Source organism: Aphis gossypii, chromosome X (assembly GCF_020184175.1).
Source record: "Aphis gossypii isolate Hap1 chromosome X, ASM2018417v2, whole genome shotgun sequence".
Lineage (NCBI taxonomy): Eukaryota > Metazoa > Arthropoda > Insecta > Hemiptera > Aphididae > Aphis > Aphis gossypii.
Genome location: NC_065533.1, coordinates 59,798,077 through 59,870,165, shown reverse-complemented (window position 1 = coordinate 59,870,165; position 72,089 = coordinate 59,798,077). Strand labels below are relative to the sequence as shown.

At 25.4% G+C, this 72,089-nt stretch overlaps 1 protein-coding gene across 1 annotated transcript; it reads left to right on the top strand.

The window, feature by feature from the left end:
* The first annotated feature begins 44,239 nt into the window (after nt 1–44,239).
* LOC114128108 (ADP-ribosylation factor-like protein 6-interacting protein 1) lies at nt 44,240–69,249 on the top strand. Its single transcript, XM_027992538.2, has 5 exons — nt 44,240–44,720; nt 56,263–56,396; nt 58,944–59,181; nt 65,233–65,317; nt 68,618–69,249. Exons 1-5 carry the CDS (start codon nt 44,685–44,687, stop codon nt 68,731–68,733), a joined length of 609 nt encoding a protein of 202 aa, XP_027848339.2. The 5' UTR covers nt 44,240–44,684; the 3' UTR covers nt 68,734–69,249.
* Nucleotides 69,250–72,089: the final 2,840 nt, after the last annotated feature.

Sequence of the window (72,089 nt, the reverse complement as noted above, 5' to 3'; positions counted from 1 at the left end):
TTCACTATTTTATTCAGACTTATTCAGACATATTTATGATAATAGTTTTTTCAACCGATAAAACAATTATATTAATTTTATTATAGCGAGACAATAAATTGTAATCTTTTAATAAGGAAAGATAAATCGAAAAATGTATTAACATAATATTATACTATTTTTGATAAAACATTCGCATTTTCTACACGTTTCGTGTGGGTTAAAAAGTTTTCGAAAGACTAATAATTAATAGCGATATTGATAGAATAATGTACATAATTATTATTATTTCAAATCTACTAATTGCTAATTATTTAAATTATTTACCGTCATGATTCAAGTAAAACTAAATAAATTGTTTATGTTAAAAGGTAATAAGTCACTGATATTATTGTTTTTTTTTTTTTTACTTTATTTTTTTAAAATATTTTTAAATTATTAACTTTACTTTTAAACATCAGAATTCATTGAAATACTGATAGTATATATATACTAGGTATACCCATGTTTTATATAAAATATTAATTTGTTTAACTCATAAGTCATTATCGTTTATTCGATTTATTATTAAATAGATACGGTTGGATTACTAATCGGTATAGGTATTGTATAATAATATTGTAGTTCAACATTGTTTAGAAACTTACCGAAATCATTAATATAATTATTTGATGCAATAAGATCAACCAAGAATTTAAATTTGTTGTTTTGTTTTTATCATTAAAAACATTTTTGTTTGGTTATCAAATAAATATAAATTTAAAACCTAAATCTACGCCCTTTTTATCAATAATTTAAATAATTTGTAGTGTAACATATAAATATAAGTTATCATCTAATTTTATAATTATTATTAAAGCATTTACTAAAATCATCAATTGAAGTTTTATAAAACAAGTGAATGCTAAAATAATTCACTATAACTACATTAATTTACTCGTTGCAGCGTTTTGACTGTAGTTCAAAATTCTTAACGCTATCGAAAAATACATAATAATATGTAATAACTTATTATGTACTTATTATTAATAAATAGGTAACAATTCTTAAAAAAAAAAAAATACGGTTCTTCATTAATATTATAGTTTTCATTTTATCTACCAATTTCATACAGTAGTGTGAACATTACGAGATATTATTTTGTAATATTTTATATTTATATAGTATTTCGTGCTTAGTTTATAATCGTATTTTTCGATTTAAATACGAAATCCAAATGGCGTAAGTATTTTAGACATCACGTTGTATCAAGAGGTTCGATTAATATTTTCAATTGAAGAGATCAATAATTAATAAATAAATATCATAAGTTACATGTGTGTAAATTTCAACAATTTTAATCTGTTGTATGGACCTAGATTATTTTAGTGTATTGTACTTCAGTCTTCAATCATTTTATAAATGTTTAACATAAATTACAACAATTTTTAATACTTATAGATGCGAGTATGGATGATCTAACTGTTTGAAACAATATAAATTATTTTGAATGTAATATTATATTTACATGAAATAATAATTTTATATTAAAGTGTGGTTAGTGAAAATCGTAATATAAACGCAAAAATATGTTAAAAATAAAATAAAATATGTAATAATTTTTTTTTTGAATTTTAAACATATTCAAACTCGTACTCTAAAAATAATTTTTTATATTTTAATTTTACATTTTAGTACTTTTGCTTTTTTAGGAAAAATGTATTTGTGTTTAATGTTTATAAGTTATAGAGCTAATGCGGTAATTAAAATCATACAATTTAATATGAGCACAAAAAACCCAATAGATATAACTAATCATTTTTTGTTATTACCAAAATGTAAACGTACCTATAACATAAATATAGTGTACCTATTTGTGTGTTTGTTAAACATGATATAAAGTATTAATAATTAGTTCATGACTGAGATAATTGTTTATTTTATCTACAAAAAATTGTATATTAAAAAAAAAAAAAGAATTAAAAAGAAATTTAATAATTTCATTAAAAAAAAAAAAATAATTATCTTTACAAAACTACATATCTTTGTATAATCAGTACTATATAATAATATTAATATAAGTACATGTGTAATATTGTAATTAAAATATCGACTTATATGAGATTAAATCACAATACTTAACTAGAACTTCCTTGAATTAATTTGGAAATGTAATGATACATAGGTTATATATATATATATATTATACAATATCAATCAAACAAAATGTTAATTTATTCAGCAAGTTACTTGTAGATGAATTAAAATTACTTTAACTCCTTACAAGGTATAATGTGGAAATTGAATTGACGATGAGAAGAGAGTATACTCTATTTTTCTTTAGTTATCAACTATCATAGGTAAATTTCTGAGATTTTCTTACTAGATTGTAGGTACTTTTTATAATTTAAATTAGGTGCTATTTATTAGTTTATTACTTGAAAATTTTCTTAGAATTTTTCTTTTTCTTAAAATTTCGTAATAATTGCTTTAATTTATATAGGAACATTTTTTTTTCTAAAATTTCAAAACTTGGTGGTAACCAGGCACGGACGAATTGACTAAAAACGAATGCGTATAACTTATAATAAGTAATAGCTAATGCCAAGCAGTAGTATAACATATTATATGACACATACTTAACTAGCGATTATTCATTCAGTGAAGTCAATCAATCACAAATTTACGCATAAATAATATCATATATTATGGGTTACCTAAATGTTTGCAATAATAATTATTCTATAATGTTAGGTCGGCGAAAGTTAAAAAAATAAAATAAGAAACGAGACCCACCGAGTGTACTCTTAATGGTATTATGATCCATCAAATATACTTTATGTAATATATTATATAGAATGACTTGTTTTCAGTGGTGCGAATCAGACCGAGTCCAATGCGGCACACTATACACATTACACGTATTGGTACAAACTTGGTGATAGTGTAAAATTATTGTTCTGCACCACCAGAAAATCTAAAATATCATGCGTTTGTCAATGTCATTTCCGGTAGTGCTACTGAGATTATAAACCATCTCCGAAGAAACTGGCATAATCGGTGGCACAATTATTTATTAGGTGCTAGCAATTCCGGCAATCATAATTAAATATAACACTCGGTGTTATAGCAATAACGAATCGAGCAAAAATTAGCTTGGGTAGACTTTAGTTTAAGGTTTTAACTTTTATGTTTTGTGCAAACAAATTAATTCGCATTTTAAAATGTTTATGTTAATTTGTTTATTTTGTTTATACTAAATATGACACTTAATGTAGACCCCGATTTGCATCGGCCCAAGTGCTGCACAGTCAACCTAGCCATTCCATCTCTTTGTTTTACTCATAAAATGTACGGTCTATCAGCTGTGTTTATATTTTATACTATCAATATATGTTTATGATATAATTATAGCTGTTTACTTTTATTATAATTATGATCATTATACTGTCAACCTTGCAGTAAATTCGTAATGAAACGAAACCACGCAACTTTAAACGAATTTAATATACACTGACTACCTATAATATGTATTAAAATATCAATAAACATAAAATAAAATAATAATAACAGTTATTCTTATCAGACTTAAATAATATAGGTTATTATTATTAATGAGATGTTAAATTTTCGGGATTTTTTTCTGTGTAGGTTAACTATTATTATTATTTTACTGTATTAGTGCATTACTTGTTTAAATTTTATTAGCGTAATAATGTTTTATTTATAGTTATAAATAGTATATATAAAAAATATGAATAAGGGTACAATATTAAATAACTGTATTTATATGATTTTAAAAGTTGAGATGTTTAAGACATTTTGATTTAAACATCTATATCAATAAACACGACTGTTGTAATGTTAAAAATAAATGATTTAAATAATATAAAGAGCCAGTTGTTTAAAACATTCAAAATAAAACACAGTTTTCGAAAAAAAGTTTCAATTACATTTTTTGAGATATTTTGTGATAGTTATAAATTATTTTTGTTGTTTAATAAGCAAATTTATAAAATGTAATTTTTAATAATAATTATTTGTTTTATTTTATTATTTATAAAAAACCATTACTCGTCATTTGCCTATGAATTATTATCAACGAAATATTATTTTAATATTTTGACTTTATTTTTTAGTTGTTATACCATCAAATATGGAATTTCATTACGTTCATATTCACAATAATAATAATAATACATACTATATAGATAAATATATATTATATATATATATATATTAATTATGTTAGAAACTAGAACATCGTTTATGTTCAACTATGTGATCTATAATATTAAGTTATTATTTAAGAGAAGAGGACAAGAGGTTTTAGCCTAGCCAACCATATTTATAAAAAACCAATGGATAGTTATCCTAACAAATCTAAAATTAATTTTCACAGCGCGATCTATTTCGAATTTTCCCGCAATTATGATTTTTTGTCTATTTATCTATCAATCCGTCCGTCACGAGGAGCATATACGTATGATTATATGCTTTGTGATCTTTGAAGAAACATATTTTATCAATGGTTAATCGTCATTCGTTAGAGTATTTGACTATAGTTCAGTAAGTGTTTGAAATTCAATTACGGCGCTTAAAGTTTGCTCTCATTATTAATTGACAACCGTGGCCAGCAATCATGCAAAATGGTTTCATTTTGTCAATACCCATTGCAAGTTTCGTATAATTTATACCTTGGTTCTAACGAAAACAAATCAACTTCCTTACAAGAAAATATCATAAATATCAGATTTTAGATTTTAGATGATTTGCGTTGATTTATAACTGTGTGAATAGGTTCGCGGCATAAACATACAATATATATGAGTACAATAGCTTATACAATGAATCTAAATACTTAAATAATATTTCGTAGTGATATGTGTGAGATATAATATTTTAGAAATCAAAAAATTAATTTCACCTTAAACCTAAAAAAGAGGCAAAATTATTATAACCTGAGTCAAAACAGGCCACACGCATACCTTATCCACCTTTCCCGCTCCTTCCTCATAACCAAAGAACCTACTTCAGTACGCGATGCATGCAAGATAAATCTCTAGATTATTAACCGAATTGTTACTAGATATCCAAAATAGGTACTCTAAATCATGGACAATTTTCAACAACCTAATATCTCTCAGACTTGCTTTCAGCGAAGAAAAAACTGAATCAATCTACACATTTTTCGTTGTCTGTTTTTCTCTATATTTGAATGTAGGATAATAATCCATGCTATATAGTATATATTATATTTTTTTTAGATTTTTTGAGTTTCTATAATAATTATTCATGATGAACCTTGTATTAAATTCACAAACCAAGTCAAAAAATTGAATATTTTATTTAAATATTTAGTAAATTTTTATCATTTTGACTAAATTTTAACTTCAGGAGCTTATATACAGAGTGTGGCAAAATTCGATGTTAGGTTGACACACACCACTGCACGTATTAGCAACAATTGTAACAAATTAACCATTCCTCAAGACTAATCATTCTTACCGAAAATATAGCCATCTGCCATTGTTATCAGTGCACTCATTCTTCATATTCGTTAGCTTTGACCGTCGAAAACAAAAACCGACAGGAACCGACTTTTGTTACACCCTGTATATAAAATGAATGTATACAAGTATATTTTAAATATTTTTAAAGAATTATAAGTATAACTTAGATAGAAATCAATACTTTAAAAAAAATAACCATATTTCAAATACCTACAAATACCTAAAAAGTAGTTTAACTATTTTGACAATTTTATTGATTATAGAAAATAGTACTTTAATTTACAGTAGAATGTTTCGAGTTTCTAAAGTTAATACTTTGTGAGTTGTAGCAAGAAAACTAAAAAAACTAAAAACGTATCAGTAGAAATCGTTTTTTACGCATGATTATCCAATTTCATCAAATTTAAACTTAAAATAATGCTCTAAAGATGTATCTACACAATTGTGCTTACTTTTTTTTTATAACTCTTATAAGAAAGATTTATAATCAATTTCAATTTGTGTATATGAATATTTAAAATATTATACATTTTTGAATGTTTAAAAAAAATTATGTATACTTACGTAATTATGTATTTATGATATTCATTATGTTTTTTGAGGAAAACTTCGAATAAACCTTAAATAAAAATATAAAATTAATAATTATTTATCGATTTTAAAATCAAATAATTTGTTTGATACCTCTTTTGAAATAAGTATTCATTTTTATGTTTTAGAAGATACCTACAAATGTTAGTAAAATATAACAAATAAATTTAAAAACCCTAAAATTAGCGTACCCGTGTGTCAAGATTCAAGGTAACATATTATGTTTAGTACAATATTACATACCGAATGGTTAATGGTTACGAAACACATTTTCATTTTCAGTGATTGTTTTTTTCGACTAAGCAATAAAAATATGCAAAACCATAAAAATATCTGCTGTCGTCATTGATCTTTTGTTATTTTACTGCATAACTGTCTTTGCATATCTGTACGTGTGTATGAAATAATAATAATAATAATACATAGATGAAAATATTTTCTTAAAAGAGTTATCACTCAAGTGTTCGTTCACTAAGGGTTGACAATGAAATGAAAAAGTCTTTACTACATTTCCACAAAACATTACACACCGTCGAAGTACAATTTTGGACGTTTCATTTTTCTTATTTTTTTTTCGTAAGATTCTTCGAGGACGACAATATATTTCCCTTTCTCTCGCCAACCGCAATACCATACCTATACTATGAACGATGAAAGTTCGATCGCAAAGTCAAGGCGTAAATAATGTTTATAATTTCCGTTTTAAATGTAATTCGTATATATACATAATGTCGTATAGATATATTACACCTGCTACAGTGCACTTTTATGTAACAAAAATATTTATATTACAAACGAAACGTACATAATATATATATATAAATATATAAATGTATGTAAAGCGTAAAAGTTTCTCAGAATGAATAACACAGCGTATGTTATAGTGGTTAAGGTCAGTTCAGCTACTATAAAATATGAATGTTTGTTCGATATGTTTTAGCGATAAAATAACTTGTTTTCGAAAAAAAAGCTATAACATTATAAAGATACCTCTATGTGGATTAGGCACAAATATATGGTTTTCAATCAAAAAATATTGAGCAAGAAGTTATTATGGTATATCTCATACCATAATAACTTCTCTCCTGAAAATCTTTCAACAGAAATTTAACTATGAAAATACGATTTTAGGCTATTACAGTTTATATTCATTACACAGCATGCATTATATGCTGCTATTATAAAAAAAAATTTATATAATAATATCAAAATGGGTCTGAAAAACAATATAGTAAAATATTGTAACAGCTTGCTGTGACGTAATAAACATAAAACTATGGCGATAACGTTTTAACGTCCTGATAAATACATATTTCCGAGAGGTAAATAATTGTGTGCAATGATGACTATTAAAATGTAAATCTTTTCGAAATCAAGGGTTTCTATAATAGTTGATGAATTTTAAGCCAACGTTTAGGATAGTTCAAGTTATTATTATTTAGCATACTAAAAACAATTTTTGAATACATAATATATAGAAACAATTTGAACACACAGCACAACAGCACAACACTGTTTATGCTATATATACCGTTTACGCGGAATACATACCGTGAAAAAATGAAAAGAATATAAGTAACGTATAAAGCAGATTATAATTTATAATATTCTGTACACGCATGACAGTCAATTTATCAGCTATTAATCAACATTTTTGGCATACAAAGTATAATACAGTGATCATAGCGATTTTACACTCAAAACAAGGTTCTCGGAAGCAGAAGATAAAAATTTTCATTGTATAACTGGTACGCTGCACGTGTTTTAGAGTTTGAAAATATTTTAAAGTTGAGCTATATTAAGATTGAACAATTTAACAAATTTCTATAAACTGTATTTGTATGCTGTTTTCAACATAATAACATTATAACAAGAAAGAAATACTGAACTTTGTAATAGTATTCTCTCGAATAGTTGGTTTTTTTCGTTACATTTCCAAGTAGGTACAACAAATATTTTCCGAATGAGAATTATTTGATATTTGTAAGTATTAAAATTAAGATGTTAAAAATTATGGAAATTTAGGTTGTTTCACAGAAAGTTAAAGTTCGCGATAATATTGAGTGTTTACTTTGGTTTTGTTTGACTATGGCGATTGTTTTTTTTTTTTTATTATTATAATTATTATTTTTCATCAGAGCGAGTGCACCAGAAGCTTCGAGTTTTATTTAAAATGTTTTATAGGCAACATCATAATATAGAAATGTCTTTTTTTGTTTTCTTGTATTGCCGAATTTGATTCAGGCGCAAGGTACGCATTAGTATAAAATGGTTGATTAAAACTTAAAACATTATCTCAAAATCAATAACTAAATGCCTCCATTCTGTTTTCTCAGTCTTTTTGTTTAAAATATTTTGGCATTAAATTTAAATTTAAATTTTTTATTTCTTCCCGATACTGTGCACCGTAATATTATCAACAATACCGCTAATTGATACCGCTAACTGCAGCAGTAATTCTTCGTAAAATAAAATATTAATCGACAGTTAAAATAGTAAATGTAATTTGTATCATTTTGCCAGTACACGTACGACGTACTTCCGATAAAAATCACAAAACAAAATAGTTGAATATTAACTGATAATAATATTATTATGATGACGTACAATGTAGGCCCACCCACATATACGAGTACCAAGTACCTACAATATCGCTTTAAATTAATTACATTCAGTGTAAAATGTAGATAATTTTTTTTCATAGTGTTAAATTTTTACTAAAGCATTTATACAGTTCAATAATAATAAAAAATCTAAATTTTGATTTTTCGATGTTTTTAATTTTGTATTTGTTGCCTAACCTATAACATACTATAGTGATATGCGTAGGTGATAAAATATTTTTAATTTTGTTTAAATCGTGAACACACTTCAACATGCAAATATTAAATTATTATAGTAAATGTGCAAATAGTTCTGCCATACATGCTTATATATTAATATATACATAACTTTATTATTTAAACTTCAATAATTTGATATTTTCCATAATCTTCTCGAATAATTCCTTCCATCAGTGTACGTTCATGCTATTCATTAATGCAAAATTCTTGGATGATCATGATTACCCTTTATATCTTCGAGTTATCGTTGTAAGCTCGCTAAAATATTGCAATAAACGTAAACTATATCGCGTATTATTAAACAATACATGATTATCATTATTCATCTGCGATAATATTTAACTATGAACACGGCGGTTATGAAACTGCAGTGGCTATACGTTATACAATACGAGTAAAAATATTTTTTCCCTCTTGTAATAGAAATTATATGTTTTACATTATATACAATATATATTACATTATCGTACACTATACAAGTACCTTTTATGTTTATATTGATAGCTTATAATATCACTTAGTATACTTCATATTCAATTTTTTTGTAAATTGCTAATAAAGTAATTTATTTTACCATTCATAGTACAATAGATTGAATTAATTGTTGTCAGAAACATTGCATTTGAAAATATCATTACCTATGTGCATAAAATATAATTACAAATATAATTATATTCAAGTTGTAGGTAGATACATTAATTTTGTGGTTTCAGAATGAATTACTTATAAAAAAAACTCTTATTTATATTTTTAAGCATTAGCTATAAAAATTATCTCATTTCAAATAATTTAATTTTAAGTCTTTAAATTTTCGTGATTTTGACAAAATTTGAAATTCAAATGCTTATAAAAATAAATTTTACTTTGGTATTTTAAATACTTAAACATGCCTATGAGAACAATTTTTATGTAAGATCTTACATTAAATTTCGATCATTTTTATCCGACAAATAATTGTATAATATTATATAATAATACAATTATGCACTTTAAAAATAAAATTAACGTTTATACTGGTACTCCCCAAAAAATTATCAAAATATATCCTTAATTAAAATAGGTATATGAAATCTAAATAATGTGATAGATAATATAAGTACAATTTTTAAAACCAAAACTCATTATACAATTATATTTTTGAAAAAGGTTTATCATTAGGTAATTAAAAATATTTTCTCAGATAATGACGTGGTTATTTTCTATCCAAAATCAAATAAAATATTTAATATACCTATTTGATAAATTTCTCTAAGAAAAATTCTTTTGGACCTTAACAACGTACTACGAGTTCTATGATGTTAATTTATATAATAATAATTTTTATATCTAATCGTAAATCAAATAATTTTCTCCCCACTTAGATATTCTTTATCGCGAGTAATTACATTTTATAAGTGTATTACAATTTATTAAATATTTAAGCCTTATGTTTCGCCATGTTAGCCCGTTTCAATGTATTTTATACATTTATGTATTTGTTTGTATTTGTTAATTTAATAGATCACGATAAAAGTTCTGTTTAAGTATTCTAGGTGAGTTTCCTGGAATTGTTAACGTAGAGAGATTTTGGAGTAAGGTATTAGAGTGGTAAATTTGTTTTCAAAAACATTCTGTAAAATGTTTTGGCTTCTTCAAGCACTAGTTCAAGTTTAAAATCAATATGGAAATGAGCATACGTAAAATAAAAAAGTACATTAGAAATTTTGCGTAAGGCTATACCAGGGAAGTTCTAATTTTATTTGTATTCAGTTTTTTTGCATTGCCTCAGAGTTGAAGCCTGTAAGTAGAAATAGGATTGAGTAATGATTTTTAAATCGTGTATTTTTATTTAAGGATATTTTTTACTAACTTTATTGTGCTATAGTATAGTATTTAATCACAGTGAAACATTATATTTTATTAATTAAGTTTTTCTATAATTTTATCTATTTAATAGAATAACTTGAGAAAGACATGTAATAAATTATTATAAAAATGATAATGGACTTATAATAAAGATATAATTTTTTATCACAAAACAAATAATATAAAAATAGAGGTTTAAGGGATTAAAATATTATAATATGATATTGTATTTACTATTGTAATATTCTAAAAATTGGTAGGTACAACTAATTATGGATTTATAACCTATCTGTAATTTCTAATTATAATTTAAGACTGAAACAAAACTTGGTGAAATCAAGTTTAATTAAAACAATTTAAACTATGCCAATCATTATTTTATAAATACCTATAAAGGTAATACAGGATCAGAAAAAATTTTGATTTAAGCTCAAATAAAAATACGAAAACCTCGTACATATAATGTCTGTTCTAGTATGATAAGTATATTATAGGTAGGTACAATGAAGTGTCGTCGTTTCGATTACGAATTGATTATCGCGAGCACAGTCGTCGGCCATTTATACACGAACGCGATTACTGCAGCGGGAGAACAGCGCATGTACCTATGTAGTTATAGATATTGAATAATATTCGTATACTCTGAATATTATATAATATATGGGATGGAGAAACGGATGTGTTTGATATAAACTTAATGCATTTACCCGTTATCGTGTCGACATATTCGCAACATAAATTTATTTTATCTTTTAGCATATTAAAATAAATATGCAATTTTTTTTTATTTCAAATTGTCATTTTGTATAAACACCGCACGTAGAGTTTGACCGAAAACTTTTAAAACGGCAATCTGCAAATAAATGTAGTATACATAATTAAGTGTGGATTTCAGAGTGAATATTTTAATACTATAAGTCGTATCTATGAATTTGTAGCGAAAATGACTTTACTTTGTACTATATAATATTAAATCGACTGTTGCACATCAAACGCTCAATGACGTAAAAGCCTGCGCAAGTTAAATGGTTTAAAAGTGTTTGGCTGATCGATGTACTAAATTATCGTTTGTTCACCAAAAATGAATATAAAACGAGCAAGTTTTAAATTAAAACAAATGTTTCAAAAACAATAACATTTTTTACTTCGTTGGTGTTTAGAAAGTGTACAGCAGCCTTTGTTAAAATTTCTTATAAAGATGGATTAAATGAAAACACAATAGACTTAGACTGCAATCGTAAACTTAAGTAAAATCTTCACTAAACAAACCAAAAAGTCATGGAAAATATAAAAGCTAAACTAAAAAACAATTCTGATATTAAACTATATAATATATTATGCTAATATTTAGTTAACACACCGTTATAGAGTTATTAATACATATACCTAATCAATAAATCAACACATTCGAAAATTAATTTTTAGGTCAGCTTCATTCATTAAAATAATTATAAATTATTATAATATGTGTACTAATAATAGGTAGAGTTTCAAAGTTTAAAGTGCTTCCTTACAAAATTGCAAGCTAAGATATCAGAGTTTAATTAAATCTAGTACGAATATCGTACAAACTACAAAACATATGGTTAATGAATATTAATATTGCATCAATATTGCATCAGGGATGGACAGTAATCAATTACATATACACTTTTACGCGTATCTTGGACACATTTGTGTAACTTATTGCTACGATTAATCAGTCACATCATTTTTAAGTGACTTAAAAACGTAAATAATTTACTATTTAGGTAGAAACTTAATAATAGTCATATGCTACTTAAATTACACATAAAGAAATATTATTATTTTATATAGGTATGTAGTTTTAAGTTACTTTCCATTAAATTTATTTGACAATATTTAATATTTTTTGTACGATGTATTTATTATGTTTAATTTAAAACTTTCTATGAAATAATACAACATAATATTATATGAAAATTCGACAATATTTTTTTTTTTTTTTTTTTAGAAAAGATAGTTGGGTAAAAAGTAATGATACTACTCAAATGTGTATCATAATTAATTGAATAATTTGAAATATTTTTAAAAAAAATTGACTATTCAAAAATAATTCTTGAATTTCATAAGGTTTAAACTTTAAAGTGTTTGAGAAAGACGGCAGTAAAAGTATTTGGATAATATTATGATAATATGATAAATAAAATAGTAAGCTGTACTGCTAAATATTACAAAAATTAATCTGGTAGGTATTACATTTATTTTTTAAAAATGTGAAATATATATAGGTAATATGTGTACTTCATAACAGTATCTATAGTATATATATTTTATATTATACTTACACTTATAAAATAGGTACGATATTCATTGACAAATACATCGCATCGTTGACGTAGGAAATATTTTAAACTGTTCTAAAAATGTGCAATTGATATGGAAGGAATTCGACAAAGAATGACACTTATGAACATTGAACATCTATGAATATCCAAAATATATTAAGAACAAATTCGAGAAATTCTTAACATTCAGTTGTCTCACGCGCGCACAAGTCATTACCATCGTCTGACGTGAAACGAATATTATATAATACGTTTTCTCAAATCATTAAAAAATGATTTTCATATTCCAACGTCAAAAGATATTACTATCGTAAGCGTTAAAAAGATATTTTCCATATTACTTTGCGAATATGCGTACATAAGCTAATTGTACATCAGTATCAGAGACTAATTTATTTTATTTTAAAGTTTAAATTAAAATAATAAAAACTAGGAATATATTCTAAAGGCACATATAGCAAATAGATTATAAATAATAATAATGAATTTAATTGTATTGATGTTTATTAACATTTTCTCTAGATGACATATGTTTAGAAACCCGAGTAAAATACCGTCAAGTTATTTCATTAATAAAAAAAATTTATTATTTATGATTTTTTTTAATTTTTTGTAAGACACAGAACAATTTTTATATCGTTTTTGACCGTTGAACTATAATAAATAATCGCAGTTTATGATATTAAAACTTTTAGTTTGACTTCTTAGCCAATTTTTTATATAACATATTCGATAATTGTTATAGATATTTCTTTTTTTTAAATATTATTCTAAAAATGATAATTTATTGAACTTATTGTTATAGATGATTTTATATTTAATGATAGATTTCATACTTAGTCAAAATACTTAACTAAATTATTTTCTTTCAATTTTAATTAAAAATTCTTTTTAAGTATAATATGATTTGATATTTTTTTTTTATGTAAATAAAATATTTTTAAATTGTGATTTGAAGTTATTTCAAACTTGAATTTCGCTTGAATTCTTAACAATATATTTATCAATTTTATTTAAAAAGCAAAGCAGTTTTCTAAAATTCAGCGAATTAAAAAATTACGTTTTTGTTTTAATTGTAATAATTGTTTGTGATGTAAAACGCAGTTAATAAAAATTTTTAATCATTGTTTTATGACCGATCTGCAGCTGTGTACCCATAATATTATGTAATAGGTTTCATTATCTCCTGTCACTTCATTGGGCGAAAAATTATGACAAGATTTTAAATTTTGATTAATGACTGTATAATAATGTATAGTTGATTATTTATCTCTTATACGATAGTTTTGATGCAATAATCTGGGTGGTGGCAAACATTTGAACATACAGTAATGACATTGCAGAAAATGTAATCCTTAATATTATATCGATTAGAGTACGGTCGCTATTAGTCGAGGACACTAGCTGCTTTTAGCAGGTCCTGGTATCTTTTAAATCCCAGTCTGATTCTGAAAAAGTACCGGTTTTAAAAATATGTCCAGTGTATTAATTTGTATACTGGACCGCGGAGTATCTGAACCTAATTCATTTTAGGAGGAGATTAAATATAAAAACCAGGGGACCTTAATTGACAAAATAAAAAATGACAAGTTCAGTATATTTTTTTCAGATTTATGTAAAGCGTTTACAGACAACTAGAATAACCCTGTAGGTAACAATACGAATTCAATTAAGAGACTTTTATTTTTTCGAAAGAAGTTTATGACAGTGCGCTCGCATGAATCTATATAGTACTCTTTGCCAAATTATCATGTATTGTAAGAAGTATAGTTTCTGTTATCTCTTATACGCGAATCTAGCCGAAATCTCGTAGACAAAATATGTAATCTACTTTTTCGAGATTAGTGTCTATATTATATTTATCTTTTGTCAGTACAACGCATCATAAACATATTGTGCAGATTTTTTTAAATGTACATGCCATGGATTTCGGCTTAAAATATTACAATGACATTCACATTACAAAAGAAAATGCTAAATGTGTTTCCAATCACAATTTTTAACAACTATTTCAATTTGTACCGTAGGTTACTGATGGGATTAAAAATATTCACTCAACAATTGAATGGTATTTTTCATTACCTTGAAAAAAAAACCTATATGTATTGAAATATTTCAAGACGTTTCCTTTCGATATCCCTTTGGATTCGGTTTTAAGGTCTTTTGATTACAAATCAAACAATTCATCTCGTCTTACATATAATACAATATACATATATCATAATAAAATAGTATTCAAGTTAATACGCCACATAACATATTTCATAATTAATTGTCTTAAAAATAAAAATACATCTTTTTGTAAAATCGATGTAAGCTGCTTTGACTTTGTTTTTAAATTAAATTCAGTATAGAGAAACCTTATAACCTCTAGTAATGAAGTTAATAAGCTGGTCAAAAAGTTGTAGGTAGGTTTATATCTTAATTATTTTTTAGCGGTGCGTAAGAACTGTAATCGTTATAAGGTTTTTAAAAATTAATTAAAAAGTTAAAATCTACGATATTCCGAGAATTTTAATTACCTTTAGCTGCCTATGTTAAGGGATGGATCTAAACATTATAACACCCGGGGATAATAATAATATACATATAATGATATCGAAATCCAAAGATGTAACTTAATATTTCCGTCAATTATTAGATATCCTTAAGACAAGAGATACTCTGCTTGCAAATACATATCATATTTTCATACCTTCTAATTATTTAGAAAATTATCGAATAATACAAAATTGTTCACGTACGTCAAGCACACAATAATATTATACTCACATTATGATAACTCATGTAATATACATCGGTTAATATTTAGATTATAAATATTTAATTAACAATAAAACACATTCTCGAAAAATTATGCAAATAAGACAATGAACTCAAATTATAGCCATCTTATTTCAGAAAGTTTGGAACCAAATCCAGTAAATGAAAAAAACACGATAAAATTTTTCAAGTAAAATTTCAAATACTTGATTTATTAGTAACCAATGCAAAATAAATAAAACTTTTATTGTTCTATCATTACTATTAAAATTGTACCATACCTACAAGTAATCAAATCTCTACGATTATTGTTTTTAATTATAAATAAAACAAAATCAATTTTTTCAAAACTTTAAAAATTCACGTTTTTCTGTGATTTATTTTTGCTTTATCTCGATAATTTAAAAAAGTATTGGTAATTTTTTTATTTTTGACCATCTAAATTTGTTAATAATATAAATATGTCCATATATAATTACCATTATAAACCGCACTTCTAAACGTTGATCTTTGCTAAGAAATTAAAATTATTCAATGGTAACTATAGATAGTAAATTAATAACTATACATCTACAGCTAATAAGTAATAGCAATTTAGATACCTATATTTTACAAATCACAATTATAAAAAAATTTATTATATGAACAAAATTTGCTAACTATGTACTTATATACTTGTATAAGTCAAAATTGAAATATTTAACTTAGTGTGTACTTTATATTTTATTAAAAAAAAAAAAAGTAGGCAAGTTGGTTACATCTTTGTTGTACATTAAATATTGATTTGGTGACTTTTACGAGTATGTTAAATTTGAATTCATATAGTACACGAAAAATGACTCCGTGTGGAAACGGTCTATCAATCTATACAAACAAGTTTATTTCTTTATACCTATGTTATTTTTATAGCTCTTATTAAAATCATTTGTTTTACTTTTAGTATTATAGTAGATTGACATAATTTTTTCTGAGAATATTACATTTACTAAATTATTAATATTTAATTATAATAATAATAATAATAATATAAATATAGGTATATCATGTTATATTAACTTATATAATATTTAAAATATAATAACATATTTCTGGAAAATATATCATAATACAGTAAAAATATATTAAAAGTATAAATATATAATGTTTTAAAATAAACAAAAAGCGGGTAAGTGGGTACTGCTCTGCAGTACATTAGGTGCCGTGTGGATCATTATTAGGTATATATTATTGGAGCGTTAAATTTGAATCCAATGGTAGGTATCATTGTATACGAAAAACGATTCTGAATGAAGATGATTTGTCACCCAAGGATATAATATATTCAGTGGTTTGTGAAAAGGTGGTTTATGTTTTAATGGCTTGAATACACCAAAATTTATGTTATTTTATAATTATTGTAAGCTGAACTTGTGAAAAATCTTGTATTAAAATTTCAACTCTTAGCTACTTATACAAAAATGTTTATGAATTATACCTACAAAATAATTTGCAAATATTCATGATTTTGACGAATTTTGTTAACATTTGAACTTTAAATGCTAATATAAAAAAAAATGTGCCTATGTATTCTTATAATTTTTTAATCACTATAAAAATAACTTATGAGGAACTTTGTATTAAATTTTCAAATATTTTTAAAATGCGAAAAAATTTTTATTGACACTTCAAATAAAAATTTTCAGAAAAATTGAAAAATTTCAGTTGTCTATAAATACCTAGCTCAAAAAAAGTCAAAATATTTTTAAAAATTAAATCATGTAAATAAAATACCAATCTAAATAACTGGTTAAATTTTCAAATATCTACTTATACTTTTTGAATAATATCAAATATTTAAAATCGTTTAAGGATAAATCGTTATCGTTACGCTATTTCGTAAAAAATTAAAATACAAACGCTTTTAAAAAAAATTTTAACTAACCAATATAATTATTATAAAAATATTTTTAACTACAATAAGAACAACTCATAAAGAATCTTGTATTTAATTTTCAAGTTTTTTTTGGCCAACCGAAACTTTTTTATCAACACTTCAAAAACAAAAATTCTCAGAAAAATCGAAAATTTCAGTGGTCTATTAATAACTCAAAAAAAGTCAAAATTTTTTGAAAAATTAATTGTATATAGATAATATTAACATAAATATTTGGTGAAAATTTCAAGTATTTACAGCGATTAGTTTTTGAATTACAACCATATAAAAAATCGATTTAGTCAAAAACTGGTTTTGTGTAAAAATTCCCGTTTTTCCGTCACTTTTTTTAAGCTATTGCATAGCTTTTATCGCAGGCGTGGTGACTGAAAATATATTTTTCGTAACGAAAAAGCGTGACCGTTACCCGTTAATTGTTACCATGGTTACCGAAAATAAAAAAATAATAATAATAATCGTTATCATTTATTATTATTTTAGTTTAAATTATTCACTGTTATCTACCAAAAAAAAAATGCATTTGTCAAATCTTGAGATATGCGGTGTTGCAGTTTCAGCGAGATATACAGTATAATAATAAAAATAATATAATAATATATAATATTATATTATTATTATTATTTTTTCATTAAATTTTATTAACTTTTATTTCGTGTTAATATGTAATACTGCAATAGCTTTATCGCGGCAGTCCCCGAGTGCCACTTGACTTTTTTTTGTTTTTCTCGAATTTTTTGAAAACTGTTGGAAAATGTTTACTTTTAACCTGTATAATGCACCAAGGATATTCACTTTTCCATCGGAAATCACCCTCGATGTTGGAAATTAAAGCATTTTTTTTTTTTCATTTCGACTAGTTATGTTATACACAGACACAAAAACAAAAAAACAATATAACATCATTGTAAAATCAATACATTATCACTTCGTTTAGAATCTAAAAATGTCATTGCGTATGGTGAAATTCATAATAATAAACATAAAAGTTCCAACAAATGTTTTTAAACTATAACAAAATAATTAACATTGTTGTTTAGCGTTTAAATAAGTAATTTCATCAAAATATGAAACTTAATATCCATAAAAAATAATTTTCTTTATATTTTTAAATTTCATGGTATAAGCCTAAACTACTTACAACGAATCTTGTATTAAATTTTCAAAGATATTTACTAAGTTAATATATTTTTATCAACAGTTATAAAACCAAATTATAAAACCAAAATCCATTTAAATATTGATTTTATTTAGGATGATTTAATTTAGTGAGGATTACAAACTAATATTGATTCAAATAAAAATAGGACATAAGCTTTAACTTTTGGATTAAAAATTCAATTTGTGTGTGATTGTGAGTAAATAAACAGAACAAATTTTCAACTGTAAAACGGGTAGACACGGATAAGCCATCTTAAAGGACGAACTAATTTACTGACGAAAATCATAAACAGTGAAATAGTAGAATAGTGAATCGATTATGGCAAAAAATTACTTTTATACTACCGTTTTGTAAAAGTTATAGTACCTACATGAGATACACATCACAAAAATATTAATAAAAAAATGTATGATCTACAATATATAAAAATAAATATTCAGTGGTAACACATTTTAACATTATTTTACTATTAGTGAAATAGAGATACAAAGAAGCATTATCATTCTAATATTAATTTGAAGATATAATTTACAGTATATAAATATATATATATATATAGTATAGGCAAAACATAAAATGTTAAATAGACAACTAATGACTAATGTATAATATTGTATATATGTTACAGTTTATGTCAATAGCCAATGGTGAAATAATTATTATTAGTATTTATTATACTATAGAAAATTAAGAGCAGAACACCATATAGCCACTTCTCGAGGAAAATGATATTTTTAATTTTTAATAGATTACGCGTTATACACCCATAATATTATGTGAATAGTTCACCCGTAAAAGAAGAATTCAGGCTGCAGTTTTAGTTGAGATGTTTTTTATGTATCATAAAAAATAAAAACCAAAGAAATCACCTTCCTTTTAATAGGTTCAAGTATATATCATTACTGGTCACAATCTTACTGAAACACATGCGCGTATAATTCAATGACAATTCTGAGTGTAGTAAATTCTAAGGACATTTTATAATTTAATTATATTTTTCTATTAAAATTGCGGTATATATTTATGTTTAACTAATTGTTAGCATAAATATAGTTCCTATAATGTATTATTTTATATATAAATAATATTATATCATATTGTTGTTATTAACTTATTAAGTTTTTACAAAATAGCGCAAAGAACTTAAATATCGTCTAAATATTTCGAAAATACCCATTAAACATCAGCTAATCTTGTGGAAATTATTATTTATAACATCGGATTATTATTTAAAAGAATAGTTGTGGCAAAGTTACAGTTTTAGTTTTTAGTTGAAACAAAAATTGTAAAAAAAAAACGAAAATAATTCAAAAATTTAAAATAAATTGAAATAAAATATTTAATTTTAATTCTACGGACTAGCAACAATTTGTTTGAATTTTATTAACCAAAATCAATCCTTAAATTTAAAGATTATTAGCATTTTTATAGATCTTAAAGTTGACATCATACAAAATACATAAATACATTGTAAAGCCAATACATTCATCGCACTGCTCAGATTCTAAAAAAAAGTTGCAATAATATAAAAATTATGACCGGTAAGAGAACAAGGTTAGGTTAGGTTAGGTTAATTTGTATTAATTTCATATAAATAAAATGTAATTTTTATAACACAGTAAATAGTGTCTTGTTTATCATATAAATGTTGTTTCTCATATTATATAACTGTACCTAACAAAAAATGCTCGAAGAGGATGTCAGCGCACTGTTTGTTTTCTCTCTGACTCAAGCGCAACATATTCGATAGCAAAACGCATTTACTTAGAATCATTTTTTTCTATATTTTTGAGTAATCTTAAAGTAAAATAACCCATTACAAAAACGATAAAGAATAATATTTTTTTTTTAGGGTATGACATATCGATTTGTCTAGATATTGTCTCAAAACAATTATTTAAATACTTATCATTTAAATTTACCTTTTTTTTTTTGAAAGTCAAAGAATAATAAAATATGAAATTGATATGTTATACCCTAAAAATATTATTCTCTTTAGTTTGGATAGTAGATGATTTTACTCTAAGATGACTCGAAAATCATAAAAGAAAAAAAAAGATTTTAGGTGAAAGGGGTTTATCTATGTTGCGCGTTGGCCTAAGAGAGAAAACAAATATTGCGCTGACATTCTCTTAATTTGTGCAAAAGCGTTTTTCTGTAAAATCTTGCCCAATAACTAAAATAATGGTACTGAATAAATGGGATAGCATTGCTAGCAAGAAGCTTTGAACTACTATTTAAGGTTTAATATATTGTTAAATTTTTCTCGACATTTCATTACAATTGCCTAAATCAAATAGATCAAAATTTGAGTGTCTGACGATAAAATAAAATATAACGATCTGCTATCAGTAAAAATGTATTTCATATGTCGTTTAAAAAATATCTTTGTTATAAATGTTTGGATTAAACATATTAACTATATTGGCAGCATTTTAATTAAAACATATATTTAAAATGCATAGCCGTTCTTGCACAGTTCAGTTTATTACTATGAAGTGTCGAAGGAAAAATGTAGAATTTAAATAAAAAATACCGACATGGATGTACGAGAATGGTATGCTAACATAAATTTTATTTCGCATACGCAAAATAAATACACATTGTTATTTTGTTATTATTCCTTAACAGTTACAAAAGAATTTGTGATTTACGATTGATGACTTGAGCGCTTATTATTTTTATAAAAGTATAATAAAACCATAGGTATACCGCCTTAATACCTATGCATATAATATAATAATATATTTTATGTGTTTTTTTCGGTACAATTTCGTAGTTTCTGGTGGTCTAAAAATCGGTAATTTATATAGATGTAATATTTTACCTGTATGTATAAACTTGTAATAAATAACAATATGATAATAAACACTCGTATGCCTTATATGACGTGTATATAGATGTGTATCGAAACGGGGCCCAAGGCATCTCTTAAGCATAGAAGGTAATTTATTGTGTTTACATTAATAAATTAAGAATTTAAAAATGGTTTATAATTTTTTCAATAAAACGCCAAGTCTACAGGATTCTCGAAATGAAAATTATCGATTCTAATCTTTGTTGTACACATTGCATAATATGACGTATTATAACAAAATGGATCATTTCAAATACTATCATAAGCAAGTGTACTAACAAGTAAACAAAAACAGGAAAATTATAACTGTTATGAAAAACGATAAAATGTTGATACTATAATTACAACAATAATACTTAATTATTATTAATTTTTTTTTTTTTTTAATATTTTATTGTACAGTTTGGTTTTGTCTATACCAAATAACATCTATACCAATGGTAACCAGTCAATGGTGGAGAGAATTCCTATCTAGAGGGGAATAGTGAAGATGAAATAACCTAATAAAATAAATATGTCATCATGCAGATTATTTGTATAATGTATAGTTATTTACAAAATTTACAAGAGTTACATAGAATAAAAAATGTTAGGAGCCACTGATTTAAACAATAAAATATTTAAGTATTATACATTGCATTTGTTATAATTGTTTTGGTTAAAATTAAACTTTTAAACTTTTATTATTAAAATACATTTTTATTTAATGATAAATCTCAAAACATTTTTTATCATAACAATCTATTTGAATCGATACAAATCAATGAGGTTTTATCTACTTTTCTTTATTATATTATGATTCACTTACACTTGACAATTATTCAGAAGAATTGTACTCGTAAACTGCGATTTCACAAAACGAAAATCTAGTAGATCAATTTGAACTTTTTGGGTTATTTATTGATACACCACTGTTACAGACAATAATATAATATATTCTACAATTGACAGTTGTTAAAATAGGGAAGTGTGTTAATGCCAACTTGGTTGATTAAAAAATAATATTCAATATAATATGCAGTGTTTGTGTATCACTATAAAATATTAAGGGAATATATTTTCATTTAATTTCACCGTGGAGCTAATTTGATGAAAATGGTCAAAAAATGAGAATATTATGTAAAGTAGGTATTTAAGTGTTTTATGTGGATAATTTTGATGACATTTTTAGAAAATTTTAAAGTACATATTATTACTTACCTATTTAACTTATTTAATGTGCAACTAAGTAAATTTACATTCAGAAAAACCTTTTTTCGGGTTTTGAGTAGTTAACTTTAATATTAAAGTGAATTGTCTTATTATATCAAACTTAAAGAGATTCAGTCCTATCTATGTTTTCTCCAAAAACAGATTTATCTCATGCCAACCGTACAAACTATTCTAGTCATCGAATAAAACTTATGAAAACATTTGAACTCATTATAAAGTTTACTTGAAAAATACTTAACTACTTTCAATTTATTTAAAACTAAACGTTTAAACTCTACTAATATTTTTCGATTTTGAATATTAACATTTTAATATTATTTAAATTAAAAAATCTAAGAAATTTGTTTTATTCTAAATTTCACGATGTGCTTAAATATATTTTTCAAAAATGTTATCAACTAAATAAGTTTAGGATACTATTGACAAAATATTGATACTTTAGACCAAAAAATAAAAATAATTAATTGTTGGTTTTTAGTGTATTATTGACATGTGCGCGACGAGTGCATATTTGGTTAAAATATGGGGAGCTAGCTAAAAATACTAAAAATACTAACTTATATGATTATAATAGCGAGTTTAAGTATGAAAAAATTTGGGGTGAAGGGTTGAAATATTTTTGTGGAGAGTAAAAAAGCACCCACCCCCTATAAATCCTAAATACCCGAAAATTGGTTTCTACGATGAACGTGTACTTGTAAGCTCACTTTGCTATAATTATAGTCACATATTTGTCATTTACTAAAAATTCATTTACATGACTCGTACACATACAGAAAATTCCCTAAAATGAGCTCCTTAAAAAATAACTGATATCGAATATACGAGTAGTAAAGAATATTGTCAACTGTATTCCCAGCTATTTAAGATTGTTTTACAATATTTTATTTTATTTATTTTTTTTTTTATCCAACTCCAATACATTTTAAATTTGTAATTTTTTTACATTAAAAATGTTTAAGATTAAAATCACGTAAGTTAACTCCAATATTAAATCTTAAAGTATAAAATGCACGATACAGCAAAACACGAACTTAATGTATTATAACTTTGTTAGACATTTGTAAATATTTTTGTTTATATTTTAAATTTGTATTCAAAAATGTGTTTTAATATTTATATTCACTCGCTTTAAAATGTATAAGCATTTATATAATATTATATAAATTTGTGTTGTCGAGTTTAAAACATAATTGTATTTAAAATATATTAATTGTTAAAAAAAATGTTATTGAAATAAACATCAAGTACTTGGAACTTTTGAGATGGAGAATATATGAGCAAAGCCCATACCTGTGTAAAATGAATTATTTTAGCTCTTTCTAACGTTATACCTAATGTGCTCATATAGGGGTGTCAAATATTTTAAGAAACAAATTACTTTATCGTCAACAGAAATACGAGTAAATTATTTAGATTGTTTACTTAGACACTTAATATGATACATATACGTGTGATATTAACATCATTTCTAATGAGTGATTAATGATTATACATGATCATGTTTTCGATGTTGTCAGTAAAAATATGAATAGCATAAAAGATTGAACAAAAAAAAAAATGTATACTTAATAATAATTGTGAAAAAAAAATATGATATTTTTTAGAAACGTTCGATATAGCAAATTTACGTTCAGTAAAACCATCTTGTATTAATAGATTTACATTTCAAATATCCAATTAAATTGATTAAAGAACTTAAAAATCTGTAATTGTACGTAGATTTTTTCCGATTTTTCAATTTCGACGAGAATTTTTACATTAGAATGTTTTACACACTCACGGCTCATTTAAGAGTTGATAAATCTTAAAAAAAAAACAACGAATGTAAACATACTACACATATAATATTCTTATATTCAAGTTCGATAACACAAAGTCGATTCAATCTAACATTAAAGTTAGAACTGTAAAATTTATTAAATTCAATTTTCTTCGTTGCACCACAATCACTAACGTCTAGTATAATATATATTATTTATAAAATCAATGGTAGTACGATAGTGGAACGGAAACAACACGGAGGGTGTGGGCGTGTACATACGTTCTCGTAAAATATGACGTTAACACATGCAGATTGGCAATTACTTTTTCTTGGGCAATTTTAGAGCGATGAAAATTGTTATAAAACAGAAAGAAGATTATATTTTGGAGAAAACGTCACATTTTTTAGTATACATATTACACTATTTATTCATTTTATTCTACCTAATATTTAAAGTTTAAAAAACCTTATTTTTTACTTTTTTTAAATAGCTTTGACTTATATTCTGTTTCTAAAAACGTAAATAATATCATTATCTACGCAAAACATTATTTAATTTGAATTTCTTATTATAAACACTAATATAAAGGGACACTTTAACAATCTGTTGGTATGATATGAACTCTTAAAATGCTTTTAGATTCCATTACCTACGTTCTCGTCCTTTAATTAAATAGGATAATAATATGATGTCGCAGAAACGGGCAAGATATCAAAATAATCATTACTTGTTGATCTTAAAAAATAATATCACCACTAACCATTCACCGCATCCTTCAGACATCAGAGTACCTAACATGGACATATTCCCACTTCGGGCAATAGAGACGATCATATTAATTCTATTGGATTACGACCAGCGGGCAGTAGTCTCTAGTGCCGACAGTATTATTAAAAATTACCCGCGGCCATTCGTGTCGTACTGTCGTATTGTGTTAGTCTTTGACGATCTGAAAATACTTTAATTGATCCCAGCTCGTTTTCAGAAATATAAAAATAAAGCTGCAAATTCTGACATGTGATTGATTTATTTATCAGTACATCGCCATAGTACAAGAGTTTATTCGTTTCGTGGGAGTATATATATTAACTAGGTAACCTATTTATGTAGGTATATTATGAGTGTGTCATAAGTACATTAACATACATGTTCAACATTATGCCACCGATAGAGCTACGATATTGTATTATTGTATTTTTCACTTATTATTTATCCAATAACAAAAATAATAGCACACACGTACTATATAGGTACTGTTTTGAAAATTCGATTGCATTTATTATAACTGCAATATTTAAAAAAAGTGGTCAAATTGGAACCACTATGTTGTACGTTACAGGTGTCGAGTGGATCACTATAGTATAATAATTTTATTACATTTTAATTCATTGATTTAAAATTAATTAAATACATACGAAAAACAATTCTAAGCGAAAGCAGTCCGTCTGCCTATTACTAATCATATTCTATGGTACTATGTTATTTAATATTCCTATTAAAACAATTTATTTAGGTTGATTTAATTTTCCAGCATGAAATAATAATGATGGTCACTGTGCTATTTTTTTAAGTTTTATCTATAAAAATATAATATTTTAGAAATTCGTAAAATACAAGACAAGTATTTTGTAGATTTTTGTGATTTCAAAGAATAAAAATAACTTATTACTCATATTCAATTTCCAAGCATTTTTATTTTTTACCAAACAATACATTTTTAATATCTATAAACAGATCAAAAAGATACAACAATTATAAACAATTATAAAGAATAATATTTTTGAATATTTCGGATATCCATTTATTTAAATATCGTCTCAAAAAACTTAATATTCATTTAAATTTGTATTTTTTATTTTTAAAGAAAAAATTAATAAATAAAATAATAATAACACAATGTAAAGCCAATATAATATACTACCCTCAAAAATTGTAGATATTCTCTTTAATTTTTCCAATGAGTGATTTTACTTAAAGATTTTATTTTATTTTATTTTTATCTGCTAATTATATACAAGCAGCAAGTACCTGAGCTAACACCTAGGTACAATAGGTACATATAATATGAGATGAGGTCTAGTGCCACTAGACTTCTGACTGTTTCCAAAGTTAAAGGAAGCAATGAATCTACGCTTCTATGATAATTTGAAAGATATTCAACTTACTTTGGCTCAGTGTTGAAGAATTTAACATCTGAATATTTCTACTTAACATGATTAGGAGTACTCACACGCTGTTTAAAATACATACAAAAGATTAATGTATAAGTCTTATATTAATTTATATTAGTCAATTAAATATTTTTAAATATTTAAATTGTATATAAACCACAATAACTAGGTGCGTCATTAATTAATGTCATGTATCTAAAAATTATAACACAGATATACAACTAATTATTGCTCTATTTTTATAGTTTTACCAAAATTTAAAAAAAAAAAGCGGGTAAGTGGGTACCGCTCTGCTGTACATTAGGTGCCATGTGGATCACAATTATATATTATAGGAGTGTTAAATTTGAATCCGATGGTAGGTATCATTGTATACGAAAAACGATTCTGAATGAAGATGATTTGTCACCCAAGGATATAATATATTCAGTGGTTTGTGAAAAAGGTGGTTTATGTTTTAATGGCTTGAATACACCAAAATTTAAGTTATTTTATAATTATTGTAAGCTGAACTTGTGAAAAATCTTGTATTAAAATTTCAACTCTTAGCTACTAATACAAACAATTTTATGATTTATACCTACAAAATAATATGCAAATATTCATGATTTTGACAAATTTTGTTAACATTTGAACTTTAAATGCTAATAAAAAAAAAAAATGTGCCTATGTATTCTTATAATTTTTTAATCACTATAAAAATAACTTATGAGGAACTTTGTATTAAATTTTCAAATATTTTTAAAAAGCGAAAAAAAATTTTTCGACAATTCAATAAAAAAATTCTCAGAAACATCGAAAATGTCAGTGTCTATAAATAGCTCTAAAAAAGTCAAAAGATTTTGAAAATTAAATCATGTAAAGAAAATGTCAATCTAAATGACTGGTGAAAATTTCAAATATCGCGACGTATTATACTTTTTAAATTATATCAAATATTTAATTTCGTTTGAAGATAAATCGTTATCGTTACGTGATTTTGTAAACATTTAAAATTCAACCGCGCATAACATTTTTCCTATTTTATGATGTTTCGAGTTTCCTCTATAACTATTTGAAGAAAAATTAATGAAAAACTTAGTGTTGAATTTTTTAACCTTAGATATAAACAAAAAAAATTTTATGATTATTCAATTAAGTACAAAATTACTTGCAAATTTTCCTGATTTTGACATATAAATTTAAACTATAAACGCTAAAAAAAAATTAACTTAAAAACTTGTATTTAATTTTCAAGTTTTTTTGGCCATCCAAAAATTTTTTCGACACTTCAATAAAAAAATTCACAGAAAAATCGAAAATTTCAGTAGTGTATAAATAACTCAAATAAAATCAAAATATATTGAAAATTTAGCTGTATTAATAACGATAATATAAACATGTGGTGAAAATTTCAAGTATTTACAATTATTAGTTTTTGATTTACAACCATATAAAAAAATCGATTTGGTCGAAAACTGGTTTTGCGTAAAAATTCCTGTTTTTTCATCACTTTTTTTTTTGTTTTTCTCGATTTCTTTTTTTAAAACTGTTGGAAAATGTTTATTTTTAACCTCTATAATGCACCAAGGATATTCATTTTGCCATCGGAAACCACCCCCGAAGTTGGAAATTGAATCATTATTTCGACTAGTTATGCTGTACACAGACACAAAAACAAAAAAAAACACACATCATTGTAAAATCAATACATTCATCATTTAGTTCAGAATCTTAAACATCAAAAATCATTTTATATATTTTCAGGTAGTTTATGACTAATACTTTTAGCAGTTTCTAAAACTTTTTTCTAAGCTTTTTTAACATCTTGGTGAGTAAGTTGACCTAAAAAACCACTAAACAATACATCTTTATATTCCTTAATACATTCAAGAAGTATTTGGTGTGTTATTTTGTTCATATTGAAAAGTTTAAAACTTAAAAGTATTTGCTGAATAGCGTGAAAATAAAAAAAGTTTTCTCAATACATTTTTATCGTGGTTATAGAGGTTCTATCTATAACCCAAAACCATGATTGATTTTGGATTGATAAACTAAAATGCATAGCTTATCAGATTTGTAAGAATAAACAGCTGACTTGTCAATCGCTATTCATTTGACAAGTAATTTTCGACTGGATTATATTTTTGTAAAACAAGGTTTAAATGGACTTGTCTGTTGTTTCATGTTACTTGTCACTTTTAATTTTCCAACTTGTTTTTTTTATGAAACAGGTCCATAATGAATGAAAAACAAAATCAAAACCGATTCAACAAATCCAAAATTTCTACAGTCCGAAGCCGTATAAAACCATAGGTGATGTTTTTGATATCTACATTAAGAGCATTTTTATTTGTGAGTAGTGAGGTACTCGTTATTCATTAAATATGTCGTCATTTTATTTTATACAGTACAATATTTAAGGACGTACCTATTTACCTTATAACTAACCAGGCTATAGCCCCGAGTGACTTAATGTTGAGTTATTTGACAATTTAAAAATAAAATTAATTTGATTTTGTTTCAATTTTTTTACACGACATTGTATAATTGATTACTTTTATTTTTATCAAATATAATTAAACCTTAACAATAGAAATAATGGGTACTTGATTAATGTTGTACTTAAGCGTATACAAAATAAATATAAAAGAAGTTTTAGGTGTATAATTACCTATATAACAACAATAGTAGACCACTATGTAAATAATGTATATATAACCATAGTCATAAAGGTGAGAATATATTTATATGATACATTTTTGTTTACTTTTTAGCGAAACAGATATTTTTTTCTCGAGTTAGGCTTATTGACAATAATTATAGACAGCCGACCATTATTATGGTTATATATATATAATGGTTAAATTATACCTACATGTTTCGTTTATGATAAAATAATTATTATTGTTATTGTGTACAAAATTAATCATACCTAGATCACTTTTGTTAATCGTGAACAAAAATTCACCGATTTCGAGTAGCTGATCAGATTGACAGATTGACTAATTTGACTTAATGGATTTATGTGTTTTTTCGCGTGTAATTGTTATATTACTTATATTATATATATTTTAAGTTGTAAGTAAAAGAGTGACGGCGGAAAAAGTTTGTTTAGTTCTTAAACAAACCAAAAAATGTCCTTTTCGACGTTAAAAAGGGTTAAAAAATACTCGCGATTATCGTGATTAACATAGGATTATTTAAACAGTTTTGCTATTATATCGACATTGAAAATGAAATTTGTGGAAAAATTGATTATGAGGATATAATTTATAAGTTTGCTTGTATTAAATACCATCATACAAATTTTTAAGTGCCTACTTGATTTGATTGCTCCATTTTTGTGAATTTTAATCTTTTTTTGATCAAAATTATAAATCATTAAAAATGTTGATATTTTTAGTATAAGTGTTATTTTTTTTTTTTTTCAATAAAGGATATTGTTCTAGTAAAATGAAACTGAGTTTTTTTCATAAATTTTGTATAGTAATATTTTAATAATTAATGCTGCAATAGACTGGTATAATTGCAGAGATTCGTATGGCAAAAATTATTAGCACTGGGCCACAAAAACTTATAATATGAGCACACTAAAAAAGTCTGTTTTTTCAGTCACATTCATTATTATTTAATATAAAATAATTAAAAATATACTTTCGTCGTGAATTTTACTCATACACTAAACAATCGACAGTATACACATTGACATCAATATCAATACCAACACCCGGTCATTCAAAACATAAAAAACTGTAATTATAAAAATAAATAAATTAACCTAAAACGAAACCTGGAACTTTTCATAAACGTCTACTTTAGCTTATGGTGACTGAGGCAGTAGGTACCTATATAAATAAATTTGGTCAACAAATTTAATTTCAACAAAACGCTACAATTGTCAATTAACCTTAACGTTAAAGTATCCACTTTTAAATATTTTTTAGTAATATTATTATTATGAACGTTTGTTCGCAATGAAAATATGAATAACCTCGTTAATAGACAGCGACTCAATGTTTTTTTTCAGGTTTTTGGATAAGCAACACCCTTACTCTCCATAGTAATTTATTTAACAATTTTAATTCGATAAGTTTACTTCTGTCTCAGCAGTCTCGCGTTGACTTTATTAAGAAGGTATTATTTTACTGGCGTATTTTACGAGATTAAAAACATAATTTTAATGAACAATATGATATTAAATTTTATTTTCAAGTTTTAAATATTTTATACAGGTAATAACATCATTACGCAGTAGCTTGTTGCGTAATAACGAAAATTCATTAAAGTAGGTAATTAAACTAAAACCTGGAAGGCAATTTACTTATCGACTTTTAGAAAAAGGTGAATTTTGCCGCAGTTTATCTATAGCCTAAAACCTAACCATTTATGGGTGATAATAGTGAAATAGTGATAATTATCATTGAAATCAATATTGTTATTAGACATTACAAGTTGAAATAATTATTATTACTAACATAAATCCATAAATGGAATTATTATATATAATACAAACACAGTTTCATATAGATAATATTATAAGAATATTTTAGGCAATATACCTAACTATTTTGGGGCTAAGATTATGAATCGACAACCGACGAATCGACGTCAGGTATTATTATTAAGATAAATATATTATAATATTATATACGAGCATGTACCTATTACCAATAATATCAAAAATTTTCGAATAATATCGATATTTACGTATCAAAGCAATTATTTAAGATAAGATATTGAAACAGTATTGTAGATTTGTGTTATGTTCTAATGTTAGTATATTAAATTAGTGGTGTTTGTACCATTGTCCACATTGTCGTATTTTATTTCATAATAATCGAGTATTTTTTGTCAAACAACAAACTTTTTATAAATTTCTATGTTATGATCAAAAATAAAGTGCGTGAAAATCGGTACAACTGGGTGTGTAAAAAAAGAGTTCATAGAAAAACTTTAGAAACGAATGAAAATATTGTAACGCCAGGGCTACGACTGATTGTGTCAATGGTATAATGTCAACATTACATACATTTTGTGGCACGCCTACAGATCATAACCATGTAACCAAAGTAAACAGGGCAGCAGTTATAGATTTTAGAACTGAAATAAAAAGAAACGAGCGCATCTATACGTGATAAATATTTTTACATTTTTGACTATTAAATTGAATATTTTTTAGACGATTTTATTATAATAATGAATAATAAATAAATATATAAATTGTAATTTATTAATACATTTTTATTTTTAAATATTAATACATATAATTTAGACACCCTACCGGCCTGATATTTTGTTGGCCAAATGTCCGTCGGTCTGATATCCTGTCGGCCTACTAGTTGTGGGTTACATAGTATAACATATACAACCAACTACTATATTGTATAGTCAAATTATTTTTATTAAAGAAATATTTCAGTTTCAAAAAATTACCAAACCATTTAGAAAGAAAATTTATGAATAAATTATTTATCAAATAAATTATTCGATTCGCCTTTGGCAGTCGCTTTTTTTTATGTATATTGATTGTTTTAATAATATATTCACTATATTGAGCACATAGCATGTCATTTTACACGTTGCTGACAGTCGTTTTCTGTTTTTAAAATTATAACAATTTATTTGAAATCTACATACCTAGTTATTACTAAGCACAGAGTGTCATTCTTTATATCTTTGGTCCGGTTTAATTAACACATTTTTGACTCTAAAATAGATGAAGAAATGTTAAATTCTTAATAATTTAAATTAATAACATAAAATATATAATTATTACTTATTAGTAATTTATTTTCATAATTATAATTTTTTCAAAGTATTATGGTTATTCATAAAGAATATGCAGATGGTTTTTATAAAACCCGGACATTCTCCACATTGTCTGAACAGAGGCAACACCTATAAATAATTATTAAAAAACATAACTGAGTGATATTATACAAATATTCATATTTTATATATTATAGGTATTTATGGATGCAAATAAATTACGCTGTTAATTTGTGCAGCAAATTTATAAAAACAAAAATTTTTCTTTCATTTTCTACTTTGGCTTATTAATAATGAGTTATTACTTATAAGGTATTAGTTATGTTATTAGTAGATATAAACACTATAGACAATACATAATATTATAAATCGATAGGCAATAATATAGCAATCGACTGTTTTTGATTCACTATCAAATATCAACTATCTAGGACCTAGGTAATAAAAATTGTGAATGCATTCGATAATAATTTATCTCATCTCTCTCTCTATCTCTCCTCTTCTCTGTTTTTATGATGTTGTCATTTCCAAATTTGTAAAATATAAATTTCTATTCAGTTGATTTTGTTCTTATTATTTTTATCATTTTGTCTTTATTAAAAAGTATATTTATACTAACCTATGCTCAAAAGTATAATAATCAAAATTAATGCATTCACAACAAGAAAGAATACAACAATGATAACACGAGGAGGGAGGTCATTCAGTGATAAAACCCAACGTCTTAGTCATTTATCTATAATAAATGGAATATTTAATAGTTATTAACTACATAAAAACGTATAACATTTTTAAAAAAAGTTCACAAAGTTGTCAATAGCCCAGCCCCAACACCGCGTGCATTGTTATGTACATAAACCATATAATTGAAGGTATTAAAATTTTAATATATTATTATGTGCGCTCGTATCATATAATGAAGAATTTCATTAAGAACGAAGTTCAAAATCGTGGCGAACAATTTTGTACTATACAAAGTTTGTATATTGAAATATCAATAGAAATTATTGGTATTACAATAAAATAGAAATATGTTAAAAAAATATATAGCAGAAGTTAATGAGTTATCTCTACAAAGAAAAAAGTTCAAGAATAGCAATCGTATTTACTAAGGTTAGTGTAAATTACAACAAATTTATGTTTTCATTGATTCTTAAAATAATTTACGACCTTGACTATAAAGAAAATCTTCGTGTGAAAATACGCAGTTTTAATTTAGTTATATTACTTACGTATAATATCGACATCGTGAATACGTTCATTTTCTTTTATATGTCATCGTGTAACTACAACATAAAACAAACGAGAAATGATTTGGCACTGAATAACTGTTGATGATTTTTCAAATTGATCTATGCCTTTTTTACTTCACAGTTATAACTTATAATAATACACTATGATGAAGTGCTCCCCAAGACCTGCTAAGGCGCATTACAAATAATTTTAATATCACTATAACTATAGTAGACTTACTGTAAAGGTATAATTTTTAATCTCAATTAATGAGTTCAATTCCGGAAAACTGTATATAGCGCAGTTAATTTAACCATACAATTTCTCGCAAATTTAGAGAAAAAATTCAAAATAATTGGATGTTTTTTTGGCCATTTATAGAGGCAATAAAACGTCTTTCACACAAACATAATACATTCGCGTTAACGACAGATCAACATCGCCTAGAATGCGTACTTACTACTTGTCTTATACAGCCAATAAACTTTACTTGAAACGTTCCAGATTGACTTTTGGGATTTTCATTTTAGACTGTGAATTTACAATAAGTAGTATGTGTATTATTTTTACTCACTGTTCGAAATAAATAATTGTTCCTAACATTTGCAATCAAATAATATCATTTTTTATATACTAAACAGAGTGATTGATGTATTATTGGTTTTACGATGTAGTGTGTTTTTGTGTGTGTATGTGTCTGACTCTGACTCTAATATCTGACGTCACTTTAAAAATTATTATATAACTATAATTACGGGAGCTTGAAATTCTCACAAAATATTTATTTACCTTAATTTATAGTTACAGTAAAACCTCTAAATAAAAGTTTTTATATTGATAGAAAACTTTTAGTCATCGAAATTGAAAAATTGTCTTATTTATTTTATCATGAATTTATTTATTTTAGAAAGAATTTTAATTAACTAATGCTATTTAAATATTTCATTTGAAATAACAATAATACTGGGAATTCAAGTTGAACAATTTAAATTATAAATTATAACATTTTTATGATACATTCTAGTTGGGAGTGGAAAGATTTATGTTAAAAAAATATGTGAATTGTAATAACAATGATTCACAAAAAGTTTCATAACTAATAAGTCATTATATTTTTCAACAATTTCATTAGAAATTCTGTCGGGATATTTTCATCTGATGTCTTGTACAACAATGATTTTTATACTTTTATAATAAACCAAAATAAAAATTGAATCAAAATTAAATTTATAGGGTTCAAACAAATCCTTGAATTTTTGATTATCAAAAATTGATATATTTTTAGAGATGTATTCTTTCTTAAAACAGTGAAATATTTATTTATCGATATTCGATGTGTTATAATAATATTACAACAATCAAGCTCGGCTCAAGGGGTAGGCGAAATAGGCCCACGTTTAGAGCGGCATTTTTTAAAGACGGCATTTAACATTTTTGTATTATGGATAAAAAAATTTTTTGATGTAGTATTTACATGTAAGAGGCAGAAAAACTCAAGTTTGCCTGGATGTGTTAAACACTTGAGCCGGCCCTGTCAACAATACACACATTATTTTTGTAAAATTAATTCAACATACCAACCTACAATATGATAAACTAATAAAAAAAATTAAACTACTTATAAAGTAACATAAATAAATAAATTACACAATATTCTTGCTAAAATAAAGGCTTAAACGCTGCTAGGAATTGTTATTCGTATGTTGAGTGATGTATTATTAAATTTTTATTTAACGTTATGTAGCAAGCTCCTAAAGAAAATAACGTATACATTTTGAAAATTTCACCTGGTATTGATAAACCGTTAGAATAGGATTAGGTTTTGTTTAACATAACTTTATTAACTGTGATTTAATCATCGACGAAATATATACTTACTCGATACTATTAGGCACTGTATAATACAACACAGTGAGTTCCTCGATTTTTTTTTAAATTAAATTACAACTGTGTATGATTTAAATATATGGATGTGTGTGATTGAAGTACTAGAATTGAACGATATTTAAAATTAGGTAATTTAACTGATGACTGGTTTCATTCAGCGAAGAATTAAAATTAGTTCAGATAAATCAATATAATATGCATTATGCAGTGGTGTAACAGGGGGCCCGCAGACCCTGCGTTGCAATGGGGCCCATGGTAATTTGGGGCCTTTGGTTATAGGGTTATATTTGGTATAACAATATATTAGGGGCCCATTTTTAACATTTTTTTATTTTTGCGGGGAGGGGGGGCAATTTTTTTTGCTACGCCACTGATAATATGTATATTGTATAATACGTTTTATTCACAACAAGAAAATTCTTGTCCCTTGTCTCAACAGTTGCATCAAATTTAAAAGTAAAATGCTTAATATTATACTCATGTATATTTACTTATTTAAAACTTAGGATCAAAATATAAAAATTCGAATTAAAATATGTTTGGATCTATGTACTAAAAATTTAGAGAGGGGCTAAGTCACCTCAAATTCTTACCTTACAATCCTTCCAATCAATCACTCTCTGTATTATCTATTCTACAACTTATGGTATGTACCTATCTAATTATAAAAATGTATTGTGGCTTAATATTTATAAAATCTATAATAATAAAAGACTGCATAGATACTAAATTAATTTGACTAAAAAAAGATAAATATTTGGAAGATATAAGTTGATATCTTTTATACATTTATAATATAATAGTTGAAATAAATAAAATTATATTCAATTAATAGTAAGTAGGTATACAGTAAACATTAGATAGAAAAGTAGGTACTGAAAAAGTACAGTAGTGATTTACAAATTAGTTATTAATTTCATATTATTTCAATTACTAATTTTGTTTTTGTTTTTCAATATAAATATCACACAGTACCTATATTTCAAAAATCACATTTGTATTCATTGCGAATAGCAGCAACACTTCTTTTAGATGTTAATGAAGTTCAACTATACATTTTCAGTTGTTATATTGATCGTCTACCAGTGATGCTCAAACTGTACCCTGCGTGTCACATGTGGTCCGGCAACTCCTTAGAAGTAGCCCGAGGACAATTTTTAAGTTTAAAATAAATATAAAAATACGATTATTTCTAAAGCATTTAAAATAACTTTTTTTTCTATTATCGATGTTCCGAATAACTACAACATTATTTTATTATTAAGGTTTACAAAAACAGAAAAAAACTTAGGCATCACTGTTAAATACTAACCTTACACAATACCTACTATACCTATATATATATTATTTTTAATAAAAGTTCTTCTATTTACTAAGATGTACGCATAACTATAATATTATCAGAAAATAATCAAAATCCTTAGTCGTCCATTGTTCGTGATCCATAAATATTACGCATAATAATTTTAGTCTTTAGATATTATAATATGTAGGTACTTTATAGGATGAGATAAGTATAAAGAAAATCCGACAAAAGCTAATACCCAGATCTCCCTTCCCAAACTCAACTCTTACTACGAAAATATATTATATTATGCATTACATTTCATAATATTATGGAAAACAAATCATTTTATAGGCTTTGGTAAAGATTTTATATTTATATATTTATCAATTTTTTTTTCTTTTTGAGAAAACCTTTACTTAGTAGAACAATGACTTATTAAAACCTCACTTATTAATAATATGAAGAATATTCATTTATTAAGGGGCTTAAGAAAACGTATACAGTTATAAAACAGTACATTTTATTCTAAGCTGCCTTCACTATGTTTTATTTTTTTTTAATGTTATTCTAAATTGAATATTTTTAGATTTTGTTTTACATGATGTCAAAACAAAATATGAGTAAATAAATGTTCGCATACTTAATCTTGTTGTTAAAATGTATTTAACTAAAAGTTTAAATTTAAAAAAAACAAAATAAAATTATGTTTTAGCTGTTGGCTAAAACAACTTTCAATCATAAAAATTAAATTAAACCCTTAAGTATATTTTTTATATTTTTACTACATTTCGTGACCTAAATTTATTATACTTGCTTAGTCTTAGTCGTTTTATAATAATGTAGTTGAAGTTATTGTATAGTTTTCTTGGTTACCAAATCATTTATTTTTTTCAATCGTAAATGTTTAATATTTAATATATTATGTATATAGATATAACACCCTGATACGTGTGTAATCTGATTTTAACATTTATCGTAATCTTATTACGGCCATAATTTTTAATCAAAAAGATTTGGTGCGGAATTAATTGAAAACTAAACCGTATAATATTATATTATATTATAACTATCGTCGTCGTTGCAAATTTATTGAATTTATTTATTTCAATATTAATAAAGATAAAAACAGATTTGAAACTACAAACATCATAAATACATCTGGTGCTGAAATTAATGTTTTAGGTATACATATAAATAATGACATGGCCGCGTAGAAATGTGATGCGTGAAATGTTCATAACAATATATTATGAGATATTCATGAGCGTGGCGTTAACCTTTTGTTTAGATTATGTAATAATCAACACCGAAACAGCCCTTCAGATACACGCCAAGAACAAAATAATACGTAAATCAAACATTGTATGATATAGACTATACATTAGACTTTTTTCTCGAATTATGAAAAAGTTATTGGTATTATTATAATTATTTTACATTGCAAATTACGAATATATACAATTAAATATTGAAATACTTATGCAAAAATTATTTACCTATATCGGTTTGTAGACAGTGCGCTTATATTATTATCACGTCATACGTAATAAGACAAAATGAAAATAGACAATAAGTCGAAGCTTAGGAACTGAAGGCTCTAATATAAACACTTAAATATTCATCAAAGAATTAACAAAATAATAATATATGTATAGGAGTACAGAAAAGTCTTGACTGAATTATCGACATTTTTAATTTATTATTATTTGTATATTATTAATTTTTCTCTTTTTGTATAGTTATATCGCTTCCATATCAATGTCATCCGATCCTTAAACATAAACAAAATCATAAGTCAGTATTAAGATTGTCATCGACGGCGAAAAGCGCAAAGCCATTATATCGCAAAGAAAGCACACAATATTTACATAAGTTGGTAAAATATATGGTATATTTTAAATTATATTTTTATGAAAGATTTATATAGGTATATATTATATAAAACGAGTACATATTTATTTTTTCGGGAAAATACTCAAAGAAAAAGCCCTAAAAATGAATATAATGCGTAAATATGTTTAAATATAAGCACAAAAACCTTAAATATGCAAAATATAATTTTGGATTTAGATTCTTTATATTATTGAGATTTGACCCCTCTGTTTGCTTTGTTTATTGTACTATCAAAACTAAACAGACAAATGATAATAGTCCCAAAGCCTATATTATAATAGTAATAAACTAATAATTGAATATAAAATATATCCTATTATTATACCCACCGTTTTCAATAATGTACCTATTCATAATAACTATTTAGAATTTTTTTTTTTTTTTGGCATAAATGAATTCTTAAATGTGTATTTTATTAAAAATTGTAAACTTAAAATTAAATGTCTAAATGTCTAAAAATCCAATATCTAAAATCTAATAATATTTCGATATTTTAATTATTTAAAATATAAATATTATGTGTTTATACATAAACCACAAAAAATATCGATTTTTCAATGTTAATAAGTATGAAACTCATTATTAAGGTTAAATTATGGTATCATATAGGTACTTAAAAAGCCGTAACTGTAAACATATTTAGATGAGAGATGCGTTTAGTCATTTTCAAATACTATACTGCACTCGTATTTTTTTTAAAGTTCAAACGTAAGTATTTCTACTTTATAAATAATTTCAGAGAATCCAGATCACTGAACACTCCCACTTCCCCTCAAGTCACAGTCCTAAGTACCTACCTGTATAATTCAAAGATTCGTTACACCTAAACATAGATAGAAGTTTTGAATTGTAAATATATCCAATACATTAATTCCCTTCCAACGTTAGGTTTCAGTTTATCACTTACTTTTTATGTATAGAATATAATGACATTGTTATTCTTATTATACCTACTATTTTTAATATTGATGCAATTAAAATGTATTAAATATTTATGTACTTTATGTACTTAATGTGAAATGGGACAAATTAAAATTTTTAAAAATTTAATAAAAATGATTTATGGTATTTAAACTTTACAAATTTATTACATAAAACAAAAATCTGCAATGTTTAGTAACATAATATTATTGTAGTAAATTTATTAAATGAAGTAATCAACTTGAAATAATATGTAAGAATCTTAACTATCATGTTAGTTATCAATAAATACGAATATTAATCATCTCAATATTTTTAGATAAATATTGTCTACTAACTATTATCAATTAAATATTATATCCATAAGTTATAGACTTATAAGTTATAACAGTTATAACGAATAATTATTATCATGGTCCACTAGAAACTAATTACTAAAAGTATAACGAAATATTTAGGATGTCGAATACATAATATTATTTAAATATATTTAAAAGATATAAAAATATTGCATTTAAAAACATTCAATAGGTACATTAAATTATTAGTCATATTATGTTAATCTAGTTTAAGTAACAATTGAAAACAATATATGTAATTGTGAAGAGCCAACGGAGTACCCCCACCCTCTTTCACTACAAATATATAACATTGTTTATGTAAACTCGGCAAGTACCTACTAATAACTCTTGACATTAAAATTAATAATAACAATTATCAACAATAAATAACTAAGTCTTGACGTTTACAATACGCTTACGAATTGTGTTTTAAAAAGTTGATTGGCTTTTCATCTTACGTTTAGCTACTGAACTACTGAAGCGAGGATGTTAGACACTTCAATATATTTTGTCTTACCAGTTACATTTTAAAATAATTACCTATAGGTAGGTACTACAAATAATTATTGTATTAAATAAAAATATTATTTAAAATTTAGGTTAATTCATTTTTGTTCCACAAATTATCTAGATAGTTTACGTATTAGGTGCATTATGGCGTATAACTATATACAATTTAATCAACATTTAAAACATTTTATTTAAAACAAATTATGTAAAAGCAGCGTGAATTATTATAAATAATTTTGGTGTAAAATTAGTAGAAATAATCAAAGTTTTACTCTAATATAAATACGAGTTAAAATGGATAAAAATAAGATAGGTTTATAATATTAAAGTGTTTTTTTTTATAAAATAACCATTAGTTTAAAAATCTATATACCTATATATATAATAATTGTAACTTAGTATAAATTATAATTTTTTTAATATTTTTAATAGGGAAGTTTTCAAAATGATAGTTTAACCATTTGGTAAAAATTTCAATTTCTACGGTTATTCCAAGTTACACTAAAATAACAAAATATTTTCAAAAAATTGATTTTCGTTTTTCGTAACTATAATTATTATATAGGTACTATAATTTCGACTGTTAACGTTTTTCTTTTTTTTTGTTATTGTTTATCAATAAAATGTATTAGAAATATTTGTATTTGACTCCTGTAATGTACCAACATTGATCATAGTTCAATTAATTCCACTGTGGTACCAAAAACCACTTTTACTGATCCTCATAATCTTGTGTTATTTTTGATTCCTAATCTATAGTAAACAATTTTATTGAACTTTTATCATAGTGTCAAAAGCAGCGTATATAATACCTATCCATAATATCTTGATGGTATTTATTTAATGACAAGTTGATCCCACACAGCGCTGCCCGTGACAAATTAAATAAAATGATGGCATTATATTAACTCTGCTTGAAAATTATATATAATTATAAAGATTATTACGGCAAGTATATATTATACCAAGTTTCAAAAAAAAAAAAAACACACCAAGAAAATTATTTTTCATTTTTACCTTTTTTTATACTGTTTAACTTACCTTAGGGCATGCATTTGATAAAATACTTCCATAGTAGGTGTCTATGTCATGAAACAAAACTACTAACCAAATTCCAAATTTATGTATAGAGGGACGACTACGAGTTGGTTCCCAATATTATCGAATTGGTTCCCGCAATCTTTCATAATAATACAACCTTGTTAAATTAACTTTTAAATGATTATGATATATTCAACAAGCAACAATTATTTATAGACTTAGAACTATCTAGAGCAGAGGCGGCCAAACAGTCGATTACGATCAATCGGTCGATTGCGGACAATTTCAAAGTCGATCATGTTAGAATTTATTTTTAGGGTCACACGCACTAACATATTTCTTAAGAAGATGGCCTCTTTTATTCTAAAATAACTTAAAAGTTAAAATCATAGAAAAAATAATTCTGATTAAATGCGTTTTGTCTATGGCGTGGGCCAGAGAGAAAACAAATAGTGCGCTGACATCATCTTAATAATTATAGTTATTCAATAATAAAAAAAAATTTCTGTGAAAGTCGATCCTCAAAGGTGAAGTATATTTTTAGTAGATCGTTACCAAAAAAAAAAAGTTGGCCATCCTTTTGATCTAAAGTTATAGGTATATAAAATATTTCATACTTCAAAAGTTCAATGATTTGCAATCCTTTTTGTAGAAGTCTAACGTTCGATATTTCCCGATAATTCTTTTTGGAAAACGTATATTAAACCATTAATAATTAATAATGAAGATTTTTTTAATTTGCTCATTTAACATCACATTCCAGATATCGTAAGACCCAGTGGCGGCGCGAACAATTTTAATCCGTGGGACACATTATTTTTTCAAACCACCTACCCTTGAAATTTAGAAAAGACATACACTTCATGTCAGTTAAGACATGTAAAGAAAATAATTTTTAGGAAGTAGAAATATTTAATTAATATTTATTATTATTTATACATAATTTTTATTTTTTAAGTATACATTAAGGCTTTTTTTAAAACAGATGATGTCATTCCAAAAGTATTGATTGCTTCTTCTATATTAATTTCTTTATCTCTTTCACACGAAAGGATTAATAAACTCTCCAATTTAGATTGGCACATAGTCGAACGGAGTCTTGTTTTAATTAGTTTTACCTGTAATATTTAGCACATACTAAAAACTTTATGATAAGGTTGTAAAACAAATTTAAAGCTAAACTAAATATTATTAAAAACATTTGGGGTTAATTATACTATATTTTTAATCAGTCGTTGGTATTAGATTTAACTAGTAGTTAAAATAGACACAATAATTAGAATAATTAACTGACCATATTTATGAAGATATTTACTAAGACCTAATAAAATATTATAATATTATCGATAATACGTATTTTGTAATAGTCGTATACTCATAACAGTTATGACTGATAAGTAATTTTATTCGAGAACCAATTCGTACATTTTATTTGACCCTAAATCACTAAATATATTTTACATTTCTATTTTTTGATATTTTTATTAAAGTATATTAGGTAAATCAATTATTTTGCTATAAGTAATAGAGTAGTCAGTAGATTAAATTATTTTTTGCCGAGAATACTGCATTTTCAATATAATTGTGTGTGTAAAAATAAAATGATAAACTTAGAAGTTATTTATCTCTACAAATAATGTTTTTAAACTATAACAAAATAATGAATAGGTATCGTCTTTAATCGCTATTCATATTTAAAATATGTCATTTGGTCAAAATTTGAATATTAAATGCTCATAAAAATAAATCGTGATCATGTATTTTAAATATTAGCTATTATTATTTAGATAAGAACATCTTCCAAGTTCTAAGATGTGAGAACCTTGTACTAAATTGTTATGCATTTTGACCAAGCAATTTTTTATCCACATTTATAAAAAAAAAAAACGAAAAATGTAAACGTCAAATGTCTATAAATAACTCGAATAAAGTCAAAATATTTTGAAAATTATAGCACGCTCAAATTTAAAAATCGTAGAATTATTATACTTCTCAACTTCTAACTAACCGGTGATATTCCTCCCCCCGCCGTCTAAATTATTACGACACGAATTTTGTTCACAGAGTGGAAAACGTTATCTAAAAGGTCGGTGCGCCTCGCCAATATTATATGAGTTATGAAAACATAAATGTAGGTTTATACATACGTAGGTGGTTAACAGTATTATATAATAATAATATAGAAATCGCGACCGTCGCGTTATCTTCACAGATTACGACGATATACCTACCTATTATAAGCTCGTCTCGTTCGTCTCGAATCCCGAGCACGGCAAACCACCACAGTGTTATTTATTATTATTATTATCGTTAAAATAATATAATTATTATTAATAGCAACTGTGACTGCAGTTGTCGCACTGCCCGTGGTCGCCCGCCATCGTCCCCCTCGTACCTATTATTTAATAATCGTCTTTCGGCGATTCGTATACCTACGCACAGATAAGACAGCGTACCGCCGTCGGCATTTCGATCGGTTTCTGTCATTTCCGCTCGTCGATCCACAGTCTACCTCCGCCGTCGTCATAATAACAATAATTCCTATCGTCATCCGATCGTTGATAACATAACATCAAAAAATCGTCGTTTTATTGGTATATACCTACTCGCCGTCTGTATAGTCGTCGCGCGTTGATCTCAAAAACTTTTTTTTCGCCAACGATTCTTCTTATTGTTTACCTACGATAAAACAATTGACCCACTCGTAGTAATATTGCTATATGATATAATATTAGTAAAAATATCAAAATATTGTATTACTAGTTGTGAGCCTACTCAATAAACGGCGACGTAATCGTTTCACGTCCGTCACTTCGCGGTCACCTGCCCGTCCGGTCCTCCAGCGACAATAACATACAAATTGTCATTATTTGTGACGCGACAACGGTTGCGAACGAACATGGCCGGAGACGGATGCATCGATTTCCTGGAAAAGGTACGTGCAATCGAAACGCATTTAACATTATTATTATTTTTGTTGTTGTGCGGTTTAAAACGAATTTGTTGGTTAGTCGGCACACTATTGTATAGTTATTTTTTTTCTTTTGTATCCGCACAGTTTTTAGCACAATGCACGCGCTGAGGCCTAAACACGTGTGAAGCTTCGCGTTTTTTATTTAATAAAAAGTTCCTGAAATTAGACAGTATTCATTCTGAGTTCGCTTAATAAGTTTTTATATAGGTACTACACCACACATCTAGCCATAATAAATTTCGCATTGTACACGGTGCAATGATGTTAGGTACCTATACAAAAATAGGCCACGGTGCTAACCACTAAATCGATAGGTTGCTGTGGGCTTAACGGCGACCAACATGTTGCCCAACTATAGATATGTCGATCATAAGTATAATAATATGTTCGCTATACATCAAATTAAGCGCATAATATTATTGTTATATTTTTGCCTGTTGTTCCGGCCTTCATCGGAAATGCTTTTATGCCGCACCTCCATAAAAAATAAATAATATTAAGTATACAGTTTTTATCCTCACTGAACATATTTTTATGGTTTGTAGCGTTATTTGTTTACTTTTTTCAACCATCAATAAATATATTAATACATTATTATCATATCGATAAATAACAAGCCAAACGGCTTCGTCGCATCGATTTCCGCGGTAAACTTAACGTCATAAATCATATAGTAACTATATAATAACGACCAAACAATATATATTATACAAATTTATATATATAGACTTTAATCACGTCACTGCGATATATTTGAATCGAACTTATCATTCGTCATGTTTGTGGGCTAGTGTAATAATTGGAAATTGTGGGACATTGAAGTAGTGACTATGATACGCGTTTGACCATAAACTCGACATGGTTCATGGATAGTTTTCACAGTTATTAATTATTATGATTACGAGCAAATGATATTTTTGTTTGCTTCGAAGCATTTTCTGTGTTTAGTCAACTATACGTAAATAAAATGATGTATGAACTAGTAACATAGGTACATCTATGTTTAAACTGTTTAAAGAGGTATATTGTTGTAAAGGATTTCGTGCGACCTACAATAATCAATAATCACCAATTAGTTATAACGATCAAAAGATTGAAATTAAACGTCTGTCGACCAACGGCCGTTAGGAAATATTTGGACTATTTTTGGCTTTTATTTTATTACCTGCGGTCCGACACTGACAGATAAATACGGTCTATGTCTGTACGGCCGTCAACCGCTCACGATTTGCACACGCATTGCATGTGTACAACGAACTCGAGCACGCGATTATTTTAGCCCACTCTTTGCACCTGTCAGTTGTCAGTGTTGAGGGTTAAAGGTGCGATTTTGTAAACGATTCTGTGGACTTTTTTTAAACATCACTTTTACCCATCACCGTAAATGTCATTGGCAGTGACAAGATAAACCGGAAATCGTGTAGAAATTAATAAAAAATAAGACTTAAAAAAGGGGTAAGTAGATACCTAACCACCAGCATATCTCGACATTAAAGATAAGTCACTGTAATTAATGTGTTAAATTCAAATTAAATAATAAAAAATTGCCTATTACGTACCGTATTTTACGATGTATTTATATTTACATTAAAATAATCTATTTTACTATTTGTTAGGTTGAAGTTATTTTTGCTTGAAACATTATATTTAAAATTTCACCATGGGTATAAAATATAATAATTAACAATATACGTTAAAAGTTTCAAGTAAATATCCAGAAATAATATTTTTAAATTACAACAAAATACCTATAACGGCTATAACCGTATGTTCTTCGTTTAAATATCTGATTTCGTCCAAATTAAAACTTAAAACGTCTATAAAAAACTGTGTTTGTACTTATTAAAATTTTTTGTTTACAATATGAAATAATTTTGAAAAATATCGTATTAAATTTTCAATTCTCAGCTATAAAAATCGAACAATTTATACATTTTCATCTTTAAAACTAATTGCAAATTTTCGTGATTTTTACGAATATTGTCAAAATCTAAACTTCAAATGCTTATAAAAAAAACCATGATTATCCATTTTTAATATTTATAAAATCTTAGGTTAAAAAAATGATATCACACAATGTCTTTTAACTAGAAATAAATTGATTTTAAAAACGCCAAAAATATATACAGGTATACTATCATATAAAAGTTGTACAAGAAGTATTATAATTTTTTAATAGTTTAAAACAATCATACCCACAATTTTTCATTTACCTACCAACCATAGCGATACAAGACTTGAATTATAATTTCAATATAATACACACAGACATGAAAAAAAAAGTTATAATAAATAATTATTATTTACTTTTCTTCTAAGAAGTTAACATAGCAGAAAAAAGGTTTATCAAAAATTTCCCCCGGGGCTAGTTTATCATTAACACAATATTAAAGGAGTTTTAAACCCACTCCACTATCAAGTTTTTAACAAGTAAATTTTAAATAAATATAATTTTTTTACACTTTGAAATTGAACCCAATAATTAATATTATATTAAAAAACAAAACTAATATAAAATTATCTAAAAAGTATAAGACGGTAAAGTACTAAGTGGTATAAACGTAGACAATACGAACTGTCATTTCCTCTATTGAAAATGTGGGTTGAGAATAATAAAATATATGTTATAACTTATAACTTATAACCGTATTTATGAAATTATGATCAGACCATAAAATATTTTACTACAGATAACTATTATAATAGACAATAGTACCTATAATGTGTGTTTGCAAACTATAGTTATTGAATGTAAATGCAATGTAATTGATGTAAATAATAACTCGTCTTTGTAGGTCAATAACTATAGACTATGGCTACGTCATACTTTATTTTTAAAATCAATATTACGATTGGCTATTGAGTACCCGCAAAAATTTTTAACAATTTGTGTGTATGACACTTTAAAAACATAATAATTTCTTAATCTTCTTGATCTTAATTCTTTACTATTTAAGTATAAGTATACGTCTATAATGCAGTAGCGGCTAAACAAACATTCTCTACTACATCGTAAGAAAAAAAATGTATGCCTACAATTACTTTACATATTGTGTAAAGGCAGTGCAATTATAGGTATCTACTGCTATCTATAAAATATGTATTATTGTTATATTTACCCAAAATCAGCTTATTGCCTCCGTCTACGAAAAATCGGATTTGACGGCGGCGCGTAAGCTTTTACCATTTTTGGGTCAACCCTTTCTGTTCGTAATTTAATTTTTTGTTAAATCCACTATATAATGCCTCGCATTTTATACTCCGATCCAATAATAATACTATTCCTATAACTTCAAAGTCTCTACTTTCCTATTATATAGCCACGTTTCGATTCACGATAAGGACGACACACATGTATGCACGCATAAATTGTTAGTAAAAATCGTTTAACGTTCTAAAAAAACCATTCAGTTTATGCAATCATAGCTGTAGCTCATATGATTAAATTTATATACTAAGCAGAAGACAATGTATTTATGTTTTGTTTTTAAAATGTTTAAAAACCTATAAAAAATATTTTTATTTTTTTCGTTATTTTTATTTATGTTAAAGGATTCGACGCCGAAAATATTTTAGAACTTGAATATAAAGGAATTTTAAACCTACGTGTTATATAAATGTGTGTAAAGAGTTTGAAAAGTTCATAAAATAGATATTCGATTTGTTTTTTTTATTTTTATATAATACATAATTTATTTTTACGTGAATTCATCATTTTTGATTGTTTTCTTTAATATCATTAAAGTATTATTAGTATTAAACATTCTTAGTTTAACATAAAACATAGGTACAACAATTTTAAAATTATACCTATAACATTATATACTTTTATATTAAATATTAAATCTAGCGGTACTTTAATATCATCAATATTTATGTTAAAAAAAGTCAATTTATCGCTTTTGTAGAGTATTTCAGACTTTAAGTACTAATACTGACTACTGAGTAAATTATCATTAGTTTAGGTATGAGACAGTAAAAGAATAAATATAACGATAAAGCGCTTCCGGACGCGTATTCATGTCAATAACGCGTTACGCGAGTAATATGTTGTTGTTTTTCTTTCTCAAAATATAAATATTTTGCCAGTCGTAATTAACTAATCTATTACCCATATAATTTAATTCGTCATGAAGTATATTTAAATATAGTTTTCTCACACTATTTTTAATTGATTTTTAGGTAAAAATTATTAACATTTTAAAAATTGTATTTACAAAATTGTGGAAATTGTGTTTTTGTAGCAAATTAAAACATTTTTTAGAAGTATTTTATGGTAACTAGGATATTAATAATCGATACAATTATTTGAGCCGAGGATATTAAAAAACTGTGTCCTATGGGTTATATAGCTTTATATCAATTTGGTTTTTTAATTACACGTGTACCTCACTACGTTTACCTTATATTAATCATTTTTCTATTATAAATTATAATAATATATAATCTTGTAGGTAATTGTACAACAATCACTAAATCATGATTTCTATGATTTTTTCAGATTCCTCATTTTTTGAGTTGGGGTTTTGATTTTTCTATCTTTAAACAAAAAAAATAATTGTCGAAATATTTCCTTTGAGAATTTTTATAATTTTATTTGTCTATATATATAATTAATATGTATTTAGTATATATTTAAATACTTAGTATATCAATATAATATAAAATTATTGTTTCATTATTCATTTATTTAAAAAAAAATCTTCTTTAGATGACAAATTAAGAAAAAACGGAAATTTTTAGTTTTTATTTAAAACTAGTTTTTGACAAATTCGATTTCGATTTCCAACGATTTTTATAAACGTTTAAAGTTCAAATTTATATCAATTTCATCAAAATTAAAAAAAAAAAATCATAAATTTTTATATTCATATCTAATATTTGAAAATATTAAACAAAGTTCTATGAATACAAATTTTTCATGCAAGAATTATAAAAAAAAGAAAAAAATTTAGTGCAATTCCAAAAATATTTTCTATGAACATAATGATATATATTTAAACTAATTTCGAGACTAATTTTAAATTCTTTATAAGTATTTTATCTGTTCGATACTTATAGGATTTTTTTTTTAATTTAATGCAAGATGGCTATATATTAAGTTGTTTAAAAATGTATTTGCTCAATTTTTTTTTTATCAATGTTTTAAGTTAAAATGTTTACAAAATTCATTAACATCACGAAAATATATTCAAATTATTTTGTAGTTAAAAATGTATAAAATGTTCAATTTTTATTGGTTATGTTAAAAATTAAATATTCATTGTTTGTCTTTATTAGTGTTTACTTATTCAAATCTAGAAATCTGAAAAATATTGGCTTTTATATATAACTGTTACGTATGTTAATATATTTGATATACATATACATAATGATATTTTCAAAACATTTAGATTAATTTTAAGCTATTATACCATGAACCTATTCACCCAGTTTTACGATAAGTCGGTATTAACTCAAAAGTAACAATAATATAATATTATGATATAAATACACACAATTGAAATGTACAGATTTCCGGAAATACTTATCCTTTGAGGTATTATATTGCACTGTTGTAAGCCCTATTTTGGAGTAATAGGTACCGTTGTTTGGAGTCCACACACAATATTAGTGTTGCTATGAAAATGAAAAGGGTTCATTGGATATTATTGAGGTATGCAAGCCTTAAGTTGAATACCCCATGTGAGCCACATAACTACAAACTTGATTTAGTTTCTTTGACGGAGCGTAGACGTATTTTATAAGTTTTTGGACGGATTGTTACGAGGTAATGTTGATTTGCTTCAATTACTTTTTTAAATATATTTTAGAGTACAAAGATACTTTGCACTCTATATAACTCTTTTATGTTCTTTTTGACACCACCAACAATCTTAAAAACAAACCTATTAGCCGTGTAATGATGATCAATGACAATGTTGTGGACTCTACACGCCTTATCAATCTTTTCATCTAATATTATTTAGCTACTAAATAAGTTCGTATAACATATCTTTAATATTCTTGTACATAGTATACATATTATGTCCAAAAGGGTTAATTCTGTATATTATAATTAACGAAATTGAAAATAAAATGATATACCTACTGTTAAAATAATGAAAATTAATTATATGATAAATGCAATTTTTCGCAAAAATCAATCAATCTATCGTATTATACAAACAGTAAAATACGTTTCTATAATACCAATATAAAATATAAATACATTATAAAGTATAGTATGCAATATAGTCAACAGACTCGTCTCCGCTCAGAATCGTTTTTCATACACAATGATTTATTATTAAATTCAAATTTATCACAATATATACATTACTTACAGTAATTTATTCAATGACGATGCATTCTCGACACCTACTATACGGAAGAGCGGTTAACTACTTTCTCCATTTTTCCTTACTTTAAATCGATAAGGTACGTGCTGACACGGACCACCTACAAGTCACTTTGAATTAGTTTTAACAATATTTTAAATATATATAATAATTGATTCACAATAATAATCCTTATCACAATATATACGATAGTTTCGAGGTTAATACCTCTTCATCTATTTCCTCTCGATAAAAGTGCATATATAGATTTACTTTGCAGTGCTCGAATCGAAAAAAAAACTGACAGCTTTCCGAGAAAATAGTTTTCGCTGCGTAACGGTACGATACAATAATTATTTACGGAACGTTAATAAATAAAAAATAATGGAAAACGAAAAACCTTGTACAGTACCTTTATGTTGTGTTAAATCGATCCATATATTTCATTATTTACTCCGTGAAAACATAACATCCCCATATCTAGACAATTATCGCTAATACTTTTTTTCAAGTTTAAGACGTCGAAATGTTTGCGTAACAAACACCGCCTTAACATAATATGTTCTAAAATTATCTAATTTTTTTAAATAACTATTGAAATTGTTATTATTTCCTATATTACCCATTCCATTAGCTTATATCATGAATATATTATACAGTTATAGAAAATAACATAAACGGTAGTGTTATTATTATTATTAGATGGTAAAAGATTTTATTTTTCTCAAAAATAACAATCAACAGACTTGAAATCGGTTGTAACGTAATACGTATTATATGCGTTCGTGCTTTATTTTTACGTCATGGTAAATATTTTTAAAAATTCACTTTTTATGTAGGTTTTTTTTTATAACTTATAGCTTTTTAATGTATATATAATAATTATATATATATTTGTGTGTAATCTTTACTTAAAATGCATGTCAAAAACATACACATATAAAAAAAAACCTGGGAATTCACCGTACTGTAAGTCTGAAGGTGTCGAGTGTAAGTACTTCAATGAGAATGGGTCACCATTGCATACGATAAACGGTTCTGAGCGGAGACAGTATACTCAGTATAGTGTCTCTAAATGACTGCTATCATGTGCGATATACTTTTCTATTAGTTGTTAAAAATAATTTTAAAGTGATTTCTGTCAAAAATATAGCATAATATATCAGTATATCGTCTATGATGTTATATAGGTAATACAACTAAAGTATAGTATATTATATGTACAATCGTTTTTTATCATACCTATATTATAATGACTAATTTATAAGTCAATGTCTTTTAGAATGATTATGATTAGGTTTGTAGTATAAAAATTGTATAAAATACATTAGTTTAAATCTTTTGGAAATGTCATTGTGTTTTTAATAAGTAATATGATGAAAAGTTTTGAGTTTTTACGATTAATATATTTCCAATTACAACAAAACGACAATCATGGCTTAAAGGAGGAGAAACGTTTATTTTACGTCTGAAAATCCAATTTTGTAGAATTAGAATTTCAAACGTTGATAAAAAAAAAATCAGTGTGGATTTACGTTAAACTTTTTTTTTTTAATTTCCTTAAGAAAAATGTGTAAAGAATTTCGTATTACATTTTCAGACAATAGAAGTACCTATTAGAATTAATCAATGTTTAACTACACACATATAATTTAAAAATTGTCAAGATTATAACGAATTTTGAAACTAGGAATTTTCCACATTTTAAACTTGAACTCAAAGGACAAATAAGATTTATTTTTTGCCTGCAGAAACCATCACCCTTATATTAGTATGAACAATTTAAGTACCATTTTATTGTTGCTATTAAAATGTCTTCAGGAACAAAAAAATACACGCTCATTATATCGGTATACCTTAAGTTAATATACCTATTTATTTTTTCCGTTTAGAATCTAAAAGTATAAAATAGTTGTTTTAGATATTTTATAGTGTTGATCAAGCGATAAAATTTACCGGGTTAATTATCCATCAATAACTTTAGATTAATCATAAAACGATTTTTAGCAACAACAAAAAAATTAAATAAACAACGAAATTATTATGTAGTAATACATTATAATAACGAAAAGTAGTAACACTAGCAATTTTTATCGTTCCATCCTACTCTTGGCGTTTTCTGTTTTGTAAAAATTTATTCAAAACCATCTGCAGTATGTATCTACAATTTTTTTTCCGTCGATGGGAAACATACAAATACACAAAGTACTAGTGATTTGGATTTCGGGTTGAATAAAACACTGTGACCGACGACCGTCGCTATTTTAAAATATATTTAAGACATTATGACACTAACTTTTCGTATAAATAAAAAAAAATAATTTTATTAATAATAGGTAGACAAAATTAAAATATTATGCAGCCTTATACGCGTAGTGTACGTTAATAAAAAATTATTAACAAAGTTTAGTACTTTAAATTTATTATTTCTTAGTAGACATTTTAAATTTACTACTCAAAACATGATCAAAAGATTTATCAGACAACTTTTTATAAGTTGAAAACAAAAATTTAATTCAATTATAATATTATTTAAAGCTTATTATTTTACATTTTGTATAGTTCGCAAAATTGCGGTAACTCGATAGGTATATTTATCAAACTATTGTCTTAAAAATTTGAAACTGTTGCAAAAGTTTTAGTGTTATAGGTACTATCTAATACTCGTATTTTACACAAAGCTGTTTAAATATAACTTTTCAAATTAAAAATTTGGTTTGAATGCGTTCTGAATTTTTTATGTAATTCAATAGTCGTACTTACGTTTTATAGGTACGTTGATATTTTTCCTAAATTACTGTCTCTATGTTTACTTAAAAATATAGTATGCATAGACATATTTAGGAGAGCTTGGTGAACTTATCTTATCTCCCCCAAAATTTTACAAACATTAATACAATAACAATATTTTTGCTGTAAGTTAATTGATAAAAAATATAATCCTTTATTTTTCTAGTGTTCCCAAATCTGATTTGTCCATTTTAATTTTGAACTCAATAATGTATTAACACATTCCTCTGTTGATAGATTATATTTAATTTCATGTAGGTTAAGTTGTGCGATATCAACTGATAAGTCAATACCGTAAAACGCGTGGTATAAATAGTTTTGTGAAATAAATAAACTAAAATTGGTGAACATAATATATAATATCCGAAATGGCAAAAGTTTCAAGTCTCAGGTTTCTTAAATTACATAAAACGTACAAGAAACTTTTTAAAATGTTAAGTTTAATAATATGTAAAATTAAACTATTAAAATTGAAAATTGTATAAATTCTTGAATATAAAATAATTTTCAAATTATCTTGATTTTATCGATATTTAATTTCAAAGCTTGAAAAAATAAGTGACTATATTTTCGATATTTTTATAAACCATATTTAAATTCTGAAGAATTTGTATTATAATTTTATAAGCTTATTGATTAACAAAAAACTTTGTTAATTATTTTATAGTTTTAATCAATTATTAATTAAAAATAGCTAGGTATAGGAATTTATTGACCTTATATAAATTAGGTACAATTTGTTCCAGAAACAATCTTAAATACATATTGTAAATTGAACCATTTTTCTACTGTATTAGTATTTTAGAACACAAAAAAAATTTATAGAGTTTATGCTGTTCCAAAAAAAACATTGAATCATAATATAAATTTGTATACATTTTTGTAAAATTATTGTACATTGGTACAACATATTTTAAATAACGAATAAAAAAAATCATCACTCTTTTTAAAATTTAAAAAACTAAATTAAATAAGTTATGTATCAATAGTAGTCAATAGATTTTATGTTGTATTATTTTATATAGATAATTAATAAGTAATAACTAATGTCCTTTGAAGGCTTTAAGCACTATGAGCACTGTGAGCTATCACTCATATTTAGATTTGAATACATTATAATAATTATGTTAATATTTATAATTTCATATGTATTATCAATTATGTCAGTTAATATTGTCGAATGGTAATAAATTAAAGAGAAATTAAATGTTACTATTATTCAATGTACAATGTACAGTCTTCAGTCATTAATTTATGTATATTATATATTTTTTTTCATTTTAAATAACATGTGTAACGACTACTAACGACTGCTATATTATATTTGACTGTTCATCACTTAACTACTTACATAAAAATCAAATTGATATATTTCTTAGTTGCTTTACAGTTTTAATAATTTTTAATATTATTAAACAACAAAAGTTAAAAATCACCTTCATAGCTTCAATGTTATAATTTATAGTTATATAAAATGGTTTAAATCAAAATATAAATGTATAGATTTCAAGAAATAAGGTATAAATTATAATCTTTACTTCCGTATAATCAATAACTGTACCGCAAAAATGTGTTTCGGGCAGCTATAATTATGATATAATATGTTTTTTTTCAATAATTCTGGTGGTTATGACTTGTTTTTGCTCTATTTCATAAATACTTCGGTCCACGCTATAAATTATTGGACCAATACAAATATTATAACAAATATTTTAATGAAACTGAGAAAGTCGCTCTGCTGTGTAGTAAATTTTTAGTATACCTAGCTCGTATTCAAGTTGGTTACTGACTACTGTAACGGATGTGACTCATCTTAAAATTCTGAGGGGAGCAAAGAATGTATTGATTTTACAACGTATGTGTTTTTTATTTATTTCACTTTTTCTAACAGAAGAAATGCTCCAATCATCAATTTGGATGAAGGTTTTATGTTACAAAATACAATCTGAATGGGTATTCATTAAAATGGGTAAAACGAAAAATGCTATGTACTTTTTGAAAAAAACCAGATTAAAAAAAAAAAAATAAGAAAATATATTTTTTTTAAATTGTAACATTATTGTTAAAATAATTGCTCAGTAACCAAAGTCATCATAGTTTGTCCGTCTTCGCCCACAATCGTTTTTCATCGTGTACAATGATTATTGAATTCAAAACACGTGTTCACTATACAATGATCTACTCAATGGCGAGATACGCTCAACGCTTACTGTGGATGCTTGACGGCTTTCCATGTATAGATACCCATACATATAATGTGACGCGTACATTTTAAGCTTAGGAAATTGTTATGAATAGCATGAGAAAATAAGAAAATCTGTACTAGTATAATGTTAAACTCAATAGTATATCACGAAATACAGTTTTTTAATTATTTATCGGTTCTGTTGCAGGAAAGGATTTCAAAAGAACTTAGAGTTCGCATGAACGAATGGAAAGAAATTATAGTATTGTTAAACGCAATAATGTCATGGCAAAAAAATTGGTTTCCAGCGATTACGGTTACATGTGTAACGAGTTTATATTTGTAAGTATATAATATTATACTTGTGTGACCTACCCACTCACTCGTGTGAACAATATATGAGCAACCTATTACATTTTCACAAAAAAAAAAGCAAAATAAAATAAAATCCCGTCTGGTTTTTCTGTACATATTTGTGTGTGTTCTTTGAAACACAAACAGTTAACAGTGTATAACGTGATACCATGGTAAATAATAATTGTTGAGTATAATAAAGGGGAATAGCGGACGAAATACCGCACGATGTAAATATTGCTATTTAGATATTAGAAGTTTGATCCAAAATTAATATTACCTTCGTGCACACAATATGAGTTTGATTTGACTTGGCTCACCGTAACCACGGTATAACCGTTATAATCTGTCTTAATTGTGGGTAGGATATTCATTTCTGAAAATTTCGTTTGATGTATTTAATATAATACCTATATGCTATACAAAAATAACAAAATAATTCGTGCTCATTCAAAGTCTCGCCGAATTACAACTACACCGATGCGCTGTGTATTAGGTTATCGTGAAACTTTGATACGCGACTGAGAGACATTATTAATATTCTGGTAACTCATATATTATATTTCTTGTAGCGTGATTAAAACGTCGTATTAATGTCCATTTATCTTACACAGAACGTGAACGGATTTTAAATAATAAATTATGCCCGTGCTTTGCTGTATGTATAAATTTACCCGATCAGTTATTATACACATTTACATATGTTTTATAAGTATTGTTATTTTTTATCAATATACCTCAACATAAAATTTAAGTTTTCGATTGTGCGTCCGCCAACACTCGGTAGACCAAAGTTCGCCTGTTTTATACACGTTGATACGTCATAAGTTCATAATAACATAAATGTATGATATAAATATATAAACCTAATTTTAATAATTAAATAAATACGATGATTTCGAAATGCAAATATTTACCATAGGCAATGATAATTTTGATTTCTTTTAAGATATTATTATCTATTTTATATTTATGCTATAAATCTGTTTTTAGTTTAACGATTTTTATAGAAAGATTTTATTAAATTTTGAGTTATATAAATTTATATGATATGGTAAAAATATATATTATTATATAACTATTAGAATAAATGCAATGTGTTTGGAAGAAAATTAAATTAACTCACCTCAATCCTAAAAGTATAAAATAAGTTACTTTATAGCTATTGAAAAAAAAATATATATATTATTTGAATTAATATTTAACACGCCCATCACAGCGAACTACAACTATTGACACTTAATATATTACAGAGCGGTATCCACTTATCTACTTTTTTTTTTTAAATTAAATTTTTAGTTTTATCTGTTGGTTTTTAAAACCGTATACTTTTATTTGTTGAATATGTTAAACCCATAAGTTATGATTATATTAGAACGTTCTTACCTATGTCATAATATCTTAATACATCTGCATAATATTGTCGCCAATAAAACAGTGAATGGTCTATAGTCTAGAAGACTTTCATCTTACACCACTCCACTTATGTTCGTATATTAAAATTAGGAATCGATCAATGTGTACACATGTATTTTTTGTGTTTAGCCAATCATAATATATATTATAGTAATAACTATAGTTAAATAACTAATATAAACTGAAGTGTATTCATGATTCGTGGCTTCATGGAGTATTCTAAAAATAGGAATGATTCTTTGGAAAACTGATTGTGGCATTACTCAGAACGGAGCCCACAGCTGATGACGTAGTTGTTTACAAGTATTTTATGTTTTTTATTTGAAATTAAACAATCTATACATATTTTGTACAATACGCGTAATTTGTTACTAGAAGGGTTCTAGATTTCACAAGACATTTATTAAGAGAAACCGCCCACTGACGACACTCTTGTAATATTTAATGCAGTTAAATATATTTTGACCATATTTTTAATTATTTAGATTTGCTACTCAATTTATAAGTGTACACTGATAGTACAAACATCTTTTTTTACAAATGAGAACTAATCTTTTTTTCTATATATACAAAATTATTGGTAATTTTTGTCAATTAAATTTAAGTATAATTAAAATACATTAATAGAATAATGTTAATTACTAAAGTAGGAAGATATTCAAATAATCAACCCAAATTGTTAAAACTAAAAACTTATTTGCTTAAAAAATAAAAAAAAAATTATAAAAATTAAATGTTTGTATTATATAAGCGTAATTATTAAATTATTTTAGCTTGATATCGGTATAACCTTACAGTTTTTTACTGTACATCAGACAGATTCAGATCTGTGAAGCTATTCTTAAAACCATACGAATCAGATTCGTAAACGAACGATTCACGTGATATATTTCCGTATACGATCAAAAATTCGTATTCTTAAGTTATTTTCATTAGTATTATTTTAAGAATAGCCTCCATGGATATTTTTCCTGGTGTGAGTGTTTATAAAAATATTATTTTAGTGGATTCTTTCTTTAATCTTAAGCTCGATTTCAATCCATTATTTTATCGAATTAAGCAAGTACATTACCTGTAATATAATTAATTATAACATTGGCGTTATCGCTCGGATTTTAGATATATGTGGCTGGTCAACTGTTCGATACTAAACATGATATGGACGGCCGGCCTATGCACTGCCTTGTTGGATTGCATCGTTTGCGGTCCATTTCAAAGGATCCTACCTCCTAACAGTTGGGACCAGGATAAGGAGCGCACGTTCACAGAAATCTCTGAGTGGTTGGCCGATTGCTGGGTGACGACAAAGCTGTATATGGGCCGATTTTTCAACCTCAGACAAACACATACTAAACTGGTAAATATTTCGTACATCATGAATGTTTTAAGACCATCAGTCTTGTGCTCATATGGGTTGGAGGGGTTCAATCCTAACCATAGCTTTTTTACACCTAGATTATTCACAGCTATTGGTTTGCCGAATTAAAAAGAAGTTTACTTTTGCAAGACTTTTGAAGTGTAATGTATAAACGAAAAACTATAATTATTAAATACCTTTTATGTACTTGAAAATTTAATATAAATATAATACTCTTTTCATAATCTCCTTCACGAAAAATTCCTGCTCACGAACCTGAAAACGATTATTGAAAATAGTATTATATCGCCACGCATCAATAACGGCATATTTGAGTGAGATCGTTAATATGAGATGATTACTTAAGAAATGGGCTTAAGGATTTTTTTTTGTATATCTATATAAATAATTAAATTTAAAATAAAAAATGGAAAATCGCTATGCTTTATTGTAAGTTTCGAATGCACTTTGTTAATGAGTTGCAGGTCACTACAACAATAGAAGTGTTGAATTTTAAATTTTAATTCAATCATAAATTTTTATTTTATTTGTTTTGTATACGAAAAACCTATTCTTACCTAAAGAAACGAATGGATTAACATCTATCTATATCTAATTTATGTAATATTATTATTATTATTTTATTAACTCGTTAGGTTAAAATATTTTCAAGTCATTAGTTGTCAACACACTCGCGTAGAATTTCATAAAACGATCTATGGTTTAAATAGTTTAAATATTTTGAAACGTTCATTGAGTTTAAAAATTAATAACATACACAATCTCAAAAAATTCCTTAACGACGTAGGTATATTATTTGAATTACAAAAAAATAACTAAAATCGAAGAAAACTCGTTATTTTTCGGTTGGAAATTATCAACATTTAAATTTCAAATGTTTACATATTAAAAAAAAACTTACTAAATTCACTAGAATATTAAAAGTATTAAATAATTAAGCCTTATAGCCCTTAGCCTAACACGTAGGTATTAAAAATTGAAAATTGTATTCATTTTAAACTTACAAAGTAGTTTTGGAAAGCTTATGATTTTCGTCAGTTTTGTTAAAATGTGAACTTAAAAGCATATTAAAAAAAAGTCTTTAGTTTTTTAAAATATATTAAAACAAACCATATGACGATATGAATCTTGTATTATATTTTCAACTATTTTTAGCATGAAACATATTTTAGAAAATACCATCGCTGGATTTTTCTCATCGTGTGATTCACGCGTTGTTTTTTAATTACGTATGTGTTATGTCAGTCATCTTTTTTACTTTTGTGTTATCTAATACAGATTGTAAATTTTTCAAATTTAAAAAAACTAAAAAACCGTGGGCAAGTGGTACCAGCTTTACTGTTAATGCTAATCACCATGCAACTTTACCCAAAAAGTATTTACAGACACAATAAAACAAACATTGTAAAATCAATATATTAATTACTCCGCTCAGAATTTAAAGCAAAAAATTTTAAATATCTCAAAATAACTAAAAAACTATACGAAGTGTTGTAAAAATTATTGCATGTTCATAAAATGATATTAAAAATATTTAATGAAAATTTCAAGATTTTTTGATTATTCCTTTCTGAATAACAACAAAAAAACCTAAATTCGATTTTGTCGAAAACTATTGTTAGGTACGTAAATACTCGTGTTCTTCGTTGTTATATTTATTCAAAATTATTTATAGCAATTTTTTACTTTGTTACTAAAAGCCACTCTCACATTTTAAGAACTAAATAAGAGTGCTGCTCCAAAACATTACAACAAGCACAAAATAAAAATCATCAATTCTCTGTTCAAAATCGAAAATAAATGTTTAGTTCTGCGTAAAGAAAACAATAAATTCTACAAGTTAATTCAATGTTCATGAAGCCCTTCTGGAGTGCGTCCAAATAATAAGTTGTATACAACGTTGTGTAGGTAGCACGTATAATTATATATCGATGATTAATAATATTAAACGCGAGAGTTGGTGAGAATTTCAGATTAAAATTATTTTACAAAAATTAGGCACTTTAGTGACAATAATTGTTATTTATTTTATCACACTGCATAACTCAGAGTGGATAATAAAAATTATAATTTTTTTTTATTTGTTATTTTATTGTGTCACCCCGCACCCGCATTACATAAAACTCATCTGAACAGATCACATAAAATAATTTATGTACGTTTTACTAAGTTCATCATTTATATTTTCCATAAACAAGTCGTATATATATATTTATGAAAGTGTAATAGTTTTGATTAGAAATAGGAGTAAAGTATACATTATAAAATAATTTGGGTGGATATGCAAGAACGCACGAATACAATTACTAAAGTACACCAAATATATTATAAAAGGATGGATAATTTATAATTTAACAATTATTTTTTCGTTAAATTCATTTGTTTTTATTTTTGAAATAATTATATTACTTTTATAGATATATTTTTGAAAAATTGTTTTAGTCGTATTTTTAATTGCGCCTTACTTTTATATAATAGCCTATACTCATATATGCATGACTGCATTTTCCCAAGCAGAACGTTTTTCTGAGAATTTCGATGTATAAAAGTCTGATATATATCCGTATAGTTAACACAGACATACATTAGGTATATTCATATAACACCAGCTGTTCAGTGTGTGTTTAGTGTTGTTTATGCAACTACAATCTACCTATAGTAATACGTGTGATAAAAGTAAAATAATTATCAAAACGTTAATAACCAACTATAAAATTAGTTTGCTTAACAAAGTACCTTCCTACTGCTATTATTATGCATAGTATTGAGCTTTTAAATTTTTATGACAGGTCATCAGCACACCCTTAAATCAAACTTATCTCCTAGCCCTTGACGTTTGGAACGAAAAGTGCGATCTTGGTTTTATTAATGCTCGTTTATGTAAAACGGAGATAACCAATCATAAAACTGCTGTCTGTTATGCATTTTTTAATCCTCTTAAAAAATATGTTAAATATCACGTTCTTATATTATCGTTTGTAATAATTACAATACATTTTAATTTATTGCCTATACCTACTGTTAATAATTTCAATTTTATGTGTATAATTACTATAATTTTTAGAGTATAATATTATACAAAGTAACAATTATAATATACATTTTAAAATAAATTCCTTTATTCCTTTAGTACAATATTGTAATAAACGTTTATATAATGAAATAATACTCTACATATCTACCTCAAGTAACACTGTTACAAGTAGGGTGCCTTCGTCCGTTTACCGCCGTGTTTTTGTGAATCTCATTTTCTCTGTAAATTCCTCAAGTATTATTCGCAATTCAATTAAAATTGATTTAGAATTTAATACTTGCCCGTCCCACTCGAAAATGTTTGTCTATTATGTTGATCTTTGTGATGATGCGTTACGCAACAGTGCAAGTATAAACATTCTTACACAAGCACTGTGCTACTATAGCGATTCGTCAGTGATTTAGACTTTCCATAAACTTTCCCCATGTATCTCATTCTCCTTGATATTACAGATCTATATCAATCCTTAGTTTCTCTCGCAAATACAAAGATAATCAAACAAATATTTCTAGTGTGTATATATATTTATATTATATATATACAGATTTTTGGTAAGAGTTGCATATTCCCATGAAGAATATTTTTGAAATACAATAAAATAATTAAAATCATTCTCCATTTAAATATATAATTTCGGTCAAATTATAACTTAAAATTTCTATGAGAAAAAATATTCTATATATTTTTTAGTTTTTTTGATTCCAGTATAAAATACTTTTAAAGAATTTTTTATGAAATTTTCAAGACTTAGCAATAAAAAAATGAACACTATATACTATATATTTTTAACCATAAAATAATTTGCAAATATATGTAATTTCGACAAAAACTTCAAACAATTAAAAAAATATACAGTGACTTTGAATGCAATTTCGATATTTTTAGGTAAAATCGGTATAAACATTTATAGGAAACCTTGTATTAAATTTCAAACATTTCTACCAAGCAAATAAACTAAAAAAATATAAAATGTCTATAGATATCTCAAAAAGAGTCAAAATATCTTCAAATATTTTATGATGCATGGAAAATGATGGTAAAAACATTCAGTATAAATTTCAATTATCTATAAAGTTATTTGTTTTTGAGCTATACCTCAAAAAAATCGATTTTGTAAAAATGCTAGTTTTACCTTAATTTTTATTCTTCCCGATTATTTTGAAAAATTAAATAAAATTTTATTTCAAAAACTACCTTCAAATAAGTTAAAAATCGAAATACATATTTTGTTTTTCTATTTATCGTGTTACATTTTTGTAAAATCAATACCTGCATCGCTCCTCTTAGAATCTAAATATATAATATAATTAACAATAATAATATAATCACATAATATACATATATAAATAAAGAATTATTGCTTTCAAAAAATAATTTATTATAACAGACATACTAACTCTCCCTACGATTTTATTTTACCAATTTTCACTGAATTATTCTACAGTTAAATCAATATATTGAGTAGCGCACTGTATTATTTGTATGCAATAATCGCATACCTAATAATTGTTTATAACATGTTTTATCAAAATCGTATAAAAAAAAAAATGTAATAATTCCTAATTAGATCAGAAATGTTTATTTTCATGATTATGTACTTATTGTCGCTAAAAAGAAAAACAAAACTTTTCTTCTCGATTTACGTTTTAAATTTTTAAGTCCTAAATAAACAGTTTAGGTAGGTACTCTTTCTGTATGTAGACTAAATAAACTTTAAGTTTATGTAACCCAGCATATAATAAATGCGTAGAAATCTGGGCATTGACTTAAAAAGTTTAAGTATAATTAGAAGTTACAGTTATCGCAATTAACTTACGAATATAAAACTTATTTTATATAATATGTTTATATATAAATTAATGTAAAAATAATTTTAAATTTTGTTTTATAATTTTATATTCTTGTGAACAAATTCAAAGAGTTGGGTCATATCATATAATATTTATATCTCTCTATATATAGATATGTATTTACAATCAAACGTGTATCGCAATTATGTAATATTTAAAAATGCCTGTGTAAAAAAAAACCAGAATGAATAATGAGTAGTGACCTCTACCTTTAAAAGAAAACAAAAAAAGTCCTAAAAAAATTATGTAGGTAAAACTAATGGTTTGAAACATTTAAAAACATTAACTTAAATAGGTACCTATATACAATTATTATTATATAGTTACAAACACTTTGTATACTTAATACATAAAATTGGACATTAATATTATATATTACCTACTAAAACCGGATATGAAATAACTACAAACCACCAAAAATTATCTTTGTAGGAACTAAGCGAGCCAACAATAAAAATGAAAGAAAAAAATAATGAAAACGCTAACTAGATTAATGTTTCATATTTATGCATACGTTTTGGAGAAAAGAATTGTTAAAAACTGAAACCAAGCAATTAAAGTTATACAAATATGGAGATACTTACATAAATATAGAATATTATTTTTATTTTTATTATATAAGTATTATTGTTATTATTATTATTATTTCCTACATTATATTATATATTAGTTGTTTGTGTATTTAAATAAATATTTTTACAATTTTTTATTATAGTTGTAATGTGATAGTTATTAGTTATAATAATTTACTATAATTTACTTGGTAAAAATAGGAAACTTATTATCAGATCATTTTGTCTCTGAGACATATTTATTGCCAGATCTATTTTCTGAGATTCTTTTGTCTTAAAGCTTACTCTCTCACATTCTTTTTAAAATAATTTATAGAACCGTAATATATTAAATCATTGGCCATAATATCACTTTTTATCTACTCACGGTTTTAAATCCATTTATAGTTAATCTTATTTCTCTGACCACTGTCAGATAGTTATACATTTATACAAACAAATACACGACGCAAGCGAAGAAAAGAAAATCTGCCAAATGCTCGATGTGTAATCTTCAATAATTAAAAATAATATTATTTGCAATATAAGCAGTTATATACAGTACTTAATAATTTAATATATATTTTTTTTTCAGTTTCATTCTGTCTTGTCAGTGTCATTCTTCAGCCTTTTGTACATTGGAACCACGTTCAACAATTTGTTCATATCATATATTACAAGTATGTCATCCAACGACCGTGCAGAAACGTGATTTTAATAATATGATGGTAGACGTGCTTATAGAATTTCTGCAATTTAAATTATTAAATTTAAAAATGAATATAACATGTATCGTGTTGAAAGTGTTATGTCGTGTAGTTGAGATTTTATTTAATCGGTTTAGGTACTAGTACCCTTTGAAAAATAATTTTCGGGGGTAGGTACTAAAATATTTATACTCTTTATAAAATCATTCGTTATTCATTAACTAGTTTTGTTTAAAATATATACCTATGATAAAAATAAATAATTACAAAATAATGGCAACAATCAAAATTAACACAAAATAAAAAATACATAAAATGTAATAGGAGATATTACTATAATAAATAAGTATTTATAATTTATAAATAAAAATTCTTATACATTTTTTTTTATACTATTTCAAAATTGGCATATTGTTATTAATTCGTCGTTTTTCAGTTCCTATAAGGAACAAACAAACAATTTCCAAATAATAAAAAAATATATTTATAACATAATAAATAATTGTGAGAATGAAAAATTGAAATTTTCTCATGTTTAATTTATATAATTAGTTTTGTGTTAATTACTTTATAATATGACATTAATATTTGAAACTATACAAATTGGTTGTTTTTTCCACGATCGTTTTAAATTTGTATTTTGTACGAATATCTGTCTATTTTAATATTGTCATTACTTCTAAAAAACTCAAATGAATATTTATTATATATTATAAACTCACTGTTTCCTTGACTTTCAGAAGTTTGCATTACATATATTAAAAGTAGGTATTTGTTATAGTTTTATAAAAATGAAAAATAGAGTGTAGTGTCTAAATATTGCTGAAAGCCATTGGTAAATAGGGTACCGAATGATCTTTTCTCGGTTAATTGGATACCGGAAAAAAAATACAAATTGTGTATTTCTTAATATCAAATAATCTTTATTAGAAGTAAAATAAATACTGGGTATATTTTACAAGTTATAAATTACAACTTTGGTATAAACTAAATACGTTATTTATTAATTAAAAAATTATTATTATTATAGTTAATTAAAAATATGTTTTTTTTTTAGTATATATACATTTATTATAAATTATGTTATCAGTAGAAACTTTATATTGAAAAGTACAAAGACGTATATAAATTATACAGAATTTAAATCGATTTATCATATTTATATTTTGTAATCCCTTAAATTGTATTCATTATGTAGCGTACTTTTCTTATTTTGATTTATGGTTCGTAATTTTACTTACGTATCTGATTGTACTTCTAGTAATTCTTCAACAAAGTTAAAAATATTGGGATGTAGCCTGTAAATGTTTAATCGCATATGACATTATTTGCAATGTAATAATAAGGGTAGTATGACTAATACCTATGTAAATATAATAAGCGTAAGTAGGAAGTCCGGACCCAATTTACCTACTACTTTTTTCCACAAGACTCAATTTACCACTTTAAAATTTACAAAAATTGTCGTACACTCAATTTACTTAGTCATATTGCTGAGATCGTACTAAGATTCCGCGTAGGTTCTAATCAGTCTTCCGTTTACCAGGATTTTAAACTAGTATGAATTTATCATATTTGCCGTGTAAAGTAAGCAAACTGCAAATTCAAATACCTACTTATAAATATTCGTAACATTCATAAAAATATCTCCGACAAATGATTGAATCAGTCGAATATCGATTTTAATCAATTATACGCTTATACATGTTTTAGAACGTAATTTTCTATATTGTTAAAAGATCGACAAACAACCCAATCTTTTCTCTGATTAACAATTATAACTGATATATACAACAATTTCTGTTAAAATAAAAATAAATAAATAATCAATCCAAGCATAATATAGGTAGAAATCGATGGATAAGTTGGATAGTAAGTCTGTTGTCGACATATTATCACCAGCCTTCCTAATATACAAATATACAAGTTTTTAACCATCATCTAAAAATTCTATTGTCGAGTTAGTCAGCGCCTGCATTTTTATATATTTGACCAATCGATACACCACTCACTAGTAATAATGTTATACAATTTGTTTGGGTATATTGACTCTACTTTTTTATGTTAAATTATCATAATATAGTTATAAGGTATTCTAACACGTTATTTTCTAAGACATACGTAATTGTTCTATTGCACAACGTTCTAAACATTTCTAATACATAATTTTCAAAAAAAAATAATTCTTTACCTAATTTACATTCTGAGTTGATAATATTATACTAATTTAACTAAAACTGATTATTGGATACTGTGGTTTTGAATTTCATTTTTTATTTATAATACATACAACGTCTTGATCATCGTACAAATAATTTTTAACACCTTAACCATAAATGTAAATAAATCAATGTATGTACTTATTTGGTATATAATATTATATTTATACGTCAATACGTCATCATAATAATTTCTGGACCTAGGTACGTGTTATAATATGTGTAGGTAGTAGGCGCCAAAAACACAAAAAATATAATTGCTTTATATGATTCTGCCAATAATTATCATATTATTATACTTATCTCTGCAGACCGAACGCTTATATAATAATATTAAGTCAAAAATAAATATCTATACTAATAAAGTAACAATGTCACGTTTAGAACGGCGACAATCAACGTTTTATAGTAGGTAACAACTATTTGCTGGTAAGAATTTATCAATTCGCAATAGATTAATTATATTTATTATATATAGTTAAGTATAAAGATACTTAGATACTCTACTTGGTATAAAGTGTTCCCAACACTATGTTGGAATATTTTTTTAGAAAGTCAAGTTTTGAAATTCTGAGTTTTAGAAATATTCTTAATAGATAACAGTATCATACCCAATTTATTTTCAAACATATTTCATAATTACAATACGAATATGTATTAACATGAATTATAATTTACAATACACTAATAATATCAAAATAAATTTTTACAAACCTTAAAAGGAATTGTAGTTTGTACTTTTCATACTTAATTAAAAAAACATATCGTTTAATAATAATGATATTTTATTTTTAAGTTAATATTAATAAATAAATAATAATTCGTTTTACAAATAATTCTTTTTTTTTAGTATTTAAAACTACTAGGCTATTCCAAAAATACGTTTATAATGCAATTAAAGTTAAAACTATACATTAATTTATTATTATTTTTTTTTATTACACTATATATTTTGATGTTAACGATTCTCGACTATATACCTACTATATAATTTTATGTAAGAAGGCATTACAGTAATTATTAGTACCTAACCGATTGTTTTTTCGTTTTTAAGTTATGGGAATTTTGCTGTTTCCTGGATTCAAAACCAAATCGGAATACATCGAATACAGTCTACAGAGGTACGCTCATCAGATGCTGTCCGGCGACGACGACGAGGCGTCTTCGTAATAAGGCGAACACCTCGAAGCCAACGTGATCCATATACCTAACCAGCTCATCGTATTTAAATAAATAACTAGTGTTAAAAAAAAAGAGATGGTAGTAGTACAGAGTTAATTTAATAATTTTTTTGCCTTTGAAGTTTTCATAAATAATTTTTTTCACGTGTGCCCTACCATTTACAGTAGGCACCTACAATAATGTGTACGTGTGTGTGTGTCTATGTGTTGTGTTAATTATTATAATAATCGTTAACCACAGAACAATTTATACCTAAATCATAGAAATCGCGTTTTATAGCGATTATTATGAAACTGATTAAACATTTCAATAGTTATAATAATATAATGTTGTACCTAATTAATTATTATGATAATAATAATATTATAATTTACGGAGATTAGTTTTTTTTTCTATGTATCTAAGATTGTTTTTCCTGCAGCGTTTTTCTCGTTTATAATACAATTTATTAATATATCAATAGGACGGTCGTTGTTTATAATAAATGCAAACGAAATGTAACTACTTGATCGTGTTTTTATTTATCAAACAAATTCAACCCGGATTGTTTTTCATGCTAAAAATACCTTTTTTTGATTTCGACTTAATAATGATGCGGATGTAAATTATAATACTATGATAGTACGTAGGTAGTATTTTGGATTTTAAAAAACGGTTTTCTTCAGATCCTATACAAACAACTTATGATAGTTGGATATACACTAATAAAAAATTGACTTTAAAAATTTAAAAATATTTTACACACGTTTGTTTATTCGACGTTAGAGTATTACTTACACTTCTTCATAAATATAAAGAGCAGTTATTCGTATAAGATTCAAAGTTAACATACTATTTAAACTTTCTGCAAATTAGTTTTTATCAAAATCGAGACATTGGGTCGCAATCTGTATATGATAGAATGAAAATTTATCGATTTAACAACGACATAAAATATGCGATTATAGACGACTAATCGTATTTTATTAACATGTATCTCCGTGTGCATGCTAGAACGAGTGTCCTCTTGTATATTATAATCAAGATTACCTAATTATTAAAACACGTGATTCGTGTTTTGCTAAGCTATAGCTATTGTTATGAAATCAACTAATTTATTTGCTTTAACTTGATAGATTTCTATTCAGTTTTAATATAATTTTTTTTAAACCATTTTAATTATGATCGAAATAATGGTTGTTGAAAGTATAAAATACTAAATTGCATTAAAATTGTTTTTGAAATGTTTGAAACTAATGTCATTCAATTATAGAAATAGAATTATTTTGTTCATAGAAAAAAAATCGCATTTAAATAGATTGATTATCTACAGATGTGCTAAGATTAGGTAAGTAATACAGATTTTTTGTTACATGCTGTATTTATATTATATATATAAATCGTACTAGTCGTTTACAAACGAATGTAATTATATAATATTGTCAAAAACTTAAAAATAAAAGTTGTGTTTCTTATATTTACACTAATAAATATTGTGAAAACATTATCAGATAATAGGAGCTTAAAAATAAATCATTCAACACTGTAGCGTCTGTAGCTTTTGAGAATCGATTACCAATAACAATTTTCCGGGACCCACGAGCAGCGAATGTGAAGTCGTTCGTCATAACTATGATCAGAATACAAAAACTAAGAAGGGGGAACACAACAATAATACTGCCGCCGGGGCGATGATTTTAATCGCCCGATATGTGCACTGATTCCGAACTTGCGTGTGTTTATTATTTACTTTGTGCGAATGTAACATAGTAACTAAATAATATATATAATAATTTATATGTATTAAATGGATTTAATTAATTAACTATTATTAATAGATATTATTTGTGTTCAATACTTTCCATAAATAAGCAAGTTTATAACGCCCTCCCACTTTCAAAGCACACGAGCCGCCACTGGTAACTATACCAAAAGTAGTCGATGTAATGCTTTATTGTTTTCAAATATAGAGATGATTGGTTTCTGATAGCAAATTGGATCGAGTTTGTACTAAAAAAAAAAATGAAAATTAAAAATTTAAAGAAAAACAGTAATTTTTAAGTAGATTCAATTCTTCACATACCTAGCTATTATTTTAAAGATGACTTTCTGCCTTCGTCAGATAGTTTTAGGGGACTGACCAAGTTAGCATGTCACTGCCACTGTCTATATAGTTATTATTTATTGCGCATATAACGGTATAACATGGCAGATTATGTTATTTTTAAAATAAGAGCGAACTTACCTATTATCAGTTTTAAAAGTGAGTATCTGCAGGTTACTTATTTTATACCCACCTCAGAATATTATTTAATACTCCATACGATTATTTAATATTTTAATTTTGAAACAAATTATGAGTATTTTAATTATTTAAAATTAACGTATACAAAAATGTACGCGAGGTCTTAAATTATATTCGTGGCTATCCTTGATAAAATAAATGAATAAATAAATTTGATAATATAAGTATATATAAGTATTAGTTTTCGTTAAAAATAAAAATAACTGAGTTAGGTAAACAGTTCAGCAGATCATCGTAAGCATTCTAAACATAAAATTTGCTACCTAGATAAATTTGTAATGGAGACACATGAATAAATTACGTTTTTTGAATTCTGATGAGCAATACTAATAATACATATTTTATAGAACTCGTGGTCTCTACTCCGAATCCAGTGAAACTACTGTAGATAATGATATGGTATTCATTGTTTTGAACAACTATATATTATTATCTATCGACTGTCATAATTGAAATAGTTAAAATAAACATTCTATTCGAAATACGCTACAGCTCTTTGCGGGTTCATTTCATTATGGTTTTAATCATATATAAGTACGTTTAATTATTAATTGATATTAAAATTACAACAAATAGATCTTAACGTTCGTGCTTAGATATACGTACTAGTTAATGTGTTAGGTGACGTTCATAGTTCATACATAAATACATTGGTAGTAAATGGAAACTAGAGACTATCCAATTAATAGGTAATTATTGTTACAATATGTTGTGAAGATTTGATTGTACCTAATTACAGTCATTAGCAGGTATTGCCTACATATGTTAATTTTTGTTAATCGTGCCAAGTATAAAAACAATATGTATATATTTTTGAGGTACGAAATACCTATCATACAGGTAACAAACTATTAGGGGCATACCTATTATTTGTTTTTAACAATTTCAAAATGTACCTACTAATACAATTATGGAATATTTGAACAGTGTTCAAAATATTTATTTATATTATTATACATTTACATTTTTAGAGAACCTACAATATGCATATTTTGTACTTATAAACTGTACCTTTAATTCACTGTAATATTTATAACAAAACTCAATAGTTGCTTATTGA

Bases quoted from the DNA above. Each gene is read 5' to 3' on its own strand.
- LOC114128108 (XM_027992538.2), top strand. From the start codon at position 44,685: ATGGCCGGAGACGGATGCATCGATTTCCTGGAAAAG. The intron at 44,721-56,262 runs GTACGTGCAATC...GTTCTGTTGCAG, and splicing joins GCATCGATTTCCTGGAAAAG to GAAAGGATTTCAAAAGAACT. The intron at 65,318-68,617 runs GTATGTCATCCA...TTCGTTTTTAAG, and splicing joins GTTCATATCATATATTACAA to TTATGGGAATTTTGCTGTTT.